This window comes from Hypanus sabinus, chromosome 15 (assembly GCF_030144855.1).
Source record: "Hypanus sabinus isolate sHypSab1 chromosome 15, sHypSab1.hap1, whole genome shotgun sequence".
Classification (NCBI taxonomy): Eukaryota; Metazoa; Chordata; class Chondrichthyes; order Myliobatiformes; family Dasyatidae; genus Hypanus; species Hypanus sabinus.
Genome location: NC_082720.1, coordinates 66,440,486 through 66,512,574, shown reverse-complemented (window position 1 = coordinate 66,512,574; position 72,089 = coordinate 66,440,486). Strand labels below are relative to the sequence as shown.

The 72,089-nt window shown below is 41.0% G+C and overlaps 1 protein-coding gene across 1 annotated transcript; it reads left to right on the top strand.

The window, feature by feature from the left end:
• The first annotated feature begins 13,418 nt into the window (after positions 1-13,418).
• Positions 13,419-64,319, top strand: LOC132405180 (uncharacterized). The gene is made up of 11 exons (XM_059989877.1): positions 13,419-13,493; positions 14,143-14,252; positions 35,044-35,115; positions 36,158-36,427; positions 39,005-39,346; positions 39,460-39,720; positions 50,234-50,335; positions 51,641-51,712; positions 56,025-56,078; positions 62,018-62,052; positions 62,189-64,319. The coding sequence occupies exons 2-11, from the start codon at positions 14,165-14,167 to the stop codon at positions 62,249-62,251; spliced, it is 1,359 nt and encodes a 452-aa protein (XP_059845860.1). The 5' UTR covers positions 13,419-13,493; positions 14,143-14,164; the 3' UTR covers positions 62,252-64,319.
• The last annotated feature ends 7,770 nt before the right edge of the window (positions 64,320-72,089 follow it).

Below are 72,089 nucleotides of genomic sequence, written 5' to 3'. Positions count from 1 at the left end.
GAACAGAGTGACTCATAATCAAGAAGCAAGCTGGATTCGGGAGGAAAAAGAATGCACTCACTCAATTGAAGAAATGCAAATACTGCAGGTACAATGAATATGCTAAATGTGGTTATAAAAAACACCCACATAATATTCATAACTATTGTATAAAAACATTTCTTTTCCTCTTCCGTACCTGTTAATGCCTATCAATATTTTGCTTAAAAATCTTGAAAACGTGCCTGAATTTTTGACAGAAGGTAAAACATACCTCTCACCTGAAGCAAAATTTGCAAATGATCCATCAAGATATCGCCATATTACTTGTTTACGAACTATATATAAAATTGTAACATCATGCATTTTACAACCAGTCACTCACTTTGATAACCCCAATATATTTATAGAAGAGCGGGAAGGATGTCATCAGGGTAGGAAAGGGTGTAACGAACAACTGGCAATAGACTCCGTTATTCTAAATAAAGCCCGGCAGAAAAGCAGAAGTCTTCCATATTGACAACCAAAGAGCAGTTGCTTTCTGTTCCACACTCACAGTGAATAGAAGTTCTTAATATGCATAAACTTGACACAATACTTGTGAAATGCCTTCAACATCTGATGAAGCATTGGCATTTTATAATCACTCTACCTACTAATAACTAAAAAGGAACAACCAGAAGTAGAAGGGTTCCTTGTGTCAATATAGGACCAGGACAAAGACACAGAAATGATCAACAATGACCAACAAATTCCAGCTGATAAATGCAGAAAATGCTGGAAGAATCCAGAAATATTCCAACACATTAACAGATTCTGCAGCAGTTTAACACAATCTGATTACTTACACAGGCATAATCAGGTGGTAAGACTGCACACAAATTCAGGAATCAAAAGGTTAAACATGATGCGATGAGTGTCCTGAACTGTGTATATTTTGATGTAAGACTTATCGTAGGAAAGGCGGATAAGCTCAGAATAGATCAACATCTAGCATTATGATGCAGTAGCCATAAGTGAATCTTGGTTGGAGGAGTGGCAGGAATTGCAGCTCAATATTCCAGGGTTCTGCTGCTTGAGACGTGTCAGAGTGGGACGGATTAAAGGAGGAGGGGTAGTGTGACGAGACAAGAATAATGTCCTGACACTGTACTATTAGGACAGATTGGAGAACTCGATTAGTGAAGTATTATGGATGGAACTGAGCAACTGATCCTGGTAATGGGGCTATATTACAGACCATCCAACGGTCCTAGGCATTTAGGAGGAATAAATTTACTTTAGAGATTACAAACTGTTGCAAGAATCATAAGCTTGTTATTGAATGTGTTTTTAATTCTTCACATATTGACAGGGTCTCCAATACTCTAGAAGGACTAGATGGGATAGAGTTTGTCAAACATTTTAAGGAAAGTTTCCTTCATTAGAATGTAAAAGTCCGAACAAGAGAGCAAACAATACTAGATCTGCTATTCTGGAAAGAGACAGCATGTGACAGGCATTTTTGTTGGAGAACAGTTTGCATCCAGTGACCACAATGCCATTAGCTTCAAAGTAAATATTCAAGGAGATAGGTCAGATGCCGTGTTGAGATTCTAAATTGTAGAAAGGCCAAATTTGATGATATCAGAAATGATCTGGCAAGTGTCGATTGAGATAGGCTGTTTCCTGTCAATGGTGTACTTAGAAAGTGGGTGGCCTTCAAAAACTGAATTTTGAGAATACAAAGCTTATATGTGCCTATAAACTCTTCTCGGGCTTCCGGTTGAGTACAGATGTCAATTATAACCGACGCTTTGATGGCAAGTTCTGTCATCTTCATCAGGGATGATGCCTGGGCACATCCAGTCTGGCGATATTTATACCCTAGTTATCCATCTCCCATAATTGGTTTGTCCGGATCAAATCAGGTTTCTGTCAATGTACTTACATGACATACAAATGAATTTGACATCCTATACTATCCTGAGGTTAATTTTCTTTCAGCCATTCACAGTAGAGCAATGAAAGTGGATGGAATCAATGAAAACAACACAGAAAGAAGATGATCTGTGAAAATACAACAAAAATAAAGAAGTAGATAGATAAATGAATATATGAACAAACTAACAAATTCTGAGTCATTTGAAGTCCCTTGGATTTCCATTCTTTAAATGTCGCATCTGCTCTTCCTGGTACAAAGAACTGATTGCCCCATATTGGACTATATTGTGATAATACATATAGCTCCTTTAAGTATTGTTTTTACATAATACTATACCTTTATCATGTGCTTTACAATTGGATTTTCAGTTTGCTTCTGAAATTTTTTAACTGTATCTGTGTATATGTATAAAGGAAGAAGTAATTTTAGACCGTGAGATTCCATTTCTATCCAGTGAGGAGAACCATTTGTTGAAAAATAGAACAAAATAGTTCTCAGCTATGCAGCCCAATAATACCACATGACATTTGGACATCTTCGACCCCCTTGATCAAATGGCAAATACAATAAAGATAAACAAAGTCTTGCTCTCCTATTGTTCCATATAAATCTCAGAAATATATTTTCTGGATGGAAATCCAAGGGACTTCAAATGATTCAAAATGTTTATTTAGCAGACTCAGACATTATGATATCTTTTGAGGAGCTGAGGTGTACCTTTAACCTCAATAGTAAACATTTCTACAAATACCTCCAGCTAAGGAGTTTTGTTAAGGTAAACCAAAACAACACACATACCAGACCACTACATTCACACTTGGAAAAAATTATGATAAAGGACAGTTTAAAAAAGGGTAGCATTTCAGAATTTTATAATTTGCTGGTATCTTGCTCATCTGAAAATTCACAATATGAATTGAAAACTTGGGAGGAAAATTTGCAGCTTAAAATTTTGGATGAAGAGTGGAAAACAGTTTGTACCAATGCTCTTACTAAGTCAATAAACACTTGCCTTAAATTGATACAGTACAAATGGTTAATGTTGCCATATGTCACACCAGTGGAATTAAACCGATACAACAAAAACATCTCAGACATATGCACAAAATGTACAGAAGCTAGAGGTACATTGTTTCATTGTATGTGGCAATGTAGAGAGACTGGAGCATTCTGGGAAGAGGTACGAGCTATAATCGAGAAAATTATTTCAAAACAAGTTTCACTGAACCCTAAACACTTTCTGTTGGGCTTGTACCTAAAGAAACATAATTACAGTAAAAATGAACAAGCATTTATAGATCTCAGCTTACGTCATGCTAAAAAATGTATTGCAGAATTATGGAAAAGTACACATAGAGCAAGCACTACTCAGTGGATAAGGCAGATGTTATCAAGCCTCCCATTGGAAAGGATAACCTATATATTAAGGTCTAAACAGCAGATATTTGAGAATACGTGGAGACTCTTCATTAACTATGTCAAGGATTTGGGCTTAACAGAAGATTAAAAGAGTATTACCTTCTGTAGACAATGCAGCTTCCAAAATTTGTAGAAAATTTATATTACTTATTTCTTGATTTTTGAATTGTATTATAAATACCTGTTACATTTGACATTTTTATATATAGATTACCACTTGTTGAAATAGGAGAAGCTTTTTTGTGCTTTTTTTTCTTTGTGCTGTCTTGTTTGTTGTGTTAATACAGTAACTTTTGGATTTTCTGAATAAGATAAGAATGTATAGGAAGGTAAAAGCTCCATTTTGTGGTATTAAAATGCAAGTAAACATATAGTGGTTAAAAAAAAACAAATTCTGAGATCATGAGTTGCAGAGTCCTAGAAATGTGAACAAAATATAGAGATAACGATTTTCCTTGTATTGTTGAGCAGCTGCAAGCTCCCTGAATGGAGATGAATCACTTCCTCCCTTCCTTCATTATTTTCTTGGAGATTGCGAAATGCAAAAACAACCCTTTCTGCCAATGTTGGACTTCTGGCTAATGGCAGAAAGAGTCAACAGATTCTGATCCAACCAGATGCAGCAAGTCAATAGCCTCCCATTACCAACAAATCCCATTGCCTGTACAAGGCAGTGAGGACGTTTGCACCAGCTTTTGTTGGATCAAGCCCAGTTTGATTCCTGGTCATCGATCTTTTCACCATCAAAACATGCAGACCTGGATCAGGGAATGGGAATAGATTCAGTAGATTTTCTCCAATGTATGATCTAATAAAACCATAAGACCATAAGACCAAGGAGCATAATTAGGCCATTCAGATCATCTGCCATTTCATCATGGCTTCATGTCCATTTCTTTTGCTTATCGAGGAGAACTTGTAGGAGGTGGATCTTTTGGTAGGATGATAGAGATGACACAAATATAACATTTCACAGCAGACTCCTTCCCCTAAGTGGTGTGAGCAAAGCTTTGCTTTTCACTTCAACAGGGGCTTGACCCAGTTTTCCACAGGTTGCTCCAGATAAGTTGAAATCCAAACACATCTGGCTACATTGTTTCCCACTTTGTTTACTCTCAATTTTCTTGTCAGGACCAGTTGCCTCCCAAAACAGTCTCAGGATGGATTGGGAAGGTCAGAAGTTATCATTGTTACGTATCCCGTAACTGGATAACTCACCAGCAAAGATAGAGAGGTCCGTTGGAGTCTGATGGCACTATTTTCGAACGGTTTTATTCATAAAGGGGGGCACAAAAGTAAGGTTAATACAAACATTCAGAACATATACATCGGCAAAACTCAACCTAAAGCGCGGGTATAGCAATAATCATCATTAAGAAATAATCTTGACTGTTGTCTAGGGGATAATATATTGTCCGTTGGAAATATAAAAGTCACTCAGAAGTCTGCAGTCTTCAGTCTTTTTGGGGAATCGCTGGGTTTCACGTGTTTCAGAGAGAGTGAGGAGAAACGACAAAACTTGCCCGGGTCTTTGACGAAGCAACACCGTTGAATCAGGGGAGCGTTGTTTCCCTGTTATTAGTTCGAAGTCCTTCTCGGTATTATCAGCCACCTGCTCCCCAGGCAGAGCAGAGCGCACCTGGCTTTTTGACTGGCTTCCAGCTATCACGGGAGTGGTGAGCGATCGAGTCCTTCTGGTGCGTCTCTCTGGGGTACCGCCTTCTGCAGTCTCCTTTTATCTTGACTTGCAGAGTTGTAGATGTCCATCAAAGTAGGGTGATGCAATCCCCACCCCCACATTGCCCGAGGGTGTCCATATCCGTGGTAGCTGTCACGTAGCAGGGTCATGCACTTAGCACAGCTGTCTCTAAGAGCAATGGCCAAAACCATTACATTGTCTCTCATTTGCCTGGGTCCGAGACCCGAATTAATAGTGCTCTTGCGATTCTCCGGAAGGAGGGGGCTGCTCCCGCTCCTTCGGCCCCTCAGAGCTGTGGTACATTCATAACACCTCCCCTCTAAAAAAAACGTTTTTTCCAGTGGTTAAAAATGGAGTTGTACAGAGTCTTACATGATTTTTAATCTAACACAATACCCATGCTTTTTCTTTTAATTACAGAGCCATACAGTTATACACTTAGTTCAGCTAGCACATTATCACTCCCTTTAATGTGCTGTATCTTAATATCGAATTCCTGCAGCATCTGACTCCAGCTCAATAACCTGTTTTTATTTCCCATATTGGCCAGGAATACCAACGGGTGGTGAGCGGTTTTCATGGCCGCACCGACCACCGCGGGGGTAGTGTCATGGTACCTTATCATCATGTTCACGTGAACTGGGTCGGCTTTCGCCGATCGGCGGTTTCAATCACGTAATTCAGTGAGTCTATTTTCTTACGCACTGTATATGGTCCTTGAAACCTCGCCTGAAGGGGATGGGTAACTACCGGAAATAGGACCAAAACCTTGTCGACTACGTAAAACTCTCATTCTCTCGGTCTCGGGTTAAACCACTGGCTCATTTTTTCCTGGGATTCTTTAAGGTTTTCCTTTGCCAAGGCGAGTACTTTATGCAGCCTCTCCCGGAATTTCAGAACGTAGTCGATCACACTGACTTGAACAGTCGGGCTAGACCACTTATCTCTCAGGAGGGTTAGAGGGCCCCAGGGCCTGTGACCGAAAACAAGCTCAATTGGACTGAACCCCAGTGAGCACTGGACTGTATCCCTGACGGCAAATAACAGAAGGGGTAAAGCCTCATCCCAGTCTTGAACGTTCTCCTGACAATAAGTTTTAAGCATGGTCTTTAGTGTAGCGTGGAACCTTTCCAACACCCCTTGGGATTCCGGGTGGTACGCGGAGGCTAGAATTTGTTTGACCCCTAGCTGGGTCATCATCTGCCGAAATGCGTTAGATGTGAAGGTACTCCCCTGATCCGATTGTATCTCCTTAGGCAGCCCCACTGTGGTAAGGAATTTGATGAGGGTCCTCACCACCACAGAGGTCCTAATATTACCCAGAGGCACAGCCTCTGGAAATCGTGTAGCGGCACACATCATGGTCATGATATACTGCCGCCCCCTCGCAGTTTTAGGTAGGGGTATCACAAAATCTACAATGATTCGGGAGAAAGGCTCCTCACATGTGGGGATGGGTCGGAGGGGTGCCTTAGGGATAACTTGGTTCGGCTTACCCACCATTTGGCAGGTATGACACCTTTTACAATATTCAGTAATCTCTTTTCTCATGTTTGGCCAATAGAACTCTCTTTGAACCCGATCCACTGTATTCGTTATTCCCAGATGCCCACCTAACGGTCCCTTATGAGCTAAGTTCAAAATTTCGTCCCGATACGCTTTCGAGACTACTATCTGGTGTACCACCGCCCAGTCCTCATCGACCGACACCTTGGGGGGCCTCCACTTCCTCATCAACACACCCTCCTTCAGGTAGTAACCTTCGGGCTCAGTTTCAACCTCGGTCTCCGAAAGAACCAACTCTCTCAAGGCTATCAGCTCCTCGTCCCTTTCCTGTTCCCGTACAAACTCTCGTCTGGCTAAGGGCAGGTCTACCTCCCCCTGTTTACTCTCTCCCCCCTCCGTACTCTCCAGTTTACCTTCCTTGAACCCTCACTGGTACAGAGTCGGTAAAAACGTGTCGGCCAAATCAAAACCGGCCAGATTTAAACTGCTCTCTCTCTCAGCTGTCTTTTTTGACATGCTGTGAGTGACCGCGCAGGCGGGGTATATCTTCAGATCTGAGGGAGGGGCCTCAATCCTTGCAGGCTGGGTTGTTAGCTTCACGGCTGTTCCCATTTTCCCTCCCGTTAGGTCGTTCCCCAGAAGGACATCCACGCTTTCCCCCGGCAACTCCGGCAGGACCCCCAGCTCCACTGGTCCCAACACCAACTCAAAATCTAGAAGGACCCTATGCAAGGGTACCACTTCATAAGCCTGGAGAATGGCCTCCTTTTCTTCAGCATAATTCTCTGCTTCCCCCTCCTCCAGGGACAATGCCGCATATGCTCGTTGGGCCTTCCCCTTTAACACACTTTGTAACAACGCCACCCACTGCTCTTTTGGCCATTTCTGATTTACTGCCACCTTTTCAAAAAGCAAGAAATAACTATCGACGTCTGTCTCCTCGAACGGGGGTACCAATCTCAACTCCCTACTAACATTAAACCGCTCCGCTTGGTCTAACTCTTGATGTCTTCGCTCGTTCCTTATCTTCTGCATTTCCCAGTCAAGTTGCCTCTGTTTCTCTTTCTCGGCTGCTTCAAGCTCCTTTAGCTGAATTTCATGCTGTCTTTGCCTCTCAGCTTGGTCCTGCTCCCTTTCCACCTCTAACCTCTATAGCTGGAGCTCATGGTCCCACGTCACCTCTAGCTCCTTTAGGTGAATTTCATGCTGTCTTTGCCTCTCCCTTTCTCTCTCAGCTGCTTTCAGCTCTTTTAACTTAATTTCATGTTCCAGCCTTAATTTCTCCACCTCTAACTGAACTGTCCCACTTGATGGTACCTTTTCAGGGATATCTTCCAATACCTCAGCTCCAAACACCTTCTTCCCAATGTAATACTGGGTTATGGCCCTTCGCACCTCCCGTTTTTTCATGGACGACCTCACTTCTGCGATTTTCAACCCCTTCCCCAAATTTAACAAGTCTGATTTGGTGGCCACTTCTAGCGCGCGCCCCCCCCCCCCAGTCGGGTTTTCATAAATTCACCCACGTCCATCTTTGCTGGTTTCCTGTCTGGCTACCCGCGTAACCAGATTCAAGTTTTGGACTACAAGCCCGAAGCATTGGCCTCCCAATTTGATGTCAAATCCCAGACGAGAAACCCCAAGTTGTTATGTATCCTGTAACTAGATAACTTACCAGCAAAGATAGAGAGGTCCGTTGGAGTCTGATGGCACTATTTTCGAATGGTTTTATTTATAAAGGGGGGCACAAAAGTAAGGTTAATACAAATATTCAGAACATATACATCAGCAAAACTCAATCTAAAGCGCGGGTATAGCAATAATCATCATTAAGAAATAATCTCGACTGTTGTCTAGTGGATAATATATTGTCCGTTGGAAATATAAAAGTCACTCAGAAGTCTGCAGGCTTCAGTCTATTTGGGGAATCGCTGGGTTTCACGTGTTTTAGAGAGAGTGAGGAGAAACGACAAAACTTGCCCGGGTCTTTGATGAAGCAACACCGTTGAATCAGGGAGCGTTGTTTCCCTGTTATTAGTTCGAAGTCCTTCTCAGTATTATCAGCCACCTGCTCCCCAGGCAGAGCAGAGCGCACCTGGCTTTTTGACTGGCTTCCAGCTATCACGGGAGTGGTGAGCGATCGAGTCCTTCTGGTGCGTCTCTCTGGGGTACCGCCTTCTGCAGTCTCCTTTTATCTTGACTTGCAGAGTTGTAGATGTCCATCAAAGTAGGGTGATGCAATCCCCACCCCCACATTGCCCGAGGGTGTCCATATCTGTGGTAGCTGTCACGTAGCAGGGTCATGCACTTAGCACAGCTGTCTCTAAGAGCAATGGCCAAAACCATTACATTGTCTCTCATTTGCCTGGGTCCGAGACCCGAATTAATAGTGCTCTTGCGATTCTCCGGAAGGAGGGGGCTGCTCCCGCCCCTTCGGCCCCTCAGAGTTGTGGTACATTCATAACATCATTAATGTGGATGAAAATTTTAATGAATGTACATTTTGCATCTGTTTTCAAGGAAAATTCAGTGGAGAGATAAACATGAACTCACAAATACTGATTCCATTCCTTCACCGAATCACGCATTTCATGAGGAAACATTTTCTCTGATTTACTAGCTCACACATTTGAGATCTCCCTCAAAATTTAAGGTAGCAGGTTTCAGAGTTCAAAGCAACTCAATAACCAATGTATGTACTATATATGGCACCATACATTTTCTTGTGACAATTCACAGTAGATACAAGAAACACAATTGAATCAATGATGAACTACACACAAGCAAATAAGATCAGACAACCAAAGTGCAAAAGGTGACAAACTGTGACAATAAAAGGAGAAGTCATAAATAATAATAACAAACCAATAAATGAATAATATTGAGAACATGAGTTGTTGAGGCCTGGAAAGGGATTCCATAGTTTGTGGAATGATTTCTGATATGAGGTGAATGAATTCATCATTCACTGCTCAAGAACATGATGTTTGTGGGAATTTAAATGTTCCTAAACCTGAAGGTGAACAAGCTAAGACAACAATCTCTCCATTCCGATGGCAGCAGTGAGTAGAGAGCATTGCCTGCATGGTGGGGGTCCTTGATCAAAGTTCTTCCAGCAAAATCATCTAAAATGACTTTGTGCTTTTTAACTTCCCACTTTTAATCCCTGATCTATTTTTCTTTTCTATCTAGGCTCAGCAACATTGAGCAACAATGATATCTACATCCTGAACTAGAAAGGAAGAGGAAGTTTTCTGCCACATTGTTTCACAAGAGGTAGCATCAGTGACTGTGCAGAGTGAGACTGGGGACCACAGCTTATTGTGTGTCTCCGTACTTGGACCTTTGTTGCTGAATATCTGTGGTTCATCACATCTCTCTTCCCACAATGTAGCCAGCCTCACTACAGTCTCACTTCAAGGAAAGGATGAGATTAAACAGAATATGGAGAACATTCTGGCAGGCTGCATCACTGTCTGGTATGGTGGGGCTACTGCACAGGAACAAAATAAGCTGCAGGGGGTTGTAAATTTAGTCGGTTCCATTTTGGGTACTAGCCTACAAAGTACCCAGGACATCTTCTAGGAGCAGTGTCTCAGAAAGGCAGCATCTATTATTAAGGACTTCCAGCACCCAGGACATGCCCTTTTCTCACTGTTACCACCAGGAAGGAGGTACAGAAGCCTGAAGGCACACACTCAGCAATTCACGAACAGCTTCTTCCGCTCAGCCATCCAATTGCTCATTTTTACATATATATTATTTCTTCTTTTTGCACAATTTTTAACCTATTTAATAGACATATACCATTATTATTATTATTATTATTATCATCATCATCATTTTTCTTCTTTTAAATTAAGTATTGCATTGAACTGCTGCTGCTAATTTAATAAATTTCACAACACATGCCAGTGATAATAAACCTGATTCTGATTCCTACACCTTCCAAATTCTCCCAGAAACTCCAGCCATTGCTGCTCTGCCATCATTCCTTCATGGGTCCCCTTCTGATCAGCTTTGGCCAGCTCTTCTCTCATGCCTCCATAAATCCTTTTACTCCACTTTAATAATGATACAACTGTCTCTCTCAGATGCAGGAAGAATTCCATCAGATTATGTTTGCTGTCTCCTCAGAGTTCCTTTAACTTAAGCACCCTAATCAATTCCTGTTAATTGCACAACACCCAATGCAGAATAGCTGGTCCCCAAGTGGGCTCAAACACCAGCTGTTCTAAGAAGCCATCTCATAGGAATTCTACAAATTTCAAGAAAGGAGAGAAGCAGAAGAAAAGAAACTATAGGCCAGTTAGTTTCACCTCAGTGGTTGGGAAGATGTTGGACTTAATTGTGAAAGATGTGGTTTTAGGTTACTTAGAAACACATGTTAAAATAGACACTAATCAGATTTTCCCCACTTACTTGTATATTGAAACCACCCCCATGACTATCTTCCACTGTCACATCTTTCTAAGGATTTGATTTAAATTTTTACCAACACACATCAGCACCCCCTCTGCCTACCTGTTTATCTTTTTGATACAATGTGTACCCTTGGAGGTTAAAATCCCAATAATAATCTTTCAGCCACGACTCACTTATTCCCTAAACACAATTCCTGCCAAACTCTGTCTGCACTACAAGATCATCGAACTTATTCTGTGTACAGCATGCATTCAAATATAACATATTCAGTCCTGTACTCAAAATTCTTTTTGATTTCATCCCCAGGTTACTCTGTAAATCATCCTGTAATTTTGCCTGCTCTTACTGACAGGGCTGAGGATGGTGCTGTCGGTATACAAATTGCCTCCTCTTTGATACCAACTTCCCCATCCTCAGCCCGAGCAGGCCACTCCCTAAACTCTTGCCAAGTGATTTTCAACTATCCATCACTGTTCTAGCAAACCTACCTGCAAGGACATTGATCCCCCGGGTTCAGGTGTAACCTGTCCTTTTTGTACAGTAGAGATTCCAATGATCCAGCAATCTGAAACCTTGCTCCTCCCACCAGATCCTCAGCAATATTTCCTCTGTCAAATCAGCACTGCCACATGGCACAGGCAGCAACCCAGGAATTTACTGGTAGGAGAAGTCAATATACATGACATCAGGTATGAGAGTCTATCCAGATGGAATATAAGGCGTTGTTCCTCCATGGTCTCATCGTGGAACAAGAGCAGACCATGGACTGACCACCCTTGGCTTTTCAGTCACCACCATCACTTCATGGTCCTCAGACCCAAACACCCATACCCTCTCTCATCCTCTGACGGCACCAACTCTCCTCTCCCTTTCTAATCCAAGCTCTAAACCCTGCTGTGCCTTCACCATTCCTTCTGATCTTCTCCTCTCCAACAACTCCAACTCAAAACTCACTCCTTTGGCAAGAATTACCCAACCTGTACTGGTGACCTTTTCTCCGGTCTCCAACTCTTCTCCTCTTCCTGGATAACCCACACTGGTTTTCTGCCTGGCCCTGGATCATTTCATCCTGGATCAACCAAGAAGTCATCAAACATCTCAATTTCTGTACTCCTCTCTCCTCCTCCAACCTTTGCTCTCAGAACAAACTGCTCTCCACTCTTACCCACTCCTTGTATAGGATCCCAACTGGGGCAAACAGAAAGCTGACTCCAGAACCATCACTGACCTCATCAATCATGGAGAGCTCCCATCCACAGCCACAAAACATAGAATTCACTTACCTCACACTGCCCGTTTCTACCTAGTACCCAAGATCCACTATACTGACTATCCAGGTAGGGCCATTGTCTCCGCCTGCTCTGGTCCAGATCCCAGGTTTCTACTTGTCATTCAGTTGTCCGTGTTCAACAGAATCTAAGATGGAGTTGTGTATATTCATTAAGTGTTAATGTGTTTTGCATTGCTGGAGGGGGCACTGATCTGCCCAGAGCCCAGGTCTATACTTGTCATTTCATTGTACATAGTCATCAGATAGTATGATGGAATCTTGTATATTTATTAAGTGTATGTAAATCACCTGCTAAATGCCTTTCAAAAGGCACAACTGACATTGTGCACTGAGCAAACTGTTGGTAATGCTTGTGTGCTTTGACCATCACCGGATGTTTTGGAGAGGTTTGAACTGAGGGAAACATAGAAAGGGTGCGGAGGAGATTTACAAGGATGTTGCCTGGATTGGGGAGCATGCCTTACGAGAACAGGTTGAGTGAACTCGGCCTTTTTTCTTTGGAGTGACGGAGGTTGAGAGGTGACCTGATAGAGGTGTATGAGATGATGACAGGCATTGAACATGTGGATAGTCAGAGGCTTTTCCCCAGGGCTGAAATGGCTGCCCCAAGAGGGGACAAGTTTAAGGTGCTTGGGAGAGGAGATGTCAGGGGTAAGTTTTTTAAGCAGAGAATTGTGTGTGCATGGAATAGGCTGCCTGCAGTGGTGGTGGAGGCTGATAAAATAGGGTCTTTTAAGAGATTTTGGATAGATACATGGAGCTTCGAAAAATAGAGAACTATCGGTAAGGCTACTAATTTCTTCGGTAGGGTCATGTCTGGTACAACTTTGTGAGCCAAAGGCCCTGTATTGTGCTGTAGGTGTTCCATATTTCTATGATTGCACCAGCGTTGTTGAGTAACAGGTTTTGAAATTCATGTCAACAATGATGACAGACAAATAATGGATGTCCATATAAACATGGACAGAGTCACTGAGTCATGAGAGTACAGTGCAGGATCAGGCCTTTCGGCCCATCTAGTCCATGAATGAGATGAAGATCTTGCAGTTCCTTGTTCTCCTTATTGCTTTCATGTCAGTGGAGAATGCTGAAATCCAGGGTGCTGTTGGAGAAACCAGGTGACACTGTTGCCATATCATCTTATTTTTTGGTGGGACCATGAGTCTACAGTGAACCAGCAGAGAATGGAGTCAGTATCTGAGAACATCAACGGGCATCTCTTCACTACTTCTGATTTATTCCGGATATCTGTGAGTGTCTTTTGTTGTTAGAGCCTCACATTTCCTTTAAATTTGAGAAAGTCTCTCAAATACACTGTCAATGTCAGAGAATATGAGAATCATGAGACCCCACTGCCCACCGTCTCACAAGATCCTGCTCTGATCTGGTCCATTTGCCATTTTGCTGGTTCATTAGATTTTCTGATCATGTCGACTGTCAGCAAGTGTTTGCTGGAATTTGCTGATGTTCATTCCACTACATGATATTACCATGTAGATGTGATCAACACATGGGCAGACATAAGAATATATTAATTTCTCTGAAGTTATATCCTCAGTTATATCAATTTGCCTAGTTCCTGATCAGTACAAATTGTAACGGTTTGGGACAATGTTATCAAGTGCACTGTTCTTTACCACACTCACAACTGAAAGAGGAACCAAAATAATGTAGTTATTTTCATTGGAAATGAAAAAAGTAACCATCGTCTATATTGTAACAGGAAGAGGGAGTGTCTGTGAACGGCTACAGTTTACAACTGGAATGAGCAAATACACAGCCCTCATTTTGTTCAGATTCTGAGGTGTTTAAAACATTGACTAAATCCACTTCCAATTTATTTCGGGTCATTTCAGGAGTCCGGATCTACACATTTCACTATTTGTTTCTCTCTGACAGGGAAAGGGATGGAATCTGTGAAATGAGGCTTCAAATTGGCTGCTGCAAAATGTGTTCTCTTCTGATATTCAGTTTATTTGTTTCACTTCTTCAGTCTGATTTCACCCAAAGTAAGTACTTTAGTAATTATTAGTCACCGTTGTTTTCTGCATTTTGAGTGCATGTACTTACCAGATGGGACTGTGGATCTGTTTTTTCTGGACTTTTAGCTGTTCCTTCAGTAAAGTTGCGCACAAAATAATGTGGATGGTATTGGGTGTAACATGGAGATGTGCAACAAGGATATTCTAACAATTGAGGTGCTGTGGATATTGTTCAGTAGGAACAGATGAAGTGGACTGGATCTGAATTATTCAGAGGTTAAAAGAGTGCAAGATGATCCCACTCAAACATACAAAATTCTCAGGTGTCTAGAGTAGGCAAAGATAAGAGAAAAAATAATGATTTTTTTTGGATGCAAGGGATTGTTCATGATTTACTATCATACAGAATTGTGTATGCTCAATCTTTAACATTTTGGATCTTCAAGCAAATATGGGACATAGGGTTAGTAGAAGAAAGTGGTGCTGAGGAAGTAGGTCAGACATGATCCTGTATACCGATAGAGAGGCGTGATGGGCTGAATGGCCTCTTGCTGCATTAATTCCTTGTACATTGCCTGTTTCTTGAAATCATGCACCAGTTACTCAGAAAGCCAATGTGGTCTCTATGTCCACAACTGCACCTTACAGCCTGCATAAAATTGCTTTCAGTTTCCAGACTAAAATAATATCTCATCAACTTTACCAGGATTTGAACAGTGGTCCAACTTGTTTTCCAATTTGCCACATCTTGGTATTCCATAACACTTATTATTCATCTATTTCAAAGACTGAATGTTTTGGATAATGATTTGAAAAGAGAGAAATATCTGGAAGTATCAAAAATATGTAACTTTTGCAAAGTTACTGTTTTCTGATCCAGAGCTAATTACTGAAGATACTCTTCAGAAAATAGTGCTTTTTATTGGTGTTGGTTTATCATTGTCACAGGTGCAGTGGAAATCTTGTCTTACATGCTACTCATACAGACCACAAGCATTGGATTTAAGGACACTATACAAGGGGAGCATAAGTTCAGCAGCTCTAGGAATGATATGGAGAAAGAAATTCACCACACCTCAAAATTCTGGCAGGGCTTTAGTAGTCCATAATAGTGGGAAATTTTCACAGTAGGACTGTTGCATCTTTTGCAGAGATGCATTGGCTGGAAAAGTCAATGGCAGATGACCTGAACTGACATTAGGCAGGATTAATAATCAGTTCATTTGGCTTAAACACCTGAAAATATGTGGAGATGTGATAAGTGTTCAGTTTTGGATGTGCTGGTAACAAGTATGTTGTCCATGAAAAGAAAAAGAAAATTAAAATCCTTTAGCCAGTGTCCATTAGTGGCTGGAATGTCTGTGCTGCATTTTTTTTTAACCCAGACTCAAATAGGTCAAATGGATTTATAACAGTGGCTTTGGGATTGTCCTCAGCAGAGGCAGGCTCCTGGTGGCAGCCTCTGACTGTCCACTTTAGAAAAAGCTTACAGTTCCAGCTAAATGTGCAGAAAAGTCTTGAGTATGTTGAACCCGGAAAGGATCGAGAGTGATGGCATGATTAAGATGATGGTATTTGCTGCTTGGATGGCAAGCACCATCAGATTTAGGGACCACGTGGAGGACAAACCCCAAAGGCTATTCAACATGTGTAAAATGCAAACCATTTCCATGTTTGCAAACTCAGCCTTTGTGCTGCCAGCTTTTCTGAGTCTCATCCACACACAAGGGCATGAATCAGCGAGCCAGTCATGGAAATGTGGTGCTTGAACTTGTGCTTTGTGACTGTACTGGAAATTGTCGGTTTGGTGAAGTGCAGGCAAGTGAATTCATATGAGGTGTGCATGTACAAGACAGAGTTGCTTTCGGAAATTTTCCAGGTGTCCAAGGTAATGACATAAATTCATTTACATCCACAGACCAGCATATCTACAAACATCCCTGTGGTGTACAGGATATCTGTGTGGAGTTGACGTTGAGCAACCTCAGTCAAGACAAAACCCCCCATGAACATTGTTCACTGAAGCAGAGCATCACATGTCGTGTCCCATAAGTCTATATCTTGCTGCCGTTGGTGATCTCCAGCAGGGGTTCAATGTGTTCTGCTGTATGGGCAATACTGTCAGCACACTCATTCAAGCACCTGGGTCAGACAGGGTGTTAGAAATGAACAATAGATCAATAAGGCTGAGTGTAGACTATTAACCATTTCAGAAATCTCCCAATAGTCGTTCATTGGAGTATCTGCATTTGCTGTATGAACTTGACCATAAGACCATAAGACATAGGAGCAGAATTAGGCCATTTCGTCCATTGTTTTCTCCATCATTTCATCATGGTTGATCCAATTTTCTTCTTAGCCCCAATGTCCTGCATTCTCCCAGTATTCCTTCATGTCCTGACCAATCAAGAATCTGTTAGCCTCTGCCTTAAGTATACATAAAGACTTGGCCTCCACAGCTGCCTGGGCAAAGAATTCCATAGATTCACCACCCTTTGGCCATAGAAATTCCTCCTCATTTCCATTCTAAATGGACACTGCTCTATTCGGAGGCTGTGTGCTCTCATTTTAGACTCTCCCACATTAGGAAACATCCTCTCCACGTCCATTCCATCAAGGCCTTTCACCATTCGATAGGTGACAATGAGATCAGCCCTGATTCTTCTGAATTCTAGTCAATACAGGTCCAGAGCCATCAGACACTCTCCGTTTGACAAGCCTTTCAATTCTTTGCTCACAACACTGCAAGTGAGGCCTCAGTAATGTTTTATAAACTTTCAACATTACATTCATCCTTATATATAATTGTCCTCTTGGAATGAACACTAACAATGCACTTGCCTTCTTCATCACAGGCTCCAGCTACAAAATAACTTTTAAAGAATCCTACAAAAGGATTCCCAAACATGAGAAAATCTGCAGATGCTGGAAATTCAAGCAACACACACAAAATGCTGGTGGAAAGCGACATGCCAGGCAGCATCCATAGAAAGAAGTACAGTCGACATTTTGGGCCAAGATCCTTCGTCAGGACTAACTGAAAGAAAAGATAGCAAGAGAAAAGAAAGAGGAAGGGGAAGGGGGAGATCTGAAATGATTGGAGAAGTCAGGAAGGGGAGGGATGAAGCTAAGAGCTGGAAAAATGATTTGCAAAAGGGATACAGAGCTGGAGAAGGAAAAGGATCATGGGATGGGTGGCCTAGGGAGAAAGAAAGGGGAAGGGGAGCACCAGAGGGAGATGAACAGTAGGCAAGGAGTGATTGTGAGAGGGACAGAAAGAGAAGAAAGAGAGAGAGAAAAGAGAAAAAGGAAAAATAAGAAGTAGATAGATAAATAAATAGACAGACAGACAAACAAACAAACAAGTAAATAAATAAGGGATGGGGTAAGAAGGGAAGGAGGACATTAATGGAAGTTAGAGAAATCAATGCTGATGCCATCAGGTTGGAGGCTACCCAGACAGAATATAAGGTGTTGTTCCTCCAACCTGAGTGTGGCTTCATCTTGACAGTAGAGGAGGCAATGGATAGACATATCAGAATGGGAATGGGACATGGAATTAATATGTGTGGCCACTGGGAGATCCTGCTTTTTCTGGCGGATGGGGTGTAGGTGTTCAGCGAAATGGTCTCCCAGTCTGTGTCGGGTCTCACCAATATATAGAAGGCCGCACCAGGAGCACCGGACACAGTATACCTGTGGTGAACTCCATATACCTGTCTGGACACGCCCCCCGCTGACTGCTCCTGTGGCTCCTCCCACTGACCGTGGCTCCTCCCACTGACCGTGGCTCCTCCCACAGACCCCGGAATAAAGGCGATTGGGGCCTGAGCCCTGCCTCTCAGTCGCCAGGATGTAGCATGGTGGTCAATTGCTGCTTGTTCTTTCTTCCAATTGATAAAAGCCAATATCTCGCCTCATGTCTTGGAGAGTTATTGATGGTGCATCAATATCACGCCAGCTGACTCACAGGTGAAGTTCGCCTCACCTGGAAGGACTGTCTGGGGCCCTGAATGGTGGTGAGGGAGGAAGTGTAAGGGCAGGTGTAGTACTTGTTCCGCTTACAAGAATAAGTGCCGGCAGGGAGATCGGTGGGAAGGGATGGGGGGGACAAATGGATAAGGGAATTGCGTAGGGAGCAATCCCTGCGGAATGCAGAAAGAGAGTGGGAGAGAAAGATGTGCTTAGTGGTGGGATCCCATTGGAGGTGGCAGAAGTTATGGAGATTTATATGTTGGACCCAGAGGCTGGTGGGGTGGCAGGTGAGGACAAGGGGAACCCTATCCCTGGTGGGGTGGCGGGTGTTGGGGTGACAGCAGATGTGCGTGAAATGGGAGATGATGCATTTGAGAGCAGAGTTGATGGTGGAAGAAGGGAAGCCCCTTTCTTTAAAAAAGGAAGGCATCTCCTTCATCCTGGAATGAAAAGCCTCATCCTGAGAGCAGATGGGGTGGAGATGGAGGAGTTGTGAGAAGGGGATAGCATTTTTGCATGAGACAAAGCAGGAAAAGGAGTAGTACTGCACTATCCTCCATCTCCACCCCATCTGCTCTCAGGGTGAGGCTTTTTCATTCCAGGATGAAGGAAATGTCTTCCTTTTTTAAAGAAAGGGGCTTTCCTTTCTCTACCATCAACTCTGCTCTCAAACACATCTCTCCCATTTCATGTACATCTGCTCTCGCCCCATCCTCCTGCCACCCCACTAGGGATAGGGTTCCCCTTGTCCTCACCTACTACCCCACCAGCCTCTGGGTCCAACATATAATTCTCCGTGACTTCTGCCACCTCCAACGGGTTCCTACAACCAAGCACATCTTTCCCTCCTCCCCTCTCTTTGTTTTCCACAGGGTTTGCTCCCTACGCGACTCCCTTGTCCATTTGTCCCCTCCAACCTTTCCCACCGATCTTCCTCCCGGCACTTATCCTTGTCAGCAGAACAAGTGCTACACCTGCCTTTACACTTCCTCCCTTACCCCCACTCAGAACCCCAGACAGTCCTTCCAGGTGAGGCAACACTTCACCTGTGAGTCGGCTGGTCTGGTATACTGCGTCCGGTGCTCCTGGTGCGGCCTTCCATATATTGGTGAGACCTGACGCAGACTGGGAGATTGTTTCACTGAACACCTACACTCTGTCCACCAGAGAAAGCAGGATCTCCCGGTGGCCACACATTTTAATTCCGCGTCCCATTCCCATTCTGATATGTCTATCCATGGCCTCCTCTACTGTCAAGATGAAGCCACACTCAGGTTGGAGGAACATTATCTTATATTCTGTCTGGGTAGCCTCCAACCTGACGGCATGAACATTGATTTCTCTAACTTCCATTAATGTCCCTCTCTCCTTCTTACCCCATCCTTTATTTATTTACTTGTTTGTTTGTTTGTCTGTCTGTCTATTTATTTATTTATTTATTTATCTATCTATCTATCTATCTATCTATCTATCTATCTATCTATCTATTTATTTATTATTTTCCATTTTTTTTCTTTTCCCTCTCTCTGTCCCTCTCACAATCACTCCTTGCCTGTTCTCCATCTCCCTCTGGTGCTCTTCTTCCCCTTTCTTTCTCCCTAGGCCTCCCATCCCATGATCCTTTTCCTTCTTCAACTCTGTATCCCTTTTGCAAATCAACTTTCCAGCTCTTAGCTTCATCCCTCCCCTTCCTGACTTCTCCTATCATTTCAGATCTCCCCCTTCCACTTCCTCTCTCATATATCTTACTATCTTTTCTTTCAGTTAGTCCTGACGAAGGATCTTGGCCCAAAATGTCGACTGTACTTCTTTCTATGGATGCTGCCTGGCATGTCGCTTTCCACCAGCATATTGTGTGTGCTGCTTGAATTTCCAGCACCTGCAGATTTTGTCTCGTTGCCTTGTAGGTTTTGAAAAGCTATTCAATCCTCTAATTCGCCATTCATCTTTCATTTGTTATATGCTGTCTCTTTCGCTTTTATGTTGGCTTTGACTTCTCTTGTCTGATCTTTCCTTTAGAATACGTATTCCCCTTTCCGATGTATATGTCCTATGCCATCCAAATTGCTTCCAGAAATCCCAGCCATTGCTGCTCTGTCACCATCCCTGACAGTGATCTTCTCCAATCAATTCTGGCCACCTGCTCTTTCATACCTCTGTAATTCCCTTATCTCCGTTGCAATACTGACACATCTGACTTCAGTTTCTCATTCTCAACCTTCAAGGTGAATTCCATCATATTATCATCATTTCACCTGAAGGTTCTTTTACCTTACGCTCTCAATTTGACTCTGTTTCACTGCACAACACTCAATCCCGAATAGCAGATTTTCTTGTGGGCTCAACCTTGAGCTGCTCTAAAAGTCATCTTGTAGGCACTTTAGAAGTCCCCACTCCTGTAATCCTGCACCAATCGGATTTTTCTAATATATCTGCATACTGAAATCCATCATGGCTATTGTAACATTGTTCTTTTGGCAAACATTTTCTATCTGCCATTGTAAACTGTAGACCACATTCTTACTATGGTTTGGGGGTCTGTTTCCAACTCTCATCAGAGTCTCTTTATCTTGCAGTTCCTCAGCTCTATCCACAATGATTCAACAACTTCCAAACCTATGTTACCTCTTTCTAACAATTTGGTATAATTTTTACCAACCCTTCCTGCAAATCCTTTCGATACAATTGGACATTAAGCTCCCAGATATAATCTTTCAGCTATGATTTTGTGATGCCTACAACATCGTATCTGCCAATCTGCAACTGGGCTGAAAGTTCATCTACATTATTCTGTACACTGTGCACATTCAGATACAAAATTTTCAGACCTGTATTCACCCTTTTCAATTCTGTCACACCATGCTCAAACCTGTGATTCCTAACTTTGTCTGAGATCTGACCAATGTCAGCCTCCACAACCTCTTCACTAACTCTTCTGGCATTCTGGTTCCCATTCCCCTGCAACTATAGTTTAAACACCACCATGCAGCATCAACAATCCTCTTTCATTGGATATTAGTCCCCCTCCAGTTCAGGTGCAAACTGTCCCTGCTGTAAAGGTCCCACCTTCCCTGGTAGAGAGTCTAATGATCCAAAGATCTTATGCCTTCCTTCCTTCACCAACATCTTGGCCATGTATTAAACTGTATAATCTTCTTTGTTCTAGCATTCCCAGCATGTGGTGCTGGTAGCAATCCTGTAATCACAACCCTGGAGGTCCTGCCCTTTAACTAAGCACCTAATTCCCCGACTCCCTATGCAGAACCTCATCACTCATCCTCCCATGTTATTGGTACTTCCATGGACCACAACTTCTGGCTGTTCACCCTCCCTTTTAAGAATGCTGAGGACTGAATCTGAGAAATATTGGACCCTGGCACCCAGGAGGCAACAAGCTATCTGAGAATCTTGTTCTCACCCACAGGACCTCCTGTCTGTTCCCCTAACTAATGAATCCCCTATCACCACAGCCTGCTTCTTCTTCCCCCTTCCGGTCTGAGTCACAGAGACAGATACAGTGCGAGAGCCTAGACCAATGTGACTGTCCTCTGTTTGGTCATCCACCCCCGACAACATCCAAAGTGATCTATCTTTTGTTGAGGAGAATAACTACATGGGTACACGGTTATAGCTCCCTAACCCCTTTGCCCTTCCTGACTGTCACCCAGTTTTCTGTGTCCTGCACCTTGGGTGTAACTACCTCCCTATAATTTCTATCAATCACCACCCCAGCCTCCCAAATGATCTAGAGTTCTTCCAGTTCTAGTTCCAGCTCCTCAACATGGTTTGTTAGAAGCTGCACTGGGATGCATTTCTCACAGTTGTAGTGGTCAGGGATACTGGAGGTCCCCCTGCCTTCCCACATCCTGTGAGTAGAGCATTGCTCTATCCTGCCTGTCCTCTCTACTGAGTTGAACAGATATAAAAATCAGAATAAAAAAACTTGAGCTTTTCCTTCCTTTGCTTTCTCTGAGTCATCCTCACTCACTGAAGTTTGAAGATCACCACTCAATGTGCACTCATACGATGGCCGCTGTGCTTGCCCCTGCCTTCCTTTAATTAAATGCAAACACTGACCCGCTGCAGGTGAACGCTCTGTTACGCTCCGTAAACAACTCCCGCCTTTTATCCTGGGGCAGTGGACCTGTTTGAAGCCCCTCCTGTTGATCAGGCAGTTGTTTTTCAAAAATAAAAGAAGGACTGTGATCCCCAAGGAGAGGCAGCTTGTGGTCCATTAGCTCTGATGGCCTAGTATCCGCACGAGGCAAGGAGATCGGCACACTCAGACTCAGGCAGTCCAAAAACCTGTAATAGGTGAGTTTTCAGAGTGACACATTTATCATGCGCAGGTGGGTCCTTCAGTCTACTTACCGCCCTGGCTGTGGTGGAACTGCAAAGTGATGCTCTGGTGGAGTAAAATTTGGTAATGTCTGCAGTGATTTCACATAGTGTGAACTGGGTTTCTACCTATGCAAACCACATGTTAATAGGCTGCTCCCAAATCTCGGGTAGCTTCAGAGCAACTGCATTGGTTGACATATCATTGAGTAACTCTGGAATTGTCCTAGACTGTCATGGTCATTAATGAAGGATTTTGCAAACATAACAGGCAAGAGACATTTTATGTGCATAACAAAAGCCACAGTCCTTTACTTCTATTGCAAACAAATCAAAAGCTATCACCTTTCTCACCTGGGCTTATGCAAGAGATCATGATTGAAAAATATCATTATTTTTTGAACTTTGCATGATGCTAGCATGATCTCTGTAAAGGGATATCTGTCTGACAAATCTGTTAGAATTCACCGAGGAGGTAACACACAGGTTCAACAAAGGAGAGGAGTGAATATCATTTACTCAGATGTTCAGAAAGCATTTGATAAGGTGCCACACATGAGGCTGTTTAACAAGATAAATTCTATGGCATTACAGGAAAGATACTGGCATGGGTAGCAGAATGGCTGACAGGCAGGAGGCAGTAAGTGGGTATAAAAGGGGCCTTTTCTGCTTCACTGCTGGTGACTAGTGGTGTGCCTCAGGTGTCCGTATTGAGACCGCTACTTTTCACATTGTTTGTCAATGAGAAATGGAAATGATGGCTTTGTGGCAAAGTTTGTGAATGATACGAAGATAGGTTAAGTGGTAGTAGTGCTGAGGAAGCAATATCTTTGTAGCAGGACTTTGACAAAATTGGAAAAATGGACTAAAATGTGGCAGATGGAACACAGTGTTGGGAAAAGTGTGATAATGTATTTTGGGAAAAGGAACAATAGTGCAGACTATCACTATTATCTAAAAGTGGAGAAACTTCAGAGGTGCAAAGAGATTTAGGGTCACTCTTGCAAGACTCTCAGATGGTTCAGTCACAAACTGGGTCTGTGGTAAAGAAGGCAAATGCAAATTTGGCACATTTTGAGAGGGATAGAATATAAAAACAAAGAGATAATGCAGAGGCTTTATAAAACACGAGTCAGGCTGCAGTTGAAGCATTGTCAACAGTTTTGGGCCCTTATCGCAAAAGAGGTGTGGTCATTTGAGAACAGCCACTGGAGTTTCACAGGAATTATTCTAGAAATGAAAGGGTTAACATACAAGTAGCATTTGGCAGCTTTGGCTCTGTACTCACTGGAATTTAAAAGAATGCATGGGGATCTTATTGAAACCTAGCGAATATTGAAAGGACTAGATAGGTGGATGTGGAAAGGATGTTTCATCTGGTGGGTGTATCCTGACCTAGAGGGCACAGCCTCAAAACTGAGGAGTGACCTTTCAGAACAAACGTAATGAGGAATTTTTTTCATCAAAGAGTGGTGAATCTGTGGAATGCTCTGCCACAGGCTGCAGTGGAGGCCAAGTCCATGGGTATATTCAAAGCCGACATTGATAGATTGCTGATTGGTCGGGGCATCAAGAATATGGTGAGAGGGCAGGTATATGGGGTTGAGTGGGATCTGGGATCAGGCATGATGAATGGGGAGCAGATTCAATGAGCTGAATGACCGAATTCTGCTCCTATGTCTTAATGTCTTACGGTCTACATTTAGTGCTTTGTCTTTATTTCTAGAAACAAAATGTCTGTCATGGAGATTTGTGTTGCCATCTGTACTGATGGTGCCCCATCAATAGTTGGCTCCATGAGAGGTTTAGCTTCTCTTGTTAAAAAAGGAACTTCTGACATTGTCACAAGACACTGTTTTCTTCACAGAGAGTTGCAGATGTCAAAAAGTTTTCAAGATGAAATGAAAAAATTCCTAGTTGATGTTACAAAAATAGTTAAGTTTATTATACAAAGACCAATGTTTGTCTCGAGAATGTTTGGAAAACTGGACAAAGAGCACACTATTCTCCTGCTACTTACAGAAATCTGGTGGCTTAGCAGAGGAAGTTCTCAACAGCGTGTTTGAGCTGAAACGTGAATTGCAGGAATACTTTCAAGAAAATACAAAGTCAGATTTTGCTGAGTGGTTTGAAGCTGAAAAATGGCTGCAGAAACTAGCTACTTACTTCATTTTCCATCATATGAATTATTTGAACAAGTCTCTGTAAGGCCCTGTATTGACTTCAAGTGCTAAGCTTCTTCGATTCAAAAGGAAATCAAATCTTTGGAAAAATCATGTTGCAAAAGGAAACCTTGAAATGTTTCCACTGCTGCTTGGGCTTGAGAGTGAGGAATGATAACTCAAGTCTCAAGTCTTACTGACAACCAACTGGAAGAAATACAGGAGAAAACTGAACAATATTTTTCCTCCCTTTCAACACAAGTGTATGACTAGGTGAGGGATAATTTCTTTGAATCTTCTGCTCCGCCTGAGAATTTGACTTTGAGAGAAGAGGAAGAACTATGTGAGATGCCCTCTAATCGTGCACTGACGATGAGATTTACTGACCTGCTCCTGGACAAGTTCTGGATTTCTGTGAATGAAGAGTATCCACCCATTCAGAGGAAAGTAATGAACATTTTGCTGCAGTTTTCAATTTCTTATATGTGTGAACATGTTTTTCCTTGTGCAATAAGCATCAAGAGCAAGGATAGAAATCATCAAATTTAAGTTGTAGGTGAAAACCATGTGTGCTCATCTCGTTCAACCCAGCATTGAGTATAAAACACTTCAGTTTCCTTGGCTGCATAAGTCTCGAGAAGACAACCTCTGGCCCCGCCTATCTTGTAAGATTGACGCACTCTCAATCCCACCCTAAACTCCAGTTTGTGTGGATGCTGTGTCATTTGCTTCTGTGTGACAAATTAACACCACAGAATAACAGACTGTAAACTGCATATAATTAAAGGAAATATATTTATGAGTCTTAACTAAAGTTTTAGTAAAGAATTACAAAAAAGAAAAGGTCCCGTTCTAATTGAACAGTTAAATGTACACAAGTTGGAGCTCATCTTGAACTTCTCTGTCACTCATGCACTGGGACCTTGGTCAACGTGAAAGCACACGCCACCTTCCAAACGTCGCTCTCGATCAAATGGGTCTCCTACCAGATCATATGTTATGACTGATTCTCCTCAGCATCTTCTCTCTTTATCTCTGCTTGAACAAAAAGCTTCAAGCCTAACCTTGGTGTCCCTCACCAGAGAAACCTCCCCTTCAATTTGACCATCCTAATTGGATGGCATTTCTCTTCATTTCTTTTCTTCAACAATAACCCAAACATAAGCTGAAAATAAGTAGTTCTCACAGAACAGCAGAAAATGAAATACATACAGCATAACAGTAAAAAAACTATGAACCAGGGCATTACAAGTATTTGTGCAACAAAAAACAAGTACAAGTTTCAAAGGCGAGGCATATATTTGAGCCTGATCATGTCGCTACATAAGAAAATGTTTTTTTCAAAGTCTTGAATAAAATTGTGCCTTAGGCTATATTTTTATTCTTATTGCTTTGGTTTACGGTTTTTAGTAACTTTACTGTTCAATATTGTCAATAAATTTTCTAGTTGTAAATAGCATTAATTAAAAATAATCTAAAACCTTTATTTAAATTAAATCTACCAAACTACCTTTAGAAAGATTAAATCCCATTTTGTCCTAAGGCAGTTATTTACCAGAAATTCATTATGTTTGTCTTATGAATTTTTAGAATTTATGAAAAAGAAAGAAAGAGAATAATTTCTGGAAAGAGAGGATAAGCTAAACTATCTGTGTTTTTCAAGAAAAATTGGCTAAAAATTTATTCCCTACTCAAAATAGCATTGACATCTATTTTTGGGCTGTTAAATCGACAACTTACTGATTATGCTAACATACTGTGAGTTCTAGATTTAATCATTTTTACAGGGGTGTTATCTGAGATGCTAATATTATTTTTTCTTTTTTTGTAATTTCATTACAAAATGAATTTTGAAACTTGTGAATACAAGATGTATTTCAGACATTGTACATATATATCATATAATCATATATACCACGAATCTCCACAAAGTATTTATCTGAGGTATACACTTACAGAAAAGAGTGGGAAGAAAAAAACAAGCAAAAGTAAAGAACTATGTACAAGTAGGGAGTGATCTTTTTTTTTACAACATATTCATTGATTTGTGAGAATAAGATCAGGCCTATGAGGCATTATGTAGTTCAACCATTTCCCTGTGTATGAATCAAATTGTTCCAGCTTATGATTAACAGATGCTGTTATCTTCTCCATTTTGTAAATGTTCATTGTAATTTCCATCCATGTATTTAAAGTTGGGCTCTCTGTGATAACCATTTCCTTGTAAGAGTCTTTTTACCAGCTACCAACGGTATATTCATTAAATATTTATCTCTTTTCAACCATTCTTGAGGTATATATCCAAAATATATGGTCTTACTCTCTAAGGGTATTTCACATTTAAAGATGTCTTGTAGGGCATTGTGTACCCCCCTCCAATAGTTTTTGATAATAGGGCAGTCGCAAAAAATATGATAATGATTTGCATTTTGATTTCCACAATTTCTCCAGCAAACAGGGAGGTTACTATCATAATGGGATTTCTGAGAGGGTGTAATAAAATATCTTATCAAGTTTTTCCATCCAAATCCCCATGATTTCTGTGAACTGGTACACTTCCATTGATACCTCCATATTGTTGTCCATTCTTTCTCAGATATAATTATCCCTCCTTCCTTCTCCCATTTTGTTTCAATGTATGAAGTCAAATGTGTTTTAAGATTTGACAACCCTTATACATGCTTGAAATGATTCTACTAATATTATCTGAATTATATGCTTTCCTAAAGAGCTATATCAAGCATGTATTTGCCTTGGTTACATTTTTAAGCGTCTTATTAACATATTGTCACATCTATAAATATCGATAAAAATCTTGTTTTTCTAGTAAGTGTTCCTCTTTAAGCATTTCAGAACTGAACAGTGTTCCTTCTTTCATTATGTTGCAAAGAAATGTTATTCCATTAGCTGTCTAGTCCTTAAAACTAGCATCCAATTTATTTGGTGTAAAATCCGAGTCATGTACACACCATTTAAGAATTACAATATCTCCCTCTAGATTATATTCTTTTATAGTAGTTTTCCATATTTTAAGAGTCAATTTCACCCATGAGTTATCAATAGTATTTATGTACCTTTGGGGGTTGTTATCAGCCAAAATTGCTTGTATGGGGATGGGAAGTACCCGCTCCTCAATGTTTTTCCATTGAGCATCATATGATAGGTTGCACCAACATATCACAGCTCTCAACTGTGCTGCAAAATAATAATCTCTAAGAGAAGGTAGGCACCAACCCCCCCCCCCTTTTCCTTTGCTAATTGCAAAGTTGTGAGGCAAACTCTAGGCCTTTTACCCTGCCAAATATACTTTGATAACATCTTGTTCCGTTCATTGAATTGATTTTGATTAATCTTTATTGGTAGGGTCTGAAAGAGATATAACAGTCTGGGCAGTATATTTATTTTAATAGACTCAATTCTTGAACTTAGACTGAAAAAAGGAATCAGGTTCCATCTTGCCATATCCTCCTTGATTTTTTTATATAAAGGCTGATAATTACATTCTGATAATTTTGCCAAATCCTTTGGCACTATGATGCCCAAATATTTGAAAGACTCTGTGTGTCATGCCCAGGGGTATTGACTTTCAATTTCTCTTGGTGGGCTATAGTAATATGAAAGTAATTGGGTTTTATATATATTGAACTTGTATCCTGATAATTGACCATATTGTTCAAAGGATTGCATCAATTTAGGTAAAGAGTATGTTGGTTGCCCTAGATAGATCAAAATGTCATCCACATAACAAGCCAATTTATGCTCTGTCTCTTTAATAGTAGTTCCCCTGATATCTTCATTTTGTCTGATGTATTGAGCTAATGGTTCCAGATATAACGCAAAAAGTAGTGGTGACCATGCACAACCCTGTCTCGTGCCCCTTTCTAGAGGAAAACTACTTGATAAATATCCATTGATTTTAATCCTAGCAGTAGGATTGTCATATAGTGTCTGTATAGTTTTAGTAAATGTGTCTTGGAAACCAAATCTACGCAAAACTCTGTAAAGAAAATTCCAATTAACTGAATCAAATGCTTTTTTAGCATACATGCTTGTCACTATTGCTTTGATTTTATTTTTTTGCATATGATCCATAATGTGAAGTGTCCTTCATATATTGTCTTGTCTCAGGCATTGTCATATAAAACCTGTCTAATCATTACGTATCAGTATGGGTAGCAACTCCTCTAATCCTTTGGCCATGATGGAGGTAAATAATCTATAATCTACATTAAGAATGGATATTGGTCGAAATGACCCGCATTCCATTTGATCCTTGCCTTCTCTCGGTATAGCTGAGATTCCTTCCTTCCAACTGGGTGGCATTTGTGCCTTTTTTAGAGCCCAGTTCAGTGTGTGGAGTAAAACAGGAATTAACTCATTTTTAATTTCTTTGTACCACACTGCTGTATACCCATCTGATCGCGGTGACTTGCTTTATTTAAGCCTACTAATTACAGCTTTCAATTCAACTTCAGTTATGTTAGCAGTCATCGCTCTATTTTGTTCTTCGCTTAAGGTGAGTAACTCTGGAGAATTCAAGAAAGTGTCAATTTCGGTTATGCTTCCCCCGGAACTTTGGGATATAGAGTTTTGTAAAACACTTCAAAAGCTTCTTGAATTTCACTTAGCTTATTTTTTATCATTTTCATTCTTGGGTCCCTAATTCTATGAATTGTATTTTATGCTACCTTTTTTTCAGTTTCCACGCCAGTATTTTCATAGATTTTGATCCACTTTCATAATGTCTCTGTTTCCAAAACATTAAATTTTTCCTGATTTTCTGCATAGCCAAACTATTAGTTTCATTGCTAATTCTTTTTATTTCCCCTAATATATCCTGTGCCAAATTCAATTTGTGTTTTTTCTCTAGTTCCTTCAGCCTATTTTGTAATTCCACTAATGTTTTATTCCTTATTTTTTCTTATATGAAGATATTGCGATAATTTTCGCTCTTAAGACCGCCTTCAGAGTACCCCATAAAATGGGAGGTGAAACCTCTCCATTATCATTAAATTCGAAGTAGAGACCAATTTCTTTTTTAACTTGTTCCTTAAAGTACGGATCATTGAGTAGACTTGAATTTAGTTTCCAAATAGTATTCGTTGGTTGTAGGTCAAAATCAGTAGATAAATATATAGGTGCATGGTCACTTATAACTATTGTCCCAATTCCACAGGTGTTTATTTTGTCTTTGTCTTTTCCATATGTTATGAAATAGTCTATTCTTGTATATACTGAATGGGGAGCAGAATAATGAGTGTAATCCCTTCTGTCGGGGAAAAGGTCCCTCCATATATCGATTAAACCAACATCCTCAAAAAGTGTATTAACTTTCTAATGTAAAATTTTGTTTCATAGGTTTTTCTATTGGAAGAGTCTAAGTTTGGTTGTAATTGTAAATTTAAGTCTCCCCGCATATCAGGAGACCTTCTGTTTCCATTACCATAATATCAGTAATTTTCTGAAAGAAACCAATATCACCTCCCGGGGGTGCGTATATATTCAATAGAGTAACTGAATTTCCATCTATTTCCCCCTTACCAGAATATATCTGCCTTTATCTCCCATTTCGAATACATTTTCAAAATTTAGCTTACTTGAGATAAGAATTGCAACTCCTCTCCTATGTCTTGATTTATATGAGGAGAAAAACAAATTAGCGAAGCCCATTCTCTTTAGTTTTTTATGCTCATTATCACAAATGAGTTTCCTATAAATATACTACATTGGCTTGTACTTTTTTCATTTTGGATAAAATTCTATTACGTTTGATTGGATTAAATAGCCCATTGACATTAAAAGAAATGAATTTTACCTTGTCCCTAGCCATCTGTCAACATAGAATGTAGAATGATGACCCTGTGTTGAGCTAGAGGAAATGCTATGTGGGATAACCCCTCCTACTTGTGAGTTGAGGGCCCCTATTGCAGTATTCATAAAAATCAGTGAACAAATCCATTACACAGAAAAGATTTCCCTGTGTATTCCGCCTATATATACATACACGCATACACACACAAATATATATATATACACACACACACACACACACACACACACACATACACACACACACACATTACATACATACACATATATGCACACATATATGTATATTCTCATTTTGGTGGGGAAAAAGGAGTAATTGAGTGAATAAAGAATAACAACTAAGTAATATAAAATCCACATTATAATAAGTATTTCTCGAGATAGGTATATCACCATCTACTTTTGCTTCCGTTTAGCTTCACAACATTTTTAAAGTTAGCCAAACCTTATGGCTCTTCTGGAGGGCGTGAGGACTGTCTGGAAAACTCTCAGTCTCTTTCTGATATACTTCTCTCAGCTTCCTCCCATTTCCTGCCTTCTTGATTCTCGCACTACTTCCCAAGCGGAGCAGGATAATTCCTCTGCCAGGCTTTCCCTCAGTTTGGTTACGCTGACGGGAAACCCTCTGGCCTTCATGTCTGTAGTCGCCTCTTCCATTGTCTGGTACAACCCATCCTGTCTTCATAAAACACTCGAAGTTTAACAGGGTATGAAGTTTGTAATCTAATCTTTTTTTGCTATAGTACTATCTTTACTTCAGAGTATTTTTTACATTTCTGCAGGACTGTGGGCGGGGGGGCGTAATCTAATAATATAATATAAATATATTAATTTATCATCTAAAAACACTCTCTTCTTACCCCAGGCCCTTCATAGAATCTCCGCCTTGGTACTTTACTGAAGGAATTTAATTATTGTTAAACGTGACTTATCCCGGGTAGACTTCGGGGCTAATGTGTGATGCGTTCTTTTGATTTCCAGCTCCATAGTCGAGGGAAGATCCAATGTGTCCCACGGTAACTTTCTGACAAACTCTGTCATAGACAATCCCTCCACTCCTTCGGGAACTTTGTAGATTCTGATATTTTTCCACCATGATCTTCCTTCCAGGTCAAGCAGTTTACCTTCTTGGTGATTTAATATTTTTATCATCTTACTGAGCATTCAATCAACGTTTTGAATGTGATCCTCCACCTTCTATATTCGAGGCTCTGCCACTGCTATTTTTTGATTGACATTGGCTAGCTCTGACTTAATATCATGTAGCTGCTGCTTTATTTCTTTCTGAAGCTCCCTTATCGCTTTCAGAATTTTGACCATATTCGCCGCTTCGCCTGAACGAGGCCCAGCATCCGCCTCAGCAGCACGCGGTCGAGTTCAGCAGCTCACAGAATTAAGTTGTGATAGAAGTTCACCATACCCAAAAACTCTTGCATTGCTTTGGCAGGTGGCTGGGGTCATTCCCACTGCGGTGATGTGGTGGCTGAGAAAGTCAATAGTAGACACCAGAACTGGCATTTGGCGGGATCAATAATTATATAATATTGGCTTAAGCACTTGAAAGGTGTGTGAAGATGTGATAAGTGTTTGGTTTTGGATGTGCTGGTGACAAGTATGTTGTCTTGCTAAACAAAAAGGAAATCTAAATCTTTTAACATAGAGTTCATCAGTTGCTGTTGCTGCATGTTTCAGCACCGACAGCATGCACACAAACTCAAATAAGCCAAACAGAGTTATAACTGCGGTTTCAGGAAATTTCTCACTTCACATAGGCACCTGACGATAGCCCCTCAATAAGATCACTTTAGAAAATGTCATCTTTCTGGCTAAACGTGCTGAAAGTCCTTGAATATGTGGGTCTGGGTGATAATCGGGGGTGGTGGCCTCATTAAGGTGGTAGTAATCACTGCATGGACAGCAACCATCATCGGGCTTAGCGGCCATGTGGGGTGTTGTGAAGCCCAAGGGCTATTCAACCTGAACACAAAGCCAAGCACTTCCATGTTTGCAAACTCAGCTTTTGTGCTGGCCAGTTTTCCTGAGTCCAGTCTACATGGACGAGCCAGTTGTGGACATGTGCTGGTGGAACTTACTGGGGGTACAGGGTAATGACCCACAGTCCTTTGTGTCCACAAGCCACCAGATCCTTAGACCTTCTAACAGTCCTTGGACACAGGTTCTTTCCCAGAGAAAGGGAAAGGAGGGGAAACAATGTATCTCCAACTCAGACAGTCCAAAAGTTCTCAACAGGTGAGTTTTTATCACGTGCAGGCAGATCTACTAATAGACTCACCACTCCGGCTGCAGTAGAACAACTTCGTGATGCTATGGCATTGTAAAATTTGGTATTGTCAGCGGTGATTTCTCACAACATGAACTGGGCTTGCACCCTTCCAAATAACCCGGCAGTCTGCTGCTCACAAAACACTGGCAGCTTCAAAGTGACTGTATCGGTCAACATATCATTGTCTGGAATAGTCCGAGAGCGTCTGGGTCACCAATGTAGGACTTAACACATAAAGCAGCAAGAAGCATCTTACATGCTTATTTAAAAGCTGCAGACTTTTACAACCATTATGAACAGACCAAACACAGTAACCTTACACTGATGTCATTACATCAGACAGCATCTTGTGAAGTGAAGACAACTCAATGATGGTGTTTGTGAATTGTGCAGAATAGTTTCCATTTTGAACAATATGTGTCATCTGTCACCCATTACATTACCCAACATGTCTCCCTATTGCCCATCTAAGCAACTGAACATCGGCTCTTCCTAAGTTTTTTGTAAGCTGGCCTTGATTACGGAGAATACTAAGATCTCGGCCAACAATCTGCTCCCTTATCTCTCTCCATAATGATGGATGGAACCCATAAGGCCCTGAGGATTTATCTACTCTATTATTTTTCAGGAGACTCAACATCACCTTCTTGATATCAATATGCCCATGTGGGTGAGTCTGATACATCAGATTGTGCATTTCACTATCACATTAGGAAACCCCTGCAAAGGGAAAAGAAATACGAACATGAACCCAGTATATCCATTGGCAATTCTCTTATCCTCCTGTCCATGGTAATACTGATCTTTGTAGATGAACAGTATGTACCGTTATTCACCCCAGCCCTTTCGAACACCATGGGCATGATCTGAGATATCCCTGATCCCGGCACCAGAGAGGCAATATACCATCTGTGTGCCCATACTGGCCTACAGAACCTCGTCTCGGTTCCTCTGATGAAAGAATCTCCTCTTACATCTCTTTTCTCTTTTGAACCACAGCACCAGACTCAGTGCCAGAGACCCGGTCACCATGGCTCCCCCGGTAGGTCATGCCCCTCAGTAATAAGTATGTAAAGTTATACACTTTATTGCTGAAAGGAACGGCCACATGTGTACTCTACACTGGCTGTGTATATTCCCTCCTTCTCCTGACAGTCACCCACTTACCCGTCTCCTGCAAATGAAGAGTGACTACCTCCCTATAAAATTTCTGTATCATCCCTTTTCAACGAAAGTTTCGATTCTGCCATTTGACGACAATTCAATGGATCTCTTGTACAATAAGATAGATTCATGATCTCACAAACCACCTCATCATGGCATTGCAGTGTGTTACTAGCTTACACTGCACTTCCTTGGTCATTGAAACACCTTATTCTGCATTCTGTAATTGCTTTTCCTTGCATTGCCTCAACGTGCTGAAGAGATTGAATGAACTGTGTGGATGGCAACTTAACAAAGTTTTTCATATGCCTTGGTATGAGTGACAATAACGAAGCAACTTACCATTTTAATGTGTTTGTGGTTATGTTGTGATCAACTGATAAAAAGGTAATTCTGCACCAATGGAACACTAATGCTGAGTGAAGTAGAATTAAACGTCTGTGATTTCATGCTAAAACACTTCCAACGTTTCTCTTTTTTTACAGTCATTTTTATATTTTTCATAAGACAGACAACATTATGTTAACTGGACGAGACAATCCTAGAAATGGCGCTGTTGTCTGGGATTGGAAAGCACGCTTCACACCGGTCACCCAGTGACTTGTGACATTTTCTAAAGAGAGGCATTGATTGTGGGGGTAGTCAGAGGCTTTTTCCCAGGGCTGAAATGGTTGCCACAAGAGGACATGGGTTTAAGGTGCTGGGGAGTAGGTACAGAGGAGATGTCAGGGATATGTTTTTTACTCAGAGAGTGGTGAGTGTGTGGAATGGGCTGTGGTGGAGGCAGATACGATAGGGTCTTTTAAGAGACTTCTGGATAGGTACACAGAGCTTAGAAAAATAGAGGCTTATAGGTAAACCTAGTAATTTCCAAGGTAGGGACATGTTTGGCACAACTTTGTGGGCCGAAGGGTCTGTATTGTGCTGTAGGTTTTCTCTGTTTCTATGATTCTAAGGATCCAGAGGGTGGACCCCACAATGGGAAGCAAACTTCAAATACAGTGGCATCTGTCATAAAATGGAGAATAACATTGATGATGTTGACTTGTGAATGTTAAATTTGCAGGATCTATCATCCTGGCGCAAAGAGAACCGAGTTATGAAATCCTGAAGCAATACCAAAATTTTGAGATCAAAGGTAAGTGGGACAAATATTTGAAAAGTGCAAAAAATTGTTTATCTTCAAGATTTAAATAACTTCTGCGTCTGTCACCACTTTTTAAAATGAGTTTATGCACATTGTATCATCATACATGATGGGGTGCGGTCTTAATGACGTGTGCCAACAATCCAAAGATAGAGTCAGACTAGATTGGTCCATTCCCAAACAACCGAACAACCTGTACGTGTTTGGGATACGGGAAGATCACCTGAATGACAGCCACAGTATTTCAAGGAGAAGGTCAAGATCATAGGTCAAGATCGGTAATCACTGCATGGACAGCAACAGCAACATAGGTCAAGATTGATCCAGGGTCGCTGGAGCTGTGAGACAGCAACACTAGCCTCTGTGCCAGGGCACCACCTAATGCATCCTCAGATAGTGTCCAAACTGTGTGACCCTAAACTGAACCCTGACATTCCATCAGGTTCAGGAGGGTGGGTAAAGAGTTCAATCCTTCTGCTCTGTCTCACTGAATTTGATGTAACCAGACTGAGAGTTTGTGCGCTCACTGTGTTATTTTGCATCTGGAACCCAACACTCTCTCTGTCCTGTAGCAGTCACATCTTGAGGTCAGTTTGAACCCAATCATTGGACATGTTACTACTCACTGCACTTATTCAATATACCGACCAAATATTGAAAGGCCGAGATAGATTTGATGTGCAGATGATGGTTCTGATAGTGGGAGAGTATAGGACCGGATGGCACAGACTCACATATTCAAGAATGTCCTGTAGAACAGAGATGAGGAGGAATTTCTTTAGCCGGTGGATGCAGAATCTATGGAATTCATTGCCACAAGTGGTTGTGGAGTTCAAGTCAATGGATTGATTTAAAGCAGAGGTGAAGAGGTTCTTGATGATTAAGGGTGTGAAAGGTTACAAGGAAAAAGCAGGAGAAAGGGGTTGAGAAAGAAAATAAATCAACCATGATGGAATGGCAGAGCAGACACAAATGGCAAAGTGGTCCAATTCTGCTCCTGTGTCATTTTGTCTTATGTTTGTATTTCTCACAGTTGTAGCAAAGCCAGGAAAACCCAAGAAGGGCAGTGACATCACCCTCAGCTGTATCATCCCCAGACTCCCAGATACTGTCAGTCTCCGCTGGAAACCAAGAGACTCATCTCAGCAGAACAGGAGAAACACTGATCAAATCCGGCTGAATAACACCGTCTATCTGATTATCCGACACGTTACAGTGGAGGATGAGAAGATGTATGAGTGTGAAGTGCGGGTAAACGGAACCATTGTTAGAACAAGGAAAAGTGATTTTACTGTAAACACGGGTAAGTGCTGCTACCTCATTGTAAGAATTGGGGTGGAATAAATCTGCCTGGTACGAGGTTGTTAAAAATAGCAAAGGAATAGTTAATCGCTGGGTCTGTATGGATCCTTATCAGTATTTACCAGGCAGAAGACATGGAAATTTGTGAATTCAGGCAAGAGAAAAGTGATATCCTGATGCATATCAACAGTATGAAGGAGGAGACATTGGCAGTCTGAAAACCATGGAGTCATAGATCATGGAAACAGGCACTTCAGTACAACTGGTCCATGCCGATCCAAGGGCGTCTCATTTCTGTAGCATCTTGTTTGGCGTGGAAGAGTTGAACCAAAGGATCTGCTTCCCCATCGTTTAAAACCATGACTGAGATCGGGCAATGAGAGGACATTCAGGATAATAACTCATAGATCAAGAGGAGCAAATATACGGTGGAGACAATTTCAGATTACATCATTACAAGTCATTAAGGTAAATTAGCTATAATGGGATCATACCGATCATTCCAGTGGGTCATTCAATATATCAGTGCTACATTCTCCACTCTTGAGATTAAAAACAATCATAATCATGATTCGATAGGGTAATTGTTCAACTGCGGTGGTGGATATTGAAGTGTTACTCATGTCAAAGTGTTACAGAGAAGCAGGAGTCCACATGACAACCACCACACACTCAGCAGTTGGTCCCGGTTCACAGAGCAACACTGAACAACAAAGCATTATCTCTCTCTCTTAGTATCACTTCCCACCAAGCCTTTATCATATTTGATGTGATTCCAGCTTCAATGAGAGACTCAGGCTTCAGCGGGAATCAGGTCCCACGTGTGGACCAATGAGAGGGTGAATACATCCGGTCCATCCAGAAACTGCAGCTGATTATGTGATTTAAAAATATTTAGGGGAATGGGCTATTTAAAAGAAAATCAGAAAAGAGAAGTAAAAAAGGACTCAGTAGTCCTTGAGCAGGATTCCCTAAAGGTGAACTTGCAGGTTGATTGAGTGGTAAGAAAGGTAAAGCAATGTCAGCATTCATTGCGAGAGGATTAGGGTATAAAAGCAAGGATATCAAGGCTTTATAAGACATTATTCAGTTTCAGATTCAGATTCAGTTTATTGTCATTTAGAAACCACAAGTGCAATGCAGTTAATAAATAAGACAATTTTTCTCCAGAATGATATCACAAAAGCACATGACAAAACAGACTACACCAGAAAATCCAGATAATGTTTGGCAAACCCCAATCCAGAGTCTGGAGAGGCTGCTGCGTATTAATATTGTGCTACCATTTTAGCGTGTTCCCCGGAAAGGAGCTCCAATCCCAACAGACAAAACAAGACCAAAAACTAAAGCTACAAGACCTGCACAAAACCACATATTTACAACATATAGTTACAACAGTGCAAACAATAGCATAATTGATAAAAAAAACAGACCATGGGCACAGTAAAAATAGTCCAAAGATGTTAAAAGACTATAAGTTCAAAGGAAACCACCACACAGTTTCCACAAGTCCTGAGGGTCCCCGATAGACTCATCATCCCACGCAGACAGCAGAAGGGAATATCCCTGCTATGGACTTCCACGGCACCGTCTGACTCAGCTCCGCAGGCATAGCACGCAACGAAAGCTCCTTCGAACCCAGCCTCGCAGACACAGCACACACTGAAAGCGACCTGATCACAGCAGACTCCGAGTCCGTCGAGCCTCCGAGCCTCTGACCATTCCCTCCAGCAAAGCTTCTCCGAGCACCATCCTCTGCCGAGCGTATTAAGATGCCCCCTGCCAATGGCCATCGGCAACGCAACCCCGAGGGCTGGGGGTCTGTTCTTCCCAGCAGAGACCCAGACCTCATAGCAGCAGCAGCATTGAAGAAGGTCTTGCTGGAGATTTCCAGATGTTCCTCCGTGATTCCACGTCTGTTTTTCACCCAATTATGATTGTGCATGGCACCCTGCTTCACAAATAACAGCTAATCAGCTGCGTCGCACCGCCATCTTGATGAAGTGTCAGACTGGACTTTGAGAGTGGTGAGCAATTTTGGGTCCTTTATCTCAGAAAGGATGTTCTGGCTTTGGAGAAGGTCCAGAGGAGTGTCATGAGAATGACTCTGGGAATGAAAGGGTTAAGAAAGAGGAGTACTTGATGGCTCAAGACCTGAGAAAGGTCTCATTGAAACCTTTTGAAGATGGCAAGGGCTAGACAGAGTGGATGTGGAGAGGATGTTTCTGACAGTGGGAAGTGTAATACCAGAGAGCACAGCCTCAGAATAGAGGGTCAACTATTTAAGACAGACATGACGAGGATCCTCCTTAGCCAGAGGGTGATGAATCTGTGGAGTTACCTTAAAGCAGTGTTTGATAAGTTCATAATTAGTCGGGGCATCAACAGTTAACAGAAGAAGACAGAAGAATGGATTTGGGAGGGATAATAAATCAGCCATGATGTAATGGTGGAGGAGACTCGATGGGCTGAATGGCCTAATGTTGCTCCTGTGTCTGGTGGTTTTATGCCGGCATCTCGTCACTCTCAACCAAATGGCTTTGTAACATTTTAACGAGTTCTCCTCTCTTTCATGCAGGTCCATATCGTGAACCTACCAGTTTATATCGCTCAGTTACGGATCACAGTGAATTCCACCTCAACTGTTACAACAGTAATGAAGTTTACAACAACGCTATCTGGAGCTGGACATCAATTTTTAATCAAAGTCTGAAGAAACAAATTGCAACAGCATTGAAATCTCAGCCCGTGAATGACGTTGACAGCCACTTTGTGAATCGACTGAAGCTCACAGCGACACCTTTTAACGGCTGGAATTTCAGTATGAGGGTTTTTCCTGTGGTGTTTGAGGATGCAGGAGAGTACACCTGTACACTGGATCAAAAATCATTTCAGACTATGAAATTAGTCACAGTTAAAGGTAGGAGACAAAATGTGTGACAACAGGTCTCCCAGAATGACAGCTTTTTGCTTTAGTGCTGAATGTTGCTCCTTATTTTAAGGAGACCAATAATGTTTTTCTTGTTTCCACAGTCACAGCTGAACTGTCCGATACAGTGACTGAGGGAGACACCGTTACCCTGAGCTGCTCTGTGTCTTTCGCCACTGCATCAACGAGACTGGTTTGGATCAATGGAGACGGTGAAACTGTTGGAGACAAAACACTGAGTGATGTAGAGAAATCACTGAGTCTGATCATACAGAAAGCTGACAGAGGCAGAGGGAAATGGACGTGTGTTGTGTTTGATCAAGACAGGCTCCGACTTTCACTACCATATAGTCTGGAAGTCAAAGGTAAGTGTCGCGAGTTTTTCCCAGTGTACTGAGTTTCATGATGAGGCTTGTTTATTTCTACCCCCAGTGACCATGCCGTGTGGGAGAATCCCAGGGAGCTGAAGCTTAGAATTACAGGACTATGCAAATGTCTTCAGCCATATATATACTGTATAGCAACACATACAACATGCTGGAGGAACTCCCCAGGTTGGGCAGAATGTGTGGAAATGAGCAGTTAACGTTTCAGGCCAGAAGCACTTCAACTCTGCTTCACATTCCCATTCGGATATGTCCACACCTGGTCTCCTCTACTGCCACAATGAAGCCAAACTCAGGGCGGGGGTGCAACACCTCATATACCGACTGGTTAGGCTCCAGTCCCTTGGCATGAACATTGAATTCTCCAACTTCCAGTAATTCCCTCTCTCTCCCTTCCCCCATCCCAGTTACACTCTGCCTCCTCCTCCAGCTGCCTATCACCTCTCTGTTGATTCTGCCTTCTTCTACTACCCATAGTGCTTCCCACTTACGTTCCGTCTTCACCTTTCTGGCTTATCCCCTCCCTGCTTCCCCTCCCCCACCCCTTGATCTTCCCTCTTATTGGTTTTTTACCTGGCACCTACCAGCCTTCTCCTTTCCACCTTGCCCCTACCTTTTATAGAGCCCCTGCCCCCTCCCTCTTTAGTCCTGAGGAAGGGTCTCGGCCCGAAATGTTGACAGATGCTGCCCGACCTGCTGAGTTCTTCAACGTGTTGTATGTGTTGCTTTAACTCCAGCATCTGCAGATCTGCAGTGTACTTTGTGTATATACTGTATAGCTTGGATGCCTAAGTCTTTTGTGGAGAGGAGAGGAAGTTTATCATTCTGACAGGGAGCAAAGTATGTTCAGATTGGACAGGGTGGAATTCTGCAGGAGGGATGTGGGCAGGAGCCAGAGATGGAGTGCTGAGGCAGGGGAAGGCACGGGTGTAGACACACCAAGGCTTTTGACAACAGGCAAGGACATTTGATTCTAAACAATTGGTTTCTAGATCATTATAAAATGTTTCTCTGGTGCTTCACACTCCTTCCCCTTTCCCTGCACCTTTTCTCAATCATTTTTTGTTGCTTCATGTGTGATAGAATCAGAGGGGGGAAAGGGGGAGGTGTTGCATTGCTTGTCAGAAAAAAAATATTACAGCCGTGCTTTGGCAGGATAGATTAGAGGGTTCATCTAGCAGGCTATCTGGGTGGAATTGAGGAATGGGAAAGGTGTAGTAACACTTATAGGGGTGTATTATAGACCACCAAATGGGGAACGAGAACTGGAGGAGCAAATTTGTAGGGAGATAGCAGATATTTGTAGTAAGCACCAGGTTGTGATTGTGGGAGATTTTAATTTTCCACACATAGACTGGGAAGCCCATTCTTTAAAAGGGCTAGATGGTTTGGAGTTTGAAAAATGTGTGCAGGATAGTTTTTTGCAGCAATACATAGAGCTACCAACATAGAGAAGTGGCAGTGTTGGATTTCCTGTTAGGGAATGAGATAGGTCAGGTGACGGAGGGATGTGTTGGGGAGAACTTTGGGTCCAGTGATCACAATGATGTCTCAATATAATTATAGAGAAGGATAGGACTGGACCCAGGGTAGAGATTTTTGATTGGAGAAAGGCTAACTTTGAGGAGATGCAAAAGGATTTAGAAGGAGTGGATTGGGACAATTTGTTTTATGGGAAGGATGTAATAGAGAAATATAGGTCATTTAAAGGTGAAATTTTGAGGGTACAGAATCTTTATGTTCCTGTCAGGTTGAAAGGAAAGGTTAAAAGTTTGAGAGAGCCATGGTTTTCAAGGGATATTGGAAACTTGGTTCGGAAAAAGAGAGAGATCTACAATAAATATAGGCAGCATGGAGTAAATGAGGTGCTCGAGGAATATAAAGAATGTAAAAAGAATCATAAGAAAAAAATTAGAAAAGCTAAAAGAAGATATGAGGTTGCTTTGGCAAGTATGGTGAAATTAAATCCAAAGGGTATCTACAGTTATATTAATAGCAAAAGGATAGTGAGGGAGAAAATTGGTCCCTTAGAGAATCAGAGTGGACAGCTATGTGCAGAGCCAAAAGTTGTGGGGGAGATTTTGAACAATTTCTTTGCTTTGGTATTCACTAAGGAGAAAGATATTGAATTGTGTAAGGTAAAGGAAACAAGTAGGGTAGTAATGGAAGCTATGATGATTAAAAAAGAGTAAGTACTGGCGCTTTTAAAGAATATAAAAGTGGATAAATCTCCGGATCCTGACAGGATATTCCCAGAGACCTTGAGGGAAGTTAGTGTAGAAATAGCAGGGACTCTGAAAGAAATATTTCAAATGTCATTAGAGTCTGGGATGGTGCCGGAGGATTGGCATATTGCTCATGTGGTTCCATTGTTTAAAAAGGGTTCTAAGAGTAAACCTAGCAATTATCAGCCTGTAAGTTTGACGTCAGTGGTGGGTAAATTAGTGGAAAGTATTCTTTGAGATGGTATATATAATTATCTGGATAGACAGGGTCTGATTAGGAACAGTCAACACAGATTTGTGCGTGGAAGGTCATGTTTGACAAATGATATTGAATTTTTTGAGAAGGTTATTAGGAAAGTTGACAAGGGTAAAACAGTGGATGTTGTCTATATGGACTTCAGTAAGGCCTTTGACAAGTTTCCACATGGAAGGTTAGTTAGGAAGGTTCAATCATTAGGTATTAATATTGAAGTAGTAAAATTGATTCAACAGTGGCTGGATGGGAGATATCAGAGAATAGTGGATAACTGTTTGTCAGGTTGGAGTCCGGTGACTAGTGGTGTGCTTCAGGGATCTGTACTGGGTCCAATGTTGTTTGTCTTATACATTAATGAATGACGGGGTGGTAAATTGGATAATTAAATATGCAGATTATACTAAAATAGGTGGCGTTGTGGATAATGAAATAGCTTTTCAAAGCTTGCAGAGAGATTTAGGCCAGTTAGAAGAATGGACTGAAAGATGACAGATGGAATTTAATGCTGATAACTGTGAGGTGTTACATTTTGGTAGGAATAATCAAAGTATGTCATACATGGTAAATGGTGGGGCATTGAGGAATGCAATAAAACAGAGTGATCTAGGAATAATGGTGCATAGTTCCTTGAAGGTGGAATCCCATGTGGATAGGATGGTGAAGAAAACTTTTGGTGTGCTGGCCTTTATAAATCACAGCATTGAGTATAGGAGTTGGGATGTAATGTTAAAATTGTACAAGGCATTGGCGAGGCCAAATTTGGAGTATTGTGTATAGTTCTGGTCACCGAATTATAGGAAAGATGTCAACAAAATAGAGAGAGTACAGAGAAGATTTACTAGTATGTTATCCAGGTTTCAGCACCTAAGTTACAGAGAAAGGTTGAACAAGTTAGGTCTTTATTCTTTGGAACATAGGTTAAGGGGGGACTTGATAGAGGTATTTAAAATTATGAGGGGGATAGATAGAGTTGACGTGGATAGGCCTTTTCCATTGAGAGTAGGGGAGATTCAACAAGAGGACATGAGTTTAGAGTTAAGGGGCAAAAGTTTAGGGGTAACACAAGGGGGAACTTCTTTACTCAAAGAATGGTAGCTGTATGGAATGAGCTTCCAGTAGAAGTGGTAGAGGCAGGTTTGATTTTGTCATTTGAAATCAAATTGGACAGGTATATGAACAGGAAAGGAATGGAGGGTTATGGGCTGAGTGCAGGTAGGTGGGACTAGGTGAGAGTAAGCATTTGGCATGGACTAGAAGAGCCAAGATGGCCTGTTTCCATGCTGTAATTGTTATATGGTTATATGATTTCCCACTCTTGATCCACAATAGAGACCCATATCATAATCAGATTAATCTTTACTCAAATTCCTCATGAAATATATATTTTTTGCAGCCGCAGTACAGTGCAATACATAAATTACTACAGTTCTATGCCAAATTCTTAGGCACATCAACTGTATATATGTGCCTAAGACTTTTGCACAGTGCTCTAGTTGGTGCCGAAACCAGGTCTGTATATGTATGACAGTATTAGAATTTATTTAACTGGAATTAATTGGAGTATTCTCACATTACAATATCTATACTAACTAGTTTGTAGAAGCACGGATTACCAATCTAAGGACTCACATTCACATCCAATGGACATTCTGGAATACAAATTCAGTTACTATTCTGTTTTGAATGGGCGTGCAGTTTCTGTATGTGCTCAGGCTGTCTCAGACACCAGCAAGCCCAGATCAATCTTAAAGTTGTCCCTGTGACTGTGAGGGTTTTCAGCATCACCATAGTATGTGGGTTGCCAGGCTGATTTGCCTCTGTAAGTGACAATTTTTATAGATGACTGATGGGAGTATTGATAGGACATATCAATGGGCAGGTGAGGTAGGATTGGGTACTGGGGGCAATTTGCTAAATGATGAGAACTTCCAGGAATCTGAGATGCAGAGCGACTTGGGAATCCTTGTACAGAGTTCCCTGAAAGTCAACTTGCAGGTTGATTCAGTGGTGAGGAAGGTAAATGCCTTGTTAGCATTCATTTTAAGGGGTCAAGAATACAGGAGTAAGGATGTGATGTTGAGGCTTTATAAGGCACTGGTGAGGCCTCACCTTAGGTGTTGTGTACAGTTTTGGGCCCCTCATCTAAAGAAGAGGTGCTGGGTCAGTAGAATAAATTCCCCCTTCTCTCTGTAAAGTTCAACAATATGGCATATTTCCAACAGACCAACACAAAATAAAGGCATAAACACATTCAAGACAAGACAGAGAAATGATAATAGAGAAGCAGCAATCTGGGGAAGGCCATCTCAAAGGCACTGGAGCTCAGAATGGTCCATTATGAAACCACAGCCACACTGCGTAGGTCAAGCCGACCCTTTAAGTTGCCAGAGAAGAATGCCACTTGTAAGAGAGGCTACTGTGATGTTAACAGTCAATCTGAGTGAACTGCAGTGGTCTGTGACTGAACTGTAGATGAAGTTCATGGCTCCACAATCTCTGACGCCTTGCACAAAAATCTCTATTTATGGAAAAGACTAAGAAAGAAGCTCTGGCAAAAAATAATAACATATCCTTTCCCATAAAGACTTTGCTAAGTATCACACAGAATATACTGTTAAGATGTGGAGGAAGCTCTTGTGGTCAGCTGAGATTCAACACAAAGTGGTATGTGTGGCCTAAATCTGATACTGCATATCAACCAGGGAACACCACCCTACTGTAATGTATAATGGAGTTAGCATCATGCTCTGGAGCTGCTTTTCAGCAGCAGGGACTGGAAATCTGGTCAGGATTGATGAGAAAATGAATGTTGTGGAATGCAGAGAGATCCTGAATAAACACCTGCCAGTTGTTGCCAGAAAGCTTAAACTAAACTTCATCTTTCAGTGGACAATGACCCAAAGCACACTGCCAGAGCAATCATGGAGTTGCTTCAAATGTACGTCCTTGAGTCACCTAGTCAGAGTCCTGACCTTAACTCTATTGAACATCTCTGGCAACACCTCAAGATTGCTGTCCACCACTGTTCCCCAACTAATGTGGCATAGCTTGAGCAATTTTGTAAGGAGGAATGGGCAAATCTTATTCCATCGTATTGCGCAAAAATAATAGAGACTTATTCAAAGCTGTAACAGCTTCGAGAGGTGGTACTGTGCAAAGCAGAATAAATACTTTTGTACTGCTAACATTTCATTTTTTTCAATTTTCAGTTTTCCATGCTTTAAATTTTTACCTGTTGTTTGGGCTGTACCCTGAAAAAAAGGAGCATGTTAAGCATAAATAAAAATTCTCAGTTAAATTGATCAAAATCCCCTGGTTTTAATACTCACAAATGGTTGTGGGTTGCATACTGTTACAAGGCACTGTGTATGTATTTCTACACCCATTAATTGCCATGAGAACAAGGAACTTCTCACTTTTATTGTCCCATAGGTCTATTGCAATGAGTTCTATATTCCTTGAGATATCTATCCCAGAAAATTCATTCAAAGCCCATGTGTTCTGAGAAAACGTAATTGTATATCTTATTGACTCCAAATATGTCACTAGGGTACTTCATCTGTGTGTTTCTGCATGATCAAGCCCAGATCTCTAGCTACTGTGGAGTTGCAGCAAGGGCTGAATAATCCCTTCTCATTAAAAGAATATGACCGTCTCATTCAGTGAATATTACAATGAACTGTTTATTCCTTATTTGTAGTTTTTAGCTCATCCATAGAAACCAAATAACTTTAATACGGCATAACATAAATGCATTTTGTCAATGAATTCTCTACATTATGCTATACAAGCTAATCTTGCACTATCACACTATTTATGAACTCACTTAGGCTGAGCAGTTGTGAACATCAGGGTGAACATCAGAAGGCATGGGATCCAGGGAAGTTTGGCCAGGTGGATTCAGAATTGGCTTGCCTGCAGAAAGTAGAGGGTCATGGTGAAGGGAGTACATTCAGATTGGAGGGTGACACTGGTGGTGTCCCACAAGGATCGGTTCTGGGATCTCCAATTTTCGTGATTTTTATTAATGACCTGGATGTGGGGGTGGATGGGTAGGTTGGCAAGTTTGCAGATGACACAAAGGTTGGTGGTGTTATGGATAGTGCTGAGGATTGTCGAAGATTGCAGAGAGACATTGATAGGATGCAGAAGTGGGCTGAGAAGTGGCAGATGGAGTTCAACCCGGAGAAGTGTGAGGTGGTAAACTTTGGAAGGACAAACTCCAAGGTAGAGTACAAAGTAAATGGCAGGATTCTTGGGAGTGTGGAGGAGCAGAGGGATCTGGGGGTACATGTCCACAGATCCCTGAAAGTTGCCTCACAGGTAGATAGGGTAGTTAAGAAAGCTTATGGAGGGTTAGCTTTCATAAGTTAAGAGATGAGAGTTGCAGGGTAATGATGCAGCTCTATAAAACTCTGGTTAGGCCACACTTGGAGTACTGTGTCCAGTTCTGGTCACTTCACTATAGGAAGGACGTGGAAGCATTGGAAAGGGTACAGAGGAGATTTACCAGGATGCTGCCTGGTTTAGAGAGTATACATTATGATCAGAGGTAAAAGGAACTAGGGCTTTACTCTCTGGAGAGAAGGACGATGAGAGGGGATATGATAGAGTTATACAAGATATTATGAGGAATAGATAGAGTGGACAGCCAGTGCCTCTTCCGCAAGGCACCACTGCACAATACTAGAGGACATGGCTTTAATGTAAGGGGTGGGAAGTTCGGGGGGATATTAGAGGAAGGTTTTTTACTCAGAGAGTGGTTGGTGCATGGAATGCACTGCCTGAGTCAATGGTGGAAGCAGATACACTAGTGAAATTTAAGAGACGACTAAACAGGTATATGGAGGAATTTAAGTTGGAGGGTTATATGGGAGGCAGGGTTTAAGGGTCGGCACAACATTGTGGGTCGAATGGCCTGTAATGTACTGTATTGTTCTATGTTCTATATAATGGAGCCATTTCCATCAGCTTCCAGATGTACAATTAATTTGAATATCGCATCAGGACATTCAACAAAATCTCAGGCAAACAACATTTCAGCTGCAAAGATTGCAAACGAAACTCTCTGCTCTTTAGTCTTAGCACTCTTGTATAAAAAGTGAACATGATGTAAACATTCTGTAGGTCAGCCGGATTAAATGAAGAGGGAGAAATACTTCAGGTCGATGACCTTCCATAAAAGTGGGAGAGACATAAGATTTAAAATTATTAATAGACGAGTTAGTAGTAAGAAATGGAAATTGTTTTTGCACCCAGAGGATACAAACAAAGAAAAAGAGAAATTAGCTACAGAAGGAGGCCAGTCAGCCCCTCCAGTATCTCCAACACAAAACTATCTACAGTACCTCAGGCTTAAAATGGGCAACGGCTCTGTTTCCATTGTGCTTTGAGAATGAGACTCTTAAAGAAAGAATTTTGTGTTATGTTTGTTCTAACTGATCAACATGTTATTTTTCAAAACTACTTCTTTAGTCTAGATTCTCTCAAAAGAAGAAATATTATCTCCACACTCTATGCTATCAATTCAGTCACCATCCTATCTTTTAAACTCTAGTGGATACATGTCTCACCTACCCAGTCATTCCTTGTTGATACAAACTAGTTATCCAGATATCAGCCACGTAAAAGTTAATGAGATCAATCCTCATCATAATACTGCAGATATGGTGTCATAAAACTTTTATTTATTTATTGAGATACAGTGCAGATTAGACTCTTCCAGCTCTTTGAGCCATGCTTGCTAGCAATCCTCCGATTTAATCCTATACAAATCATGGGACACTTTACAATGACCAAGTAATTAGCCTATTAACCAGTAGGTCTTCGGACTGTGGGAGGAAAACATATGCTCATGGGGAGAACGTACAAACTCCTTACACGCAGCAGTGGGAATAGGACCTAGTCGCCTGTATTTTAAAGCATTGAGCTAACCATAATGCTACTCAATATCATTGAAGTCTACGATCAATAAAGTATAAGATCTTACTTTTGTGTACGACTCTCTTTGCAGTGAATGAAACATTTGTTAACTCCAGATCTTCAGATTTCTCGGTTTCTCAAAGCTCTGCAATCTCTCACCATTTAGATACCAAGCTTTTTTTTCCTTTCACTTGTTCAGCCAGACTCCACCACCAACATCTTTCTCACTAAGAATGACAAGAGTACATGTGAGCACCTCAACCAGCATGTTTCCCCTTTAAATTGCATACTGTCCTGATTTGGCCTAGTAATGACACCACATTCTGCAAAATACTTTAAAAAAAAATAGATCTGTGCATCTTTAGGCTGTGATCAATGATGGAATGTGAGTGAAGTAGGTAACATTTTTCCAACAAACACAAATACAACGGCTCAATGCCCTCTTGTGTAGTAAATTTTATATCAGCCATGAAATTTATAATATTGTACAATGGCAATATTTTCCCTACATTGTTTAGTTTTCACTGAAATAGTAATTATTTAAGTGTCAGTCAAGAACAGGGGTTCCCAACTTTTTTATGCCATTGACCTCTACCATTAACGAAGGTTGGGAACCCCTGCTCGAGACAATGAGCAATATACATTGCGTGTCCCCTTTTTTATGTACTCCTGCTCTTCTGATATCTAATCAGCCAATTCTATGGCAGGAATTCAATGTATAAAAGCATTGACAAGGCCAAATGTTCATTTGTTGTTGAGATCAAACATCTGAATGAGGAAGAAATGTAATCTAAGTGACTTTGATCATGGAATAACTGTTGGTGCCAGACAGGGTAGTTTGAGTCTCTCAGATACGGGTGATCTACGATTTTCACACACAACAGTCTCTAGAGTTAGCAAATGTAACACCTACCCAACAGGCCGGTATATGTCTAGGGAAAAAGGAGATCCAGCCACTCACCAACCCACCTCCTGTACACGCTGGTGCTGTGGGAATCAAGTTTATGCCGCACGCACACACAGCATATCAAACTCACACCAGATACCGTTATGGAATATACTTTAAAGATTTTACTAAAACTAAAATATTGCAATACAATATATATGAAGGAAAAGAAAATAACGTAAAAGGTGCCAACTTATCAAAGTTTAGTCAGTTTAGTGCATATTATTGGAGCTCAACCATCGAAGCATTTGACCCCTCGTCACCTTCCTCCGACCTCCACGTCTTCACACCTGGGACCACCCGAGTGGTCGATCGAGCAGTGCAGCGCACGTCCACCTTCCTCGGCGTCTTCTTCCCGACTCCCCTGAAAAGACCGCGAAACCCCCGCTCCCAGACCCACAAAACAAAATAACATTCCCCATTGGTCAACAAATGAATACAATCCCGATATCAGCAAGTCTAAAGCTAACCAACTGTGGGAGAAAACACTTATCATGCAAAGAAGCATTCCTACACTTAACAAAACAAAGAAGCCATTTTGATTAACATACACAGTACATTGTACACAGAGAATTGTGCGAGAGAGAAAAAAATCCAGCGAGTAGCAGTTCTGAAAATGTCTTGTTAATGGGAGAGGTCAGAAGAGCATGGGCCGACTGGTTCAAGCTGGCAAGAAGGCGACAGTAACTCGAATAACCACAGATTACAGCAGTGGTGTGCGGAAAAGGATCTGTGAGCACACAACATGTTGAACTTCAAGTGGATGGGCTATTGCAGTAGAAGATCACAAGCATACTCTCAGTACCTACGTTATTTGGTACGGGAGGCAGCTAAAAAAATGGAGTTTGTGACTGTTGAATGGCAAAAAGTGTTACAGTGAATCAGATCCTTTATTGATCAGCCAACTCTACATATCTGCCAGATGGAATCTCTGAGTTGATACCACAAATGAAATCCCTGTGTGGTTTTTTTTGCTCTACCTCTGTCAGAAGGGTCATTTGTAATACTCCAGTTTTCTTGATTGTTTAATTTGGATTAGGAATCTAATGAAAAAAGTTTGGTCTTTCAGGGATCTTTGAAAAAGTGATTAATTACTGTACATGCATAATCTAAAGGGGAAATTTGTGCTTATTCTTCTGCCAGGTAATAACTACACTAATAATATTGCTATTATTGGAAGTCTGGTTCTTCTGCTCATCATTATCCTGGGACTGGTGTTGTGTTTGAAGAAGTGCAAGAGAAAAGGTGAGATGCATGACAGAAATCTAAATTAAAGCACAAATCCAACATTACCATTGAGGATTTTATCTGACATGAATGTGCCTGCAATCTGTTAAATATTGCTTGCATGTCATTGCCTGATGTAATATTTTAAGTAATTGATCATGCCTTAAAAGCTAGCATTCGTATGGAGGGTTATGGTGAGTCTTTAGCATTGATTGTGGTGAGAAAGGTGGTAGCTGCAGTTCTACCAATAGTTAAAACAATTGCTTCCACTCTAAGTTTGGAACATTGTGTATGTGATGATTGTTCAACTTGCTGGTAATTTGATGCTGGTGATGGGCAATGATATTCAAGGTCAAGTTTATTGTCATTCAACCGTACGCATGTATACAGCTAAACGAGACAACTTTCCTCAGGGATCCAGATGTAATTAGCCATGTGACTGATATATGGAGTATAAAACAGGAAAACTGAAACTAGCTACTTTGAGAGGAGAATATTTAGATAGAGTGATACTACAAGTGCTAAATACAAGGAGTTTGCATGCAATACAGCAAGTAATTAGGAAAGGTCCTCAGAGGTATTCTATTAGGACAGACATATACCTGCTCATTATTGAAAATATCTAATCAACCAATCATGTGTCAGAAACTCAATGCGTAAAAACATGCAGACGTTGCCAAAAGGCTCAATTGTTGTTCAAACCAAACATCAGATTGGGGAAGAAATGCAGTCTAAGTAACTTTGACTGTGAAATGATTGTTGGTGCCAGACAGGGTGGTTTGTATATCTCAGAAATTACTGATCTCCTGAGATGTTCACACACACCAGGCTCTAGAGTTTATAGAAGATGTTGTAGAAGACAAAAAAAAATCCTGTGAGCGGCAGTTCTGAAGATGCCTTGTCAATGAGAGAGATCAGGAGAGAATGGCTAGAGTGGAATAAGCTGACAGGAAGGTGCCAGTAACTCAAAATAACCACACATTAGAGTGGTGATGCACAGAGAAGCATCTCTGAATAAATAATAAATCAAAAGTTGAACTGGGTGGTCTACAGCAGCAGAAGACAATGAACAGACACTCAGTGGCCATTTTATTGGGTACAGGGTATACCTACTAAAGTGGCCTCTGAGTGGATGTCACAGATGAAGCTAAATTCTCTCTACAATGCAAATTGCTTTTACACAGGATAGTTTTCTCTGACGGATGGTACACATTCCTACTCATTCTTGTTGCTTTCTATAGCCATTGAGTACATCTGGTCTATAAATTTAGAAATAATGTGTTAAACTTAATCTGAATCAGAAAAAAATTGAATATATTCCAGATCAGCCACCTGTAACTGAGACCAGTCATGCTGCTGAATATATGTCTGTCGATAACAAGTCAAAGCAAGAAGGTAAGGGGATGAACCCAGTTATACAGCTGTCTATGTAAGTTTTTTTTGCTTGCTCACCACTGTGGCTGACTAGCAACAAAGTTGTTCTTGGCAAGTGATTGAAGTCCATGGGCTTCATTCATCATCATTCCCAAGACCGGACATGGTAATTCTGTCAAAAACTTCGAGCAGGTGGTCATGGCAGAAGCGACAGTTCCTTCGGAAGAACAGATTCAGAATCAGAATCAGGTTTATTATCACGGGCATGTGATGTGTAACTTGTTAAGTTAGCAGCAGCAGTTCAAACTAATACCTAATCTAGCACAGATAGAAAAAAGCAGTAAATAAAATAAAACATAATAATAAAAAAACAAGTAAATCAATTATGTATATTGAATAAATTTAAAATAATGTGTAAAAACAGAAATACTGTATATTAAAAAAGTGAGGTAGTGTCCAAAGCTTCAATGTCCATTTAGGAATCGGATGGCAGAGGAGAAGAAGCTGTTCTTGAATCACTGAGTGTGTGCCTTCAGGCTTCTGTATCTCCTATCTGATGGTAACAGTGAGAAAAGGGCATGCTGTGGGTGCTGGAGGTCCTTAATAATGGATGCTGCCTTTCTGAGACATCGCTCCTAAAGATGTCTTGGGTACCTTGTAGGCTAGTACCCAAGATGGAGCTGACTAGATTTATAACCTTCTGCAGCTTCTTTCAGTCCTGTGCAGTTGACCTTCCATACCAGACAGTGATGCAGCCTGTCAGAATGCTCTCCACGGTACAACTATAAAAATTTGAAGCTTTTCATTCCAGGATGAAGATGTCTTCCTTTTTTAAAGAAAATGGGCTTCCCTTCCTCCACCATTAACTCTGCTCTCAAACGCATTTCTCCCATTTCATACACATCTGCTCTCACCCCATCTTCCTGCCTACTCACTAGGGATAGGGTTCCCCTTGTCCTCAGCTACCAACCCACCAGCCTTCGGGTCCAACATATAATTCTTTGTAACTTCATCCACCACCAATGGGATCCCACCACCAAGCACATCTTTCCCTCCCCCCTCTTTCTGTTTTTCACAGGGATTGCTCCCTACGCGACTCCCTTGTCCATTCGTCCCCCCCATCCCTTCCCACTGATCTCCCTTCTGGCACTTATCCTTGTAAGCCAAACAAATGCTACACCTGCCCTTACACTTCCTCCCTCACCACCATTCAGGGCCCCAGACAGTCCTTCCGATTGAGGCGACACTTCACCTGTGAGTCGGCTGGTGTGATATATTGCGTCTGGTGCTACTGGTGCGGCCTTCTATATATTGGTAAGACCTGATGCAGACTGGGAGACCGTTTAACTGAACACCTACACTCTGTCCGCCAGAGAAAGCAGGATCTCCGAGTGGCCACATGTTTAATTCCACGTCCTATTCCCATTCTGATATGTCTATCCATGGCCTCGCCTGCTGTCAAGATGAAGCCACACTCAAGTTGGAGGAACAACACCTTATGTTCCATCTTAGTAGCCTCCAACCTGATGGCATAAACACTGATTTCTCTAACTTCTGTTAATGCCCCTCCTCCCCTTCTTACCCCCCTTATTTGTTTATTTATTGATCGATTGATTGACCGAATCATTTATTTATTTATTTATTTATTCATTCATTCATTCATTCCCCCCTTTTCTTTCCTCTCTTTTTTCTCTCTCTGCCCTCTCACAATCACTCCTTGCCTGCTATCCATCTCCCTCTGATGCTTCCCCCTACTCTTTCTTTCTCCCCAGGCCTCCCGTCCCATGTTCCTTTCCCTTCTCCAGCTGTGTATCCCTTTTGCCAATCAACTTTGGAGCTCTTAGCTTCATCCCTCTCCCTCCTGTCTTCTCCCATCATTTGAGCTATGCCTAACCACACAGTCATGTGTACGCAGAGAGTAGAGCGGTGGGATAAGCACACACCCTTGAGATGTGCCAGCATTGATTGTTAGCAAGGAGGATAGGTTATCACCAATCTACACAGATTGTGGTCTTCTGGTTAGGAAGCTGAGGATCCAATTGGAGAGGGAGGTACAGAGGCCCAGGTTCTGTAACTTCTCAATCAGGATTGTGGGAATGATGATATTAAATGCTGAGCTGTAGTCAAACAGTGTCCTGACATATGTGCTTCTGTTGTCCAGGTGGTCTGAAGCAATGTAGAGAGCCATTGAGATTGCATCTGCCGTTGACCTATTGTGGCAATAGGCAAATTGCAATGGGTCCAGGTCCTTGCTGAGGCCGGAGTTCAGTCTAGTCATGACCAACCTCTCAAATCATTCCATCACTGTCGATGAGAGTGCTATCGGGTGATAGTCATTAAGGCAGCAGCTCACATTATTCTTTTTAGGTACTGGTATGATTGCTGCTTTTTTGAAGCTAATGGAAACTTCTGCCCATAGAAGTGAGAGGTTGAGGATGATTTTGAGCATATGAAAGTCAAACCAGCATCAGCAGGTAGAGCAGTGCCAGAGTCAGCCTGGACCACACAATGCAAGCTTATAGAGGTGGAATGTGGGGGTTTTGCTGGCTGCATGCTGTGCAGAACCTGATCTCTCATAGGCAATATGGGGGTTGCTAAGAAAAGAACCATCAGCACCATAACAGAGGCTGCTGAAGAAGCCTCAAGATGACTCTGGATCAAGAGGTGTAACCCATGGACCAATGCTGCTGGGAAACAAGCCAGAGCCTGATCTATCCTGGCTGGGTCACCTGGGTGAGATGGTGTGATGTTGAAAGACCCAAAACACCCAATGACCCCAAGTTACATCACATGCATCTCAGCATTTTTAAAATACTCTGCCATATTTCACAGAGCTAAAATTTTTGTAGGTAATTTCATATTTCGTACTGGAAGCCCTATATATATTTCATGAAGTCTGAACAATCATAGGTAATGTTTGATTTTGTAAAGCTGTATGATCATATGTTATACTGATGGTCTCCAGTTTTGATCTTTTTCAGAAGTACAATATTCAAGCAAAACCGTACAGAATGTAAAAAATTTTTATTGGCCTCTCACTACTTATTATTCATTTACATATTCCAGTATTTTGCATCATTTCTTAAAACTATCACCTCATATTTCTGAAATCATCCTTATCAAATTTTGTACCTCCTCCATTTACCTTTCTGATACAATGCCTGAATGTGGTCAAACTAACATTTGGTGAAAGTTCACTTCCTGTCAACAATATTTTCATTGTCCTTATTAGGTTGTGAGCCTATCTTTAGTGAGTTACGTATTTAGTTCCTGGAATCCTTTGATTATTTTTTTAATTTCATTCCAAATTTTCCTTACCAAACAACAATATCTTACACTTATAATTGTAAATTGAATGTCAACACTGATAATTCTATTCTGAAGTTTCTTGAAACTTCCTGCAAACTTCCTCTGTCATGACAGTTCATTCACCTGCACCAAAGGCCTGAATTAGATGGCCTTTCAGATGTTCCTCTACCCTCCCAAGGTCAGATTGTTGTAAATTTGTTTGGTGTCTGCTTTTGCCTTACATTCTCAAATTGCTACTACTCTTCTGCAACAGTATAAATTCTTGGTACTTCACAATCTTGGTATTTCACATTCTCCAGTCATTTGTAGATGGGAAAATGAATAAAGTATGCCTGAAGGAGTAAACATGGATGTCAGGAGCACGCTTGACTTTGAGACTTCACTTAATCATTTAGATTCCCATCACTATTCAGGCTTAAGGAATAAAGCACTTGGTTTGCAAGCCAGAAAACTCTTGGTATTTGTAAAAATACAGCATAATGACACATTGCAGAGATGGAAGTAAAAGAGAAATATACTGGAAAAGAGAATGTGATTAATTACATTTTTTTCTTATTCTAAGTTAGTTAGGTACATGAGGCAGAACCTATTTGACAACAGTATAATTTTGAAAAGAGAAATCTGGGTTCAAGGCCCACTTTGGCCTTCATTGTGTTCTTTTCATTGACAAAACATTTACAGAGCCGAATATGAAGAAGTGTCACCTTTCAGCTGAGATCTGCTTTGTTAGTCCTAATGAAGGGTCTCGGCCCAAAACATCGACAGTACTTCTTCCTATAGATGCTGCCTGGCCTGCTGCATTCCACCAACAATTTGTGTGTGTTGTTTTTTCAATTAATGAGGGAGGGAAACCAGTAAAGTAGAAGGGTGAACACTCTTTGCTAAACTGTTAAGATAACTACACATTAACTATTTATTTGATTTTCTATTTTTAGAAGCATGAATAATGTTTGTCTGACATTAACATTTCCACTTTAAGTACAATGTATGCATTATGTAAATGTTATACTACTTGTCTCTGCAGACACAGAGGAAGCTATTCATTATGGGGATATAGACTTTAAAAATGAAACATCAGGTAATGAAAACATTTTTTTTCAATTTTCTCTTTCATTTTTGCTTTATCTTTCCAGACAGTTAATGCTGGATGAGAAAATTCAGTGCTGTTCTCCTTTGAATAGCTCAGAAGACACTGGTTTAAAGCAACTCAACATGTACCTCATTAGGAAGTTAGCAGCAGAGGCACAACCAGTTACACATGCTTCTCTGAGTCAGACGATCATTGGTTTAATCTCTTTAAGAATAATAAAACGTAAGAAACAGTTATAATGTCCGAAAGTGCTGGTTTTCAGATAAGATCTTAAACCAAGGCACTGTTTGTATGCTCATGTAATCAAAAAACTCATTTACTAATTTTCATATGATAAATACACTCATTTATTTATCATAAATAGAAACACAATATGGAATTTGAAAAAAGCACTGTACACATGGCCCCAACATATTAGAAATTGCATTGAGATTGCAGAACTTGAAACAAATAACAGGAAAGCATAAAAGGCAGACCGAGCACTTCAATTTGATATTGAATATGACAAAGGTAAACTGAATTTCTCTCTCCTTACCATGATAAAATATTAAGAGACTTCACAGGAGACTGTTGCTGGGACTTAAGGACATGAATTATAAGGAAATGTTAAAGAGGTTAGGACTCTATTCCCTAGTGAGTAAGAGAATAACGGGAGATTAGATAGAGGTATACAAAATTATGAGGAGTACAGAATGGACCTTGGGTGACATTAGAAATAGAGGTCAAAGGTTTAGGGTGAAAGGTTAAATACTAAAGGGGAAGTTGAGAGGGAACTTTGTCATGCAGAGAGTGGCACAAATGTGGATTGGCTTGTCAGCAAAAGTGATACTTACGGTTTCAGTTGAAACATTTCAACAAGTTTGGACAAGTACAAACGTAGATGCATGGCAGGGTTATAGACCATAAGACATAGAGGAGAAGGACTAGGCCTTCTGGGCCAGCAATTCTGCTCCACCATGCAATCATGGCTGATTCGTTTCCTCCCACTGCCCGACCTTCTCCCCATAACCTTTGATGCCGTGGCCAATCAACAACTTGTCAATCTCCACCATAATTATACCCAATGACCTGGCCTCCAGATCACCCTGCTGTAACAAATTCCACAAATGCACCACCTTCTAGCTAAAGAAATCTATCTGTGTTGTCTGTTTTAAATTGACACCCTCCTTCCTGAAGATGTACCCTCTTGCCTTAGACTCCCCCATGATGGGAACCATCCTTTCCACAGTTACACTGTCAAGGCCCTTCAACATTTGAAAGGTTTCAATGAGATCACTTTCATCCTTCTGAATTCCACAGAATACAGACCTGGACTCATAAAATGTTTCTCATATGATAACCCTTTCATTCCTAGAATAATCCTTGCGAACCTCCTCTAAACCCTCTCCAATGCCAACACACCTTTTCTAAGTTAAGGAGCCCAAAACTGTTCACAATACTCAAGGGGAGGCCTCACCACTACCTTATAAAGCCTCAGCATCACATCCTTGCTCTTGTATTCTAGACCTCTTTTAATGAATGCTAACAATGCATTTGCATTTGCCTTCCTCACCACTGAGTTGACCTGCAAGTTAATCTTTCAGGTGTTCTACACAAGGACTCCCAAGTCCCTTTGCATCTCAGATTTTTGGATTTTCTCCCCATTTAGAAAATAGTCTGCACATTTATTTTTTCTACCGAAGTGCATAACCATGCATTTTCCAACATTATATTTCTTTTGCCACTTTCTTGCCCATCCTCCTAACCTGCCTAAGCCCTTCTGCAGCCTTCCTGTTTTCTCAACACAACTCACCCCTTCACCAATCTTCATATCTTCTGCAAACTTGGCAACAAAGCCATCTATTCCATCATCTAAATCATTGATAGACAACATAAAAAGAAATAATCCCAAGTGGTGGTCAACCCCTGTAAAAGAACACTAGTCATTGGCAGCCAACCAGAAAAGGATCCTTTTGTTCCCACTCGCTGCCTCCTACCAATTAGCCAATGCTCTAACCATGCCAGTAACTTTCCTGTCATACTATGGGCTCTTAAATTGGTAAGCAGCCTCATGTCTGTCACTTTGTCAAAGGCCTTCTTAAAATCCAAATATACAACATCCACTGCATCCCCTTTATCTGTCCAACTTGTAATCTCCTCAAAGAATTCCAACAGGTTTATGAGACAAGATTTTCCCTTGAGGAAACCATGCTGACCTTTGTCTTATCTTGTCATGTGTCACCAAATATTCAATAACTTCAACAATTGATTCCAATGTTTTCCCAAACACTGAAGTTAGGCTAACAGTTCTATAATTTCCTTTGTGCTGTCTCCCTCTTTTCTTTAAGAGTGAAATGACATTTGCAATTTTCCAGTCCTCCAGAAACACACCAGAGTCCTATGATTCTTGAAAGATTTTTACTAATACCTCCACAATCTATACCATTACGTTTTTCAGAACCCTATGCTGTAGTTCATCTGGTCCAGTTGACTTATGTACCTTTACGTCTTTTAGCTTTTTGAGCACATTCTCCCTTGAAATAATAACTGCACTCACTTCTCTTCCCTCACAACCTTCGACACCCGGCACACTGCTAGTATTTTCCACAGTGAGGACTGATACAAAATACTCAATTAGCTCATCTGCTGTCTCCTTGTCTCCCTGTTAATACTTCTCTGGCATTTTCTAGCCGTCCTATATCCACTCTTATCTCTCTTTTATTTTTTATATACTTGAAAAGGTTACTTTCTGTTGACCTTGATACAGTATTATTTGCTAGCTTGTTTCCATATTTCATCTTTTCTCTCTTAATGATTCTTTCAATTGCATCCTGTTGCATTTTAAAAGCTCTAGCTTCCAACCAATTTTTGCTTTGTTTTATGCCCTCTCTTTCGCTTTTACATTGACTTCCCTTGTCAGCCATGGTTGTACTATTTTGCCGTTTGAGTTTTTATTTGTTTTTGGAATACATCAGTCCTGCAACTCCCTCATTTTTCCCAAAAACTCAAGCATTTTCTGCTCTGCTGTCATCCTTGTCATCATCTCCTTCCAGCTTACTTTGGCCAAATCCTCTCTCATACACTGTAATTTCCTTTACTCCACTGAAATACTGCTATGTCGGACTTTACTTTCTCCCTATGAAATTTCAAGTTGAACTCAATCGTATTGTGATCACTGTCTCTTAAGGGTCCCTTTACCTCAAGCTTCCTTATCACCTCCGGTTCATTACATAACACCCAATCCAGTATAGCTGATCCCCTAGTAGGCTCAATGACAAATTGCTCTATAAATCTATCTCATAGGCGTTCAACAAAATCACTCTCTTGAAATCCATTACCAACTTGATTTTCCCAATCTGCTTGCACATTAAAATCTTTCATGACTATCATAACATTTCCATTTTGACATGCCTTTTCTATTTTCTATTGTAATCTGTAGTCTACATACCAGCTACTGTTTGAAGGTCTGTATATAATTGCCATCAAGGTCCTTTTATTTTCAGATTTTTTTAACTCAATCCAAAAGGATTCAGCATCTTCTGATCCTATGTCACATCTTTCTAATGATTTCATGCCATTCTTTATCAGCAAAGCCACACTATCTCCTCTGCCTGCCTTCCTATCCCTTTGATACAAGTGTAACCTTGGATATTCAACTCCCAACTGCAATCATCCTTCATCCTTGATTCATTTTTGGCTGCAACATCATCTCTAACAAGTTGTAAAAGAGCAACAAGATCATCCACCTTATTTCTTATGCAGTGCTCTGTGCATTGAGATAGAACACTCTGAGTACTGTATTTACTACCCTTTTTGATTCTGCATCCCTAATGCATTGATACTCATTCTGCTTGCTGTGATTTTGTCCTGTCATCTGCCTGCCCTTCCCAACAGTCTGACTGCACACTATCTTTGTTTTTTTACTATCCATTCTGTCCTGAGTCCCTTCACTCTATTTTCTATCGCCCTGCCAAGATACTTTAAACCCTTCAACACAGCTCTAAGAAACCTGCCTGCGAGAGTATTGGAGAGCGATGATCCTGGTGCAAGTCAATGGGAGTACACACAATAACAGCTTGTCAGACAGACAGACATACTTTATTGATCCCGAGGGAAATTGGGTTTCGTTACAGTCGCACCAACCAAGAATAGTGTAGAAATATAGCAATATAAAACCATAAATAATTAAATAATAATAAGTTAATTAGATCAAGTGGAAATAAGTCCAGGACCAGCATATTGGCTCATGGTGTCTGACACTCCGAGGGAGGAGTTGTAAAGTTTTGATGGCCATGGGCAGGAATGACTTCCTATGACGCTCAGTGTTGCATCTTGGTGGAATGAGTCTCTGGCTGAATGTACTCCTGTGCCTAACCAGTACATTATGGAGTGGATGGGAGACATTGTCCAAGATGGCATGTAACTTGGACAGCATCCTCTTTTCAGACACCACCGTCAGAGAGTCCAGTTCCACCCCCACAACATCACTGGCCTTACGAATGAGTTTGTTGACTCTGTTGGTGTCTGCTACCCTTAGCCTGCTGCCCCAGCACACAACAGCAAACATGATAGCACTGGCCACCACAGAGTCATAGAACATCCTCAGCATCGTCCGGCAGATGTTAAAGGACCTCAGTCTCCTCAGGAAATAGAGACGGCTCTGAGCCTTCTTGTACACAGCCTCAGTGTTCTTTGACCAGTCCAGTTTATTGTCAATTCACATCCCCAGGTATTTATAATCCTCCACCATGTCCACACTGACCCCTTGGGTGGAAACAGGGGTCATAGACAAGATGGGCAGAAGTGCCTGTTTCTGTGTGGTGCTGCCTTGTGATTCTACAATACTACAGTACCTCAATTACTAAATTAACTGGTGCAAAATTGAAAAGAGTGATGAAATTGTTATATTTGAATACACACTGTATATGGGACAAGTTGGATGATGTTGTACCACAATTAGTGATTAGTAGGTATGATAAACACCAGAAACTCTGCAGATGCTGGAAATCCAAGTAACACACATGAAATGCTGGAGAATCTCAGTAGGTCAGGCAGCATTTATGGAAAAAAGTACAGTTGACGTTTTGACTCGAAACTCTTTGGTGAGGCTGGAGAAAAAAAGCTGAGGAATGAATTTAAAAGGTGGGAGAGGGGAGAGAGAAACCCCAGGTGATAGGTGAAACTTGGAAGGGGAGGAATGAAGTAAAGAGGAGGGAAGCTGATTGTTGAAAGAGACAGAAGGCCATGGAAGAAACAATAGGGAGAGGAACACTAGAGGAGGCAAAGGGTGGGAAAGGAGATAAGGTAAGGAACAAACAATAAACAGACACAGCATCGATCCCTACAGCACACCACTAGTCAAAGTCCTCTAATCAGAGAGACAACCATTTACAACCCATTCTCTACCCAACCATGGGGATATCTTATTCAGAAAATACCAGTGCTTTACCATTGTCACTGTTAGGAGAGGTTGATGAGCAAATGCAGCCAGTTGGGAGGAGAGAAAGGTGGTGGTAGAGACAGAGGCTGGGAGGTGATAAGTGGACAGAACAAAGGGCTTCAGGTACTGGAATATGAGCAATAAAGAGAATGATAAGTGGAAGCAAATAAGGAAGGAATGATGATCTTTGCTAAACCTTCCATTATCAATATTCTTGGAATTTTGATATCCCAAAAAATTAACTGATCTTTGGATTCCCTTGAAAAATACACACCTAACAACTCATCAGTGTATAGTGCCATTCATAAAAGAGCTTAGCTCACTTGCTTCACTGTGTAAATGCCATAGTTAGTTTGGATTTGACTCTCAGAGATGGCAACTAAGTCAATTTGTGCCTTTGTTGACCTACTGTCTATATAAAGCCAAGGTAACACAAAATGGATAGTTGTATTTTATAAATGATACTAATTAATATCATCTTTAATTGTGGTGTTTGCAATTATCACAGGTAGCAGACATGACATGCAGGGCAAATCAACAATTGTAAGTAAATCAATTCCTATTGAACAAATACTGAACCATTTTTTACTTGATGCTGGAAATTTATAAATTGCTCTTTAATGAAAAATGTCTAAAGATAGATCACCTTTACAAGTGTTTATTCTGTCTTCTCTTTCAGAATGTTGGTGATTCAAAGGATGGTAAACATAGTGTCTATGCAGAAATAGCACAAGTAACATGAATAAACTCATAAACACAAGAAATTCTGCACATGCTGGAAATCTAAAGCAATATAAACAAAATGCTGGAGGAACTCAGCAGATTGAGCAGCATCCATGGGAAATGAACATCAATATTTTGGGCCAAGACCCTTCTTCAGGACTGGAAAGGACCCTTCTTCAGGACTGGAAAGGATAGATTTCAATTCCCCAAAGCAAATAACTAAACAATTTTATTTTATATTCTGACCAGTTCACCCATAAGGGCCAGAATAAAAAGGTAGGAGGAGGGAAAGAATGCTGGCTGGAAGGTGATAGATGAAGCCAGGTGGGTGGGAAAGGTAAAGGACTGGAGATGGAGGAATCTGATAGGAGAGGAGAGTCGAACACAGGAGAAAAGGAAAGAGAAGGGGCACCAATGGAAAGTGGTAAAAAGGTGAGATGTTACAGGTGAGATAGGTGAATAGAAGGAGTGAGAGGGGGAGGGATATTTTTCACCACTCCTCTCTCCTATCAGATTCCTTCATCTCCAGTCCTTTACCTTTCCCACCCACCTGGCCTCACCTATCACTTTCTAGCTATCCTCCTTCCCCTCCCTCTACTTCTTTATTCTGGTGTTTTCCCTCTTCCTTTCCAGTCCTGAAGAAAGGTCTTGGCTTGAAACGCTCATTGTTCATTTCCATAGATGCTGCCTGATCTGCTGAGTTCATCCAACATTTTGTTTATGGTGATATGAGTGAACTGGTCAGAATATAAAATAAAATTGTTTAGTTATTTGCTTTGGGGAATTGAAATCTATCCCTTGGAACTGTTCTATGACATGTTTTTCATGGAAACCTGTACTGATTTTACATAATTCTGCAGTAGGCTTACCAAGCCTCAACTTATGACAGATTTCTTGGAAGCAAGAATTTTTTTTTGTATTTGAAAATGTTCTCATAATTTCTGAAAATGCTATGTAGAAATGCAACTCCATTATGCAAGCTATATTGAACATTAGTGGTAACTTTCCAATTGACTCAACAAGTTTTTCAGAATTGTAACATTTGATAACTTAATCTGAGCACAAAAAACACAAGTTGTCAGTTATAAGGGAGTGCAGTACATTCTGAGACACCATGCTATTTATTTTGTCCACACTGGAGTGTCAAAAATGTCAAATCACCTGCAGATTATTCCTCTGACCTGCCTTCAAAGTGGCTCTAATTGCAAAGTACAAAAAAAAAACAAGGAAATAGCACTGCTGCCCAAGAATGATCAACTATTTGCACAGTTCAGTGTTGCTGCTACCTAAAAGGCCAGAGCTATTTTTACATTTCTATGGGTACCAACTGAAAAGGGCAACAGACAGAAGCTGAAAGGCAACCAGATATTCAAGTGTCAGTCCCTGAAACAAAAATGGTCACATATTGCCACTAATTATATGTAAATAAAAAAAAATTCCATTTTATTTTTAGGAGAGAAAGCAATCTCCTTCTTACTTAAAAGAAACAGAGAAATTAAAGAGGAAAAATAAAACTTCTAATGTATCACATCGCTAAATGAATGATGCATTTTCTTTTTTCTTTTACAAGGTAATAATTTTGAGTGGTGCTGTCAGTTACTATGTGATATATGTAAAATAGAGCACTTATAAGGGCAATTTAAAAGGAGAAAATGTTCAAAGGCTTGACTACAACAGAATGACTGCTATAGAAGGACTAAAGAAAATTAAAGGGAAATGAGGAAGTATCAAGCATCAGGGTTGGTGATTGGTTTATTGCTCTCACATGTACCAAAATGCAGAAAAATATTTTATTTGTATGCTGTTCAATCAGATTATTCTAGATGTACAGAGTACAGTATATGTTAAAAAAAAGATCAGAATGCAAAGGTTGATGTGAATTCAAGATTTCTCATCATTATTAGAGGTGTGTTTGCTTCTTTTGATGAGAATTTACCAAATGTAAAATGGTAAAACCATTATTAGGTGTGAACAGTATTTGTTTCTTTAAGGCTCACAGTCCTTTAAGAGGCATAGGACTGAGTACTCTCTGGGTTGCAACAAAATGTATGTAAAATTTTGAAGGAATTAAACTTTTAATAAATGTATTTGTGTTCCTTGTGTCTCCATGTGTATTGACTTTGCACGAAGGTAGACTGGAGCTGTATGGAGGGTGAGGGTTGTTAAACTAGAATGCAGGACAATGGGAACTAGAACACCCGAACAGGAGTGGTTGAATGGCTGAGGAGAAAGATGATGCTAAGCCCACATACAAGGTCAGGAATCAAAAAGTTGAGCATGGTATGACTAATTTTCTGAGCTGTCAATGCAAGGAATATTGTAGGAAAGGCAGATGAGCTGAAGGCTTGGATCACAATGCGGAATTATGACAATGAAGCCATTAGTGAGTCTTGGTTGTAGGAGGGGGAGGACTGGCAGCTCAATGTTCTGCAGTACCGTTAGTTTAGATGTGATAAGAGTTGAAGAGATTAAAGGGGGATGGATAGCATTAATAGTTAGGGAATATGTCATGGCAGTAATCAGTCAGGACAGACTGGAGAGCACATCTAGTGGGGCTTTATGGGTAGAACTGAGGAATAAAAATGGGATGACCAGGTTAATGGGATTATATTATAGACCACCTACAGTCCATGTGATTTAGAGGAACAAATTTGTAAAAGTTCGCAGACTGTTGCAAGAAACACAATGTTGTGACCGTATCTTTCCACATATTGACTGGGACTCCAAAACTGTTATGGATGGATAAGAGTTTGTAATGTGTTCAAGCAAGTTTCCTTAATCAGTACCAAAGTCCCAATTAGAGAGGATGCGATACTAAATCTGCTATTAGGGAAAGAGACAGGGCAGGTGACATGTTTGTGTAAGGGAGCACTTGGCACCTAGTGATCATAATGCCATCAGTTTCAAAGTAATTATGGAAAGTACGTCTGGTTCTTGGATTGAGTTTCTAACTTAGCATAAGGCCAATTCTAATGGTATCAGAAAGGATCTGGCAAGTGTGGATTGGGATAGGTTTGTTTTCTGGCAAAGATATTCTTGATAAATGGGAGGCCTTCAAAAGTGAAATTTTGAGAGTCCAGAGATTGTATGTTCCTGTCAGAATAAAAGGCAAGGATAACAGGTATATGGAACCTTGATTTTCAAGAGATATTGAGGCCTTGGTTTTAAAAAAGGAGGAAGTAAATAACAGGTATAGCAGGTAGAAAAAAATGAGGTATTTGAGGAATATAGGAAATGCAAGAGAACACTTAAGAAGGAAATCAGGAGGGCCAAAAGAAGGCATGAGATTGCTCTAGCAGGCAAGATGAAAGAGAATCCTAAAGTCTTCTACCGATAGGTTAAGAGCAAAAGGATAGCAAGGGACAAAATTGGTCTTCTGGAACATCAGAGGAGGAGGTGTTTGCTAGGAAACTAAATTGACAATTTGCTGATGACACCAAGATAGGGGGTGTAGTGGACAGCAATGAAGACTATCAAAGCTTGCTCTAGGATCTGGACAAGCCCAAAGCTGTGCTGAAAAACACCTGATGGAATTTAATCCAGACAAGTATTAGGTGGTGCCCTTTGGGTGGACCAACCAAGGTAGGCCTTACATGGTGAGTGGTAGGGCACTGAGGAGTGTGGAAGTATAGAAGGATCTGGGAATACAGATCCATAATTTCTTGAAAGTGGTGTCACAGATAGATAGGGCCATAAAGAAAGTTTTTAGCACATTGGCCTTCATAAATCAATGTGCTGAGTACAGGAGTTGGGATATGTTGAAATTGTATAAGACATCGGTGAGGCATAATTTAAAGAAATGCATGCAGTTTTGGTCACCTGCCTACAGAAAAGATATAAATAAGATTGAAAGAGTGCAGATAAAATTTACAAAATTTTTGCAGGTACTTCAGGACCTGAGTTATAAGGAAAGGTTGAATAGGTTAGGGCTTTATTGTCTAGAATGTAGAAGAATGAGTGGAGATTTAATAGTGGTATAGAAAATTCTGAGGAGTGTAGACAGGGTAAATATAAACAGGCTTATATGCAACAACCTTGCAGAAAATGACAACTAGAGGTCATGGCTTAAAGGTGAAAGGTGAAATATTTAAGGGAACATACGAGGGGAACTTCTTCACTCAAAGGGCACTAAAAGTATGGAAGGTGTGGATGCAGGGATGATCTCACATTTAAGGGAAATTTACATAGGTACGTGGATGGGCGGGATATGGAGAGCTATGGTCCAGATGCAGTTTGATGTCACTTGGCAGATCAACGGTTTGGTACAGACTAGATGGGTCAAATGGCCTCTTTCTGTGCTGTAGTGCTTTGTGACTCTATAACTTTATAATCTACGATGGCACTGTCAAGTTACATAACCAGGCAAAGAATCATTACAAACACAAGTCACAAAGCAGAAATATAATATCTGGATATCTTTCATACATTTGGCCATATTGACAGTGAATTAGAGAAGACCACAATAAATCATATTTATACACTGAAATTAAGAGTGAAGAAAGAGGGAGGAAAAATTCACTATGTGCAAAATTAATTGTAGTTAGAAACAATTTTGGTGATTATCATAGTATAGATAATACAGAACAGCAGGTTAGTCCCATACTTGGTCAAATGGAAAAATCTGGTAGTTTTGACAAGACAGGGAATGCTTGCACATTTACATTGAATGCATCGAAAAATCTTTTTGAATAGAATTATTGAGATAGATAAGAATGCTCAAAATCATGCTGCATGTGGACATGTGAAGGAGATATATACAATTTAGCAAATTTACCTGAGTGTTATTGGTCTGTTTATACGCACTTCAATAAAACACTAGAGACAATCTTTTCAACCTTGCAGAAAATTTCAAGTTTGCAATCCATAACTAGAGTCAAAGAGAAAACATTCGGAGTAGAAGATCTGGAAAGAGGGAGGAATGGAAAGAACAAGGAATTAGGGAAATTCATGGGAAGCCAATATTCACTTAGTGGCCACTTTATTAGGAACACCAGTACACCTACTTGTTAATGCAAATATCTAATCAGCCAATCATGTGGTAGGGACTCAATGCATAAAAGCAGGCAGACATGGCTAAGAGACTCAGTTGTTCAGACCAAACATCAGAATGTGATCTACGTACTTAAACCCTGGAATTATTGTTGGCGTCAGGCAAGATGTTTTTCATATCTCAAAGTCTGCTGCTTTTCTTGGATTTTCACACATAACACTCTATAGAGTTTATAGTCAATGATGCGAGAAACAAAAAAAAAAAATCCAGTGAGTGACAATTCTGTGGCAAAAAAATGCCTTGCTCATGAGAGAGGTCAGAGAAAAATGGTCAGATTGATTTAAACTGGTAGGAAGGTAACAGGAACTCAAACAACAATATGTTACAACAATGGTGTGCAGAAGAGCATCTCTGAACTCATCGAACTGAAGTTAATGAAGCAGCAGCAGAAGACCACAAACATGTACTCAATGGTCACTTCATTAGGTACATTTGTACATAATAAAGTGGCCACTGGGTGTGTATCTAGGTTCTGATAATCTACACTTCACAATACTTGTGGAAGTGACCAGACACAGTGGATGAATTGACCATCATTTCCCAACTTTTATTTTGATCCTGCATGAGTTGCTATAAAGTATATCAATCATGGCTGATATTGTTTTTCTTAGCTCCATTTCCCAGCATTCTCCCTGTATGTAACCTTTAACCCTTTATCAATGAAGAACTTGTCAATCTCAACCATAGATACACCCAGTGACTTGAACCGTACAGCCCTACGTGGCAACGAATTCCATGCATTCATCATTCACAGGCTGAAGAAATTCCTTGTCACCTTAGTTTCAAAGGGAAGGTTCTTTTTGCTGAGGCTGTGCCCTAAAATCCCAGACTCTCTACCGATAGGATCATCCTCCCTATATTCACTTTTTCTAGGTCTTTCAGTATCTGCTAGGTTTCATGGAGATACCCCCATCCTTCTGAATTCCGTCGAGTGTAGTCCCAGAAATATCAGAAGCTCTCATATGTTAATTCTTGTGAACCTCCTCTGGACTCTCTCCAAGGCCAGTGCAGCCTTCCTTAGATACAAGGCCCTAAATTTCTCAAATATTACAAATGCAGTTGGGACTAGACCTTGTATAGCCTAAGGAATATAGTACGTTTTAGCAATTATATTCTATCCCTCTAGAAACAAAGGCTAACATTTCATTTGCCTTCTGTACTACTGACTGAACCAGGAAGCAAACTGTAAAGGAATCTTAATCTATGTCCTTATGCACCTCTGATTTCTGAATTTTCTTCCCATTTAGAAAGTAGACTACCCATTGATTCTTCCTACCAAAATGCATAAGCTTATACTTCCATATGTAATGTTCTGTCCACTTTTTTGCCCACTTTTCTAACTTATCCAAGTAATTATTTGGATTCCCTGACACTGTGACACTATTGTTCTCGGCTTATTTTGCTATCTTCTGAAAATTTGACATCAGTTCCTCCATCAAGTTCATTAATGTTGAAAGGGACATGAGGCAATCCCAACATGAACATTTGGAACACTACTTGTCCCAAACAAACATCCTGAAAAGGATCCCTTTATCCCCAATCCATGATTTCTGCCAGTCAGCCAATATTCTATCCATTCTGGTACCTTGCCTCTGGTACTATGCTGTTTAGCAGCTCTGTGTGCAGCAACTTGTCAAAGGCCTTCTGAAAATCCACTGATATCGGATCAACATCCACTGACTCTGCTTTATCTAACCCGCTTGCAAATTCCTTAAAGAATTCTAATGAACTTGTCAAATAATTCCAAAAACAAGGAAGAAACAAAGTTGGGCATTGCAGGCTGATTGTGTTTGACAAATTCATGAAAACTCGTTAAAGAAGTAACAGTAGAGTGAGTGGAGAAATCCAGTGTAGGTGGTGTATTTGGATTTCCAGAAGGCTTACTTATGACAAAGTCTTACATGATAGATTAGTGTTTGAAGTTAAAGTGTATGGAATTAGGGTTAATGTACTGTCATACAAAGAAAGCTGACTGGCAGCCAGGAAGCAAAAAGATGGAATAAGTGGTTTTACCACTTTTTCCAAGTGGGAAATAGGGATCAGTGATATATAACAGAGTTCATCCCTTGTACACCCAATTGTTCACTGTATTAGTAACACACACAAAATACTGGAGGAACTCAGCAGGGCAGGTAGCGTCTATTGAAAAGAATAAACTGTCCATGTTTCAGGCTGAGAACTTTCATTAAACCCTTCACCCTTCCTAATGAAGGGTCTTACCCAAAATATTGGCTGTTTACTCTTTTCCACAGACATTGCCTGGCTTGCTGAGTTCCTCTAGCATTTTGCTTGTATTACTTTATTTTCAACAGATTTACTCTTGTTTGTGTTCCCTATATTAGTAATTTAGATGAAAAAAATAAATAGAACACTGGCTTGAAATCACATGATCTTAAAGGGTAAGGAAAACATTTCAGGCAGGGAATTAATCTCACATATGAATTGCTCAGTTTGGTGAGCTTCCCACGAAATGTTGCTGTATATCACCAGCACCATCTTGAAAAGCCTATTTCACCTGCATTTGACCTGTCTCCCACTCTTCTCACCACGACCTTTGTGTGGGAGGTGCAGGAGACCTGATTCACCTGCTGCCAGGTTTGGAACAGTTCATGCCCTGCAGCCATGAGTTTCTGAACCAGCTTCACTTGCTTCAGTGCTGAACAGACACTGTCAAGTTTCTTGGCATTTCTCCATATACATGTATACCGTTAATCGAGACATTTCTCTGAACCAGTGTGTCAAGCACGGTAGTACGTACAACACACATTTCACTGACAACAACTTGGGAGAGTAAGGATAAAGATGAATTACACATAAATTAACAAAGTAAAGTGCAAAATTAAATATTGTAAGGTACAGAACAGATTGACATAGAAACATAGAAAACCTACAACACAATCCAGGCCCTTCAGCCCACAAAGTTCTGCTGAACATGTTCCTACCTCAGAAATTACTCAGCTTACCTATAGCCCTCTATTTTTCTAACCTGCATGTACCTATCCAAGAGTCTCTTAAAAGAGCCTATCGTATCCACCTCCACATCCGTTGCCGGCAGCCCATTCCATGCATTCATCACTCTCTGAGTAAAAAACTTACCCCTGACATCTCCTCTGTACCTACTCCCCAGCACCTTAAACCTGTGACCTCTTGTGCTAGCCATTTCAGCCCTGGGAAAAAGCCTCTGACTATCCACATGATCAATGCCTCTTATCATCTTATACACCTCTATCAGGTCACCTCTCATCCTCCGTCGCTCCAAGGAGAAATGGCCGAGTTCACTCAACCTGTTTTCATAAGGCAGGCTCCTCAATCCAGGCAACATCCTTGTAAGTCTCCTCTTCACCTTTTCTATGGTTTCCACATCTTTCCTGTAGTGAGGTGACCAGAATGGAGCACAGTACTCCAAGTGAGGCTTGACCAGGGTCCTATATAGCTGCAACATTACCTCTCGGCTCCTAAATTCAATTCCACAATTGATGAAGGCCAATACACCATATGCCTTCTTAACCACAGAGTCAACCTGCGTAGCTGCTTTGAGCATCCTATGGACTCGGACCCCAAGATCCCTCTGATCTTCCACACTGCCAAGAGTCTTACAACTAATATTATATTCTGCCATCATGTTTGACCTACCGAAATGAACCACTTCACACTTACTTGGGTTGAGTTCCATCTGCCAGTTCTCAGCCCAGTTTTGCATCCTATCAATGTCCCGCTGTAACCTCTGACAGCCCTCCACACTATCCACAACACCTCCAACCTTTGTGTCATCAGCAAACTTACTAACCCATCCCTCCACTTCCTCATCCAGGTCATTTATCAAAATCATAAAGAGTAAGGGTCCCAGAGCAGATCCCTGAGGCACACCACAGGTCACCGACATCCATGCAGAATATAACCCATCTACAACCACTCTTTGCCTTCTGTGGGCAAGCCAGTTATGGATCCACAAAGTGATGTCCTCTTGGATCCCATTCCTCCTTACTTTCTCAATAAGCCTCGCATGGGGTTCCTTATCAAATGCTTTGCTGAAATCCATATACTCTATATCTACTGCTCTTCCAACATCAATGAGTTTAGTCACATCCTCAAAAAATTCAATCAGGCTCGTAAGGCACAACCTACCCTTAACAAAGCCATGCTGACTATTCCTAATCATATTATACCTCTCCAAATGTTTATAAATCCTGCCTCTCAGGATCTTCTCCATCAACGTACCAACCACTGAAGAAAGACTCACTGGTCTGTAATTTCCTGAGCTATCTCTGCTCCCTTTCTTGAATAAAGGAACAGCATCCACAACCCTCCAATCCTCCAGAACCTCTCCCATCCCCACTAATGATTCAAAGATCATTGCCAGAGGCTCAACAATCTCCTCCTTCATCTCCCATACCAGCCTGGGGTACACCTCATCCGGTTCCACGACTTATCCAACTTGATGCTTTTCAAAAGCTCCAGCACATCTTTTTTAATATCTACATGCTCAAGCTTTTTAGTCAGCTGCAAGTCATCACTACAATCACAAAGATACTTTTCTGTAGTGAATTCTGAAGTAAAGTATTCATTAAATACCTCTGCTATTTCATCCAGTTCCAAACTGTCACACTTGGTAGGTCCTATTCTTTCACGTCTTATCCTCTTGCTCTTCACATACTTGTAGAATGCCTTAGTGTTTTCCTTAATCCTGCCCACCAAGGCCTTCTCATTGCCCCTTCTGGCTCTCCTAATTTCCTTTTTAAGCTCCTTCCTGTTTGCCTTATAATCTTCTAGATCTCTAACATCACCTAGCTCTATGAACCTTTTGTAA

Excerpts from the sequence above, each read along its gene's own strand:
- LOC132405180 (XM_059989877.1), top strand. The coding sequence starts at position 14,165 with ATGAGGCTTCAAATTGGCTGCTGCAAAATGTGTTCTCTTCTGATATTC. Across the intron at positions 35,116-36,157 it reads CCAAAATTTTGAGATCAAAG|TTGTAGCAAAGCCAGGAAAA; the intron begins GTAAGTGGGACA and ends TATTTCTCACAG. Across the intron at positions 39,347-39,459 it reads GAAATTAGTCACAGTTAAAG|TCACAGCTGAACTGTCCGAT; the intron begins GTAGGAGACAAA and ends TTGTTTCCACAG.